This window comes from Hyperolius riggenbachi, chromosome 11 (genome assembly GCF_040937935.1).
Source record: "Hyperolius riggenbachi isolate aHypRig1 chromosome 11, aHypRig1.pri, whole genome shotgun sequence".
NCBI lineage: Eukaryota > Metazoa > Chordata > Amphibia > Anura > Hyperoliidae > Hyperolius > Hyperolius riggenbachi.
This window is the reverse complement of record NC_090656.1, coordinates 178,699,568-178,771,656: the sequence shown is the minus strand read 5'-3', so window position 1 is coordinate 178,771,656 and position 72,089 is coordinate 178,699,568.

Sequence of the window (72,089 nt, the reverse complement as noted above, 5' to 3'; positions counted from 1 at the left end):
TGGACTAGAAAACCTGTCAGTGATGTCAGATTTCTACTACTTACTGTAAATGCCAGCAACATAGGAGATAAGTAATTTATGGCTCATTTTCTCAGGAAGAAACGTACTTCTTATTTGTATGTGTTGTAAAGTTTAAGATTTCCGCTACAGTTCCTCTTTAACACTTTAGCTCTCACCTGTATTCTTATTATTCTTCACCACCCCTATTTAAGCATGTTAATTTCTTTTTTGAAGACTGTAGTCTCTTTCCGTCATTCTCAACTGAAAGCCTTTATTGAGAAATGTGCAGATAGGGGCAAGGAAGGAGTTGCTAATTCCATCTGAACAATGTTTCTGTCTTTACACACTTTTTTTTTTTTGTAACAGTAAAGCAGCAGTCATATGCCAATGTCAAAACAGAGGTTGGAATCCTTTATCATTCCCCAAGTTCTATGTAGTTTAATTATTGAGTCTTTGTTATCTAAACCTTTTCCAGTTCAATCAATCAACAGTGTGAAAAGCAACTGGTCCATATGTTCTCTGACCTACATTAGCAGGTTTTATCTTCAAGAAATGAAGAGTGGAAAGGAAAAACAATAAAACAAAAAACAGCAGTGTGTGTGGAAACAACTGTATTTTTTCCCTCTAAATAAACACAATGTTTGTAACAAGAGAAATTAGATCATAGTCATGTATTAATCTAAGTTACAGTGCAATACATCAGTGTCAGTGTTACAATATGTTGAGAAAGAACAGTGACCTTCAGCCACAATGTTTCTCCAACAGTAGAGTAAAACTAGTTTTAGTTCAGAATTCCTCTAAATGAAATTCAAATCAATAATACTTTAAAGAACAGCAGAAGAACTGAGATCACTGAGTGGTAAAAAAAATAAATATGTTATTATCTCAGTTCACTAGCGATAAAAGGGGGTGATGAAAAAGCCGTGTTTTTATGAAGAACAAATGCACACAGCTATATAGTTATATAACCATGAATCATTGCAGAGATGTACTAATTAATAACTTTCACATTATTGCTGTGTCTTTGAGCATCAGCACATCTGATTCAGAAGCTCTAAATTTTATGTACTTCTGAGAATGAATCCTTAAATAATGAGTCTATCTGTATCAGAGCCATCAAGTATGTTGGCGTTTAATAAATATAATAATAATAATAATAATAATAATATACAGAATATATATCGAGAGGGGGGGAGAGAAAGTACCGACAGCCCACTGTCACAATTGGACAACTAAACAAGAGCTTATAAAACATTCTCATTCCACTGGGTGTATGATTAGCCTGGAGCGAATTTAGCTATGATCCCACATACATATGTACTCGTATGTTACTTGGGCACAGAAAGAAGCTTAAAGATAGCTCTTCCGGTGCTAGGCAATGTAGACAAAGATAAGAAAAGTCAAATAACATTTATATCGTGCTTTTCTCCTGGCGGACTCAAAGCGCCAGAGCAGCAGCCACTAGGGCGCGCTCTATAGGCAGTAGCAGTGTTAGGGAGACTTGCCTAAGGTCTCCTACTGAATAGGTGCTGGCTTACTGAACAGGCAGAGCCGAGATTCGAACCCTGGTCTCCTGCGTCAGTGGCAGAGCCCTTAACCATTACACTCTCCAGCCACCTATGTAGGGGGATAGAACAAATATATTCCCCTACTCTTTACCCAATTCATCCCTTTGGACAGGTAACTCTGAGTCTGACTATTGCCGGGACCCAAATTACAGTGATTTGAGGAGAAATTCCCCCAGCACAGCAATAGCCATAATTACACCCAAGATGGCGCCCAAGAGTACACCCAAGATGGCGCCGGACTCGGACGCCTCGGCCACAGGGCTCCAGTCTTTTTTACTTTTTTGATGTAATCTCTCCCTCCACTCACCTCTGAGCTTCTCTCCACGCTGGGGAGGGATGCGGAGGACATGAGCACGCTGGTCTGGCACTGCTTCAGCCACGCGTCGCTGTATGCGGGTCGGCGAGGGAATCAGCTGCTTGGGGCCACGTGCAGAGCGCAGGCATGGAGAGGGGACCTGGACCAGCCGATCCTCCGCCGCTGCCTCCAGACCATCAGCGCCGCCACCTCTGCTGGTCCCACCACAGCACCGCAGCTCGGGAACCGGGACGGCTCCCAACGGAGAGGCTCCAGTCCTTCATAGGTCCCGGCCACGGAGGATGTCACCATGCAGCCCACCACACTAGACCAGGGAGCCTGCTAGCAGCGGGCCGACAGCGGGCACTCGTTCTCACTGCTCGCCGTGCGACTCTCGAGCCAGCCCCTCTGCCACCGCACATCTCTACCCCTGCTGGCCGCACATCGCCTCAGCACAGAGTCCCGCTGGACACCACGTGGGGCAGCCACAACACTGCTGCCGGGGCAACCAGAGGGATTGCAGCTGCTATCCGAGGACCCGGAGACTGCCTGCCCCGCACTGCTGCAATTTCTACACCACTGCCTGGGTAAGGGAAAAATAAATAAATAACGGAGCTCCGCTGATCTGCCGCCGCTGCCCCCGGACCATCAGGGACACCATCCGCGCCGAGCCACCAACCCCACACTGCACTTGAGGCCCGACGACCAGGTTTGGCTCCTAGGGAGAGGCCACCATCCTCCGCACACACAGGGGACAATGCCATGCAGGCCTCCAGCGGTGCGCCCGGCTGCACAAACCGCCTGAGGGCCAACAGCTGATCAGCTGTTCGGGCTTTTTTCTGCTGCTGCCCTGAGCCAGCCCCCTCAGCCACCGCCACTCCATGTGTGCAGGAGGCCTTACCTGCGGAAGGAGGCCTTACCTGCGGCCCAGCCGGGGTGCCCCCCGGCCTCATGTCCACCACTGCTGCCCAGCCTGGGTGGCCCCACGTCCACCACTGCTGCCCAGTAAAGGTGCCCCCTGGCACCACAGGGCCCCACTGGGTCTGCACCCTCATCAACCAGCCATGCGGACCCTGAATTTAGGAGCGATTCTCCTCGAGCAACCTGGCTCAAGTGATCCCTTCCAATGTTCACCTGTCACACACCTTGTTAGGCCTACGTCTAGGCCTCCGTGCCGGTGCTCGCCTCCTGCAGGTACACCACTCCTGCCTCAGTGCAGTACAATCGAACAAACGGAGACAGCACACAAATGGCTTCAGTCAAATAACTGTATTGAATAGCATGCAGAGGCACACATACGACATGTTTCGGGCGGAGCCCTTCCTCAGGTGTGCCACACCCATCATCAGTAACACCTAAATACCCACCCAACAGGAAGTCATGTGACTAACACAATCACATGACCTTAAAGTGCAATTACAATATAATAACATAATACAATATCCTTCTGGGGAACTACACAAACCAGTGTCTACCCCAGCTAACTGAGGAATAGATCACCCAGATGCTGTCATAAAAAATATGAGCATATTACATATAAGCAAAATCACATTATTGCATTTCATCTCATAACGATACCAATCTTGCAAAAAGTCCTGTTTCAGATTCACTATGCGGACAGTTTCACCCTAAGAGAGGAAGACATCACAGAAAACATCTTAGGCTCAGGTTTTCATTTAAACCATGCGGGCATACACAATTAAATTTCCTTATCCATTTAGCTTCGCATTGGAGCAACAATTTTTTCCTATTACCACCTCTAGCTAGTTTAGGTACATCTTCAATCACAAACCATCTAAGTTGACTTGCTCTATGGCGAGTTTGCAAAAAATGTCGTGAGACCGATGTTTCATATTCTTTCTTGCCTAGTGCCAAGTTTGTGATATCTCTCTTATGTTCTTGTATTCTTTCTTTTACCTGTCTTTCAGTTTTACCAATGTACACATACCCACAGGGGCACTTGAGCCCGTACACCACATACGTGCTCAAGCAAGTGAACCTGCCCCTAATGGGCATGCTAGCACCAGTAGAGGGATGAGAAATGTTGCTACCCTTTATAATTGCACCACAGCAGTTACAATTTAGGCAAGGAAACGTGCCTTTCTTTGTACTAAAAGAGACACCTCTCTTATGGATAGCAATGTCGGACCTGCATACCCAATCCTTTATTGTTTTACCCCTCCGGTATGCAAATACGGGGGGGTCAACAAATAGTTTACCAAACTGTTTATCTTGTTTTAATACAGGCCAAAGTCTCCGTACCACAGATCGAATCTGTTCAGACATGTACCCATAATTGCACACAAAAGGTAATCGATTTGACTCTCGCTTAACCTTTGGTGCCAGCAGTTCCTTCCTAGTAAGGGATCTCACTTCCCCACTCACCCTTTGAAGAGCATGCCTATCATAACCCTTATCAACCATTTTCTGAATCAGACCTTCGGCTGCTTCATCATAATCCGCAATATCCGACGATATCCGACGAGCCCTTAAAAATTGGCCTTTAGGGATGCCTTTTTTAACCGTAGCGGCATGAAAACTATCAGTGCGCAATAAATTATTACGCTCCGTAGGTTTCTGGTACAGGGTCATTACAGATTGTGTGATTGTGACCCCACAGTTGAGATTAAGAAGAAGGTTGATATTTTGATTCAGCAGGGTATTGAAGATGGCATTTTGGATAAACAAACAGCTGCATTCCTGACAGTAGACAATCCACAAACACCTATCCTGTATCTTCTACCTAAGATACACAAGTGCCTGGACATGCCGCCAGGCAGGCCGATTGTGTCTGGCCTGGGGTCAGTTCTGTACCCCTTGGCGAAATATGTTGATTTTTTTTTTGCAGGATTTGGTGAAAAATATAGATACGTGTTTGTTGGATACGAAAGATCTGTTGTGTAAACTAGAGGGATTGAACACCATCCCCGAGGGCCTTTTGCTTTGCACACTGGATGTACAGAGCTTGTTTACCTCGATTCCGCATGAGGAGGGCATGCAGCGAATCGAGGAGAAATTATTAGAGACCACACTTCCAAACTCCAAGATTTTCTTTATTATGGATGCATTGGAACTAATTTTGCGTTCTAATTATTTTCGTTTTCTTGAGAGCTTTTACGTTCAGTGTCAAGGCACGAGTATGGGTTCGCCAGCAGCTCCTTCTTTTGCTAACTTGTTCCTCACAAACCTTGAGAAGAGTATGTTTATCAATCATGAAACGTATGGAAAACATATTTTTCGTTTTTTTCGTTTTGTCGACGATATTTTGTTACTATGGGATGGCCCGGTAGAGCTTTTTGAGAAAATGGTTGAGGATGCGAATTTGGCGCACCCTACGATTAAATTTACGGCCGAATGGTCGACCAGTTGTATCCATTACCTGGATGTAACCATTAGTAACAAAAATGGCAGATTGAGTACAAGTTTGTACCAGAAACCTACGGAGCGTAATAATTTATTGCGCACTGATAGTTTTCATGCCGCTACGGTTAAAAAAGGCATCCCTAAAGGCCAATTTTTAAGGGCTCGTCGGATATCGTCGGATATTGCGGATTATGATGAAGCAGCCGAAGGTCTGATTCAGAAAATGGTTGATAAGGGTTATGATAGGCATGCTCTTCAAAGGGTGAGTGGGGAAGTGAGATCCCTTACTAGGAAGGAACTGCTGGCACCAAAGGTTAAGCGAGAGTCAAATCGATTACCTTTTGTGTGCAATTATGGGTACATGTCTGAACAGATTCGATCTGTGGTACGGAGACTTTGGCCTGTATTAAAACAAGATAAACAGTTTGGTAAACTATTTGTTGACCCCCCCGTATTTGCATACCGGAGGGGTAAAACAATAAAGGATTGGGTATGCAGGTCCGACATTGCTATCCATAAGAGAGGTGTCTCTTTTAGTACAAAGAAAGGCACGTTTCCTTGCCTAAATTGTAACTGCTGTGGTGCAATTATAAAGGGTAGCAACATTTCTCATCCCTCTACTGGTGCTAGCATGCCCATTAGGGGCAGGTTCACTTGCTTGAGCACGTATGTGGTGTACGGGCTCAAGTGCCCCTGTGTTTATGTGTACATTGGTAAAACTGAAAGACAGGTAAAAGAAAGAATACAAGAACATAAGAGAGATATCACAAACTTGGCACTAGGCAAGAAAGAATATGAAACATCGGTCTCACGACATTTTTTGCAAACTCGCCATAGAGCAAGTCAACTTAGATGGTTTGTGATTGAAGATGTACCTAAACTAGCTAGAGGTGGTAATAGGAAAAAATTGTTGCTCCAATGCGAAGCTAAATGGATAAGGAAATTTAATTGTGTATGCCCGCATGGTTTAAATGAAAACCTGAGCCTAAGATGTTTTCTGTGATGTCTTCCTCTCTTAGGGTGAAACTGTCCGCATAGTGAATCTGAAACAGGACTTTTTGCAAGATTGGTATCGTTATGAGATGAAATGCAATAATGTGATTTTGCTTATATGTAATATGCTCATATTTTTTATGACAGCATCTGGGTGATCTATTCCTCAGTTAGCTGGGGTAGACACTGGTTTGTGTAGTTCCCCAGAAGGATATTGTATTATGTTATTATATTGTAATTGCACTTTAAGGTCATGTGATTGTGTTAGTCACATGACTTCCTGTTGGGTGGGTATTTAGGTGTTACTGATGATGGGTGTGGCACACCTGAGGAAGGGCTCCGCCCGAAACATGTCGTATGTGTGCCTCTGCATGCTATTCAATACAGTTATTTGACTGAAGCCATTTGTGTGCTGTCTCCGTTTGTTCGATTGTACTCAAGTGATCCCTGCTGGCCGCCTCCATCATGATCATGATCCCCCCCAGCATCCTCTCATCCTCTCTACTTTTCGCGGACAATCGGTAGCACCTGTCTAGTTGGGAGCGCGTCGCTGTGTAGCGTCCAGTGCCGAAAATGGCAGCGCTCATATCAGCTCTCAGGCTGCTCCTCCAGTCCCACTCTTTTCTGTTCCCGCTATCAGTGTATGTCTTGCTATGCTATGTGTATATTACGTTAATTGTACGGGTATGCTGTAATGCTCTGTTTGTATTATGTTAACTGTATGTGTATGCTGTAATGCTCTGTTCTTGCTTTGTTTTTGCTTTTGTTTATACGTATGTACCATGCTTAATTGTATACGACGCTCTGCTTAAATGTACGCACAAACTGTAATGTTGTCCCATGTATGCTTGTCCCACGTCTACGTATGTACCATGCTTAACCGTGCTATTTTCTTGTTTTTTCACCAACGACCCTGTATGCGCCAAAACCAATTCCGGGTACAATCCACGGTTGTACTTGGCGAAATAAATTCTGATTCTGATTCTGATTCTGAATTAATATTATGGTCTATGGCGGTGCCCAAGTCAGGCGCTACTCTGTGCCATGCAGGCGCCGAGATGATTCAACTCGATGATCCCACCTATGGTTTAGCTTAGCTCTGGGCAAACTACAGCCCACGGGCTGTATCCGGCCCACATACGCTGTGAATCCATCCTGTCGTTCGGCGGCCAGATTCTTCTCCCTCCCTCTCTGCAGAGTTGGGAGCAGATTTGAGTGAGAGAGTTAACTCACCTAATTGCCACTTGCAGCATCGTGTCTCCATGGCAACAGTGGCATCATGTGACAATGCGTCAGTACTGATAGCCGCGTAAAGTTTGCCCAGCCCTGGTTTAGCTCATGGTTACTAACTTAATATGTTCTAAAGAGCAATATCTAGGCAGTAGTTGGAGAAAAGGATCTGCAAATAAATTCTACCCTTGCTCAAGAAGGTGATGGCCAATAAAAGAGACCTTTCCCACACCACACTGTAACACCTCCCACAAACTCCATACCCCACACACTCAGCACTACCCACTCACTCACTCACTCCCTCACTCACTCACTCACTCACTCACTCACTCACTCACCCCATTACATCTATTTTATTTACTGTTAAATACTGTTAAAAATACAGAACTCAGCCTCTTATGCGGCTGACACCCTACTGAGTGCTGAGAGACCGCATTATGTGCACCTATTGTTATGTAATCCGCTCGTACTGGCCGTGCACAACTTTATACACGGACAGTGCAACCTGCTTACTCAACTACAGCATTCAGCTGAGGAACATCTCTCTCTACCTCTGGAACGTCACTTTAAGCCAGCTTCCCTAGCATAAGATGGATGCAAGCATGTGAGCTGGAAACCCATATTGGTGATCCCAGCAGCATCTCCTAAGAGGTTAGACTTTTCCATAAGGGTAGTGCCGCCATGCATATCTTTTACAGTGTGTACTTTTTTCTCTTCTCCTGTCTCAACTACACCACAGTTAAACACTTCCCACAAACTACATACTTCACACTGAACACTACACTACCCACCTTCTCTTCCTAACCATTACATCGGTTTTATTTACTGTTTTCAAAATTATTCATAGTTTTACATAGCATCCATCCTTTTTATTGGCACTAATACAGAAAGAAGCATAGAACCATACACAACTACGTTTGCTTCGTAAAGCGTTATCTGATCAGCACACAGAGAGATATTGCCTCCCTTTTGAAAGTATCTTCCGATCGACAGAGAGACTCGTATTGTTTTACAAACACCGTTTCTACAGCATGTAAGCTCACCCACTTCACTCACTTTCATCATCCGTCTACACATAGTTATATAAGGGTAAATTCATAAAACTGTGGTAAGAATTAAGTAAGTGGTAACTGTGGTAAGAACCGGTGCGGTGCCATCCAACCAGGGGTGCTCGGATACCAATTTTTAAAATCCGAATAGATTAGATTCCGTATCTCTCTCTCTCCTCTCCTCCTCCTCCTTCCTTGTTTTGTCTTGTTTTCCAGGGATTTGTAGGATGTCAAAAGCAAGCTCACATACATTGGCCAGGAATCAAACCCAGGTCAACTGCTTGGAAGGCAACTATGCTCACCACTATACCACCAACACTACATACTGAATTTGAAGTCTGGAAGATTCCAGGGCAAGGGTGGGAAGGATAAAAAGCTAGGTGGCCATGCAACCATTCCTGCTAACCTAAAGCTTACCTGTGGCTTACAACACATTGGCTTAAGACTTTACCAAATCCAATGCTCCAATATGGGGAAGATTCTCTGTTTGCGGTTTGCTGTTTTTTTTTTTTTTGTCCATCACCACCATGGAAAGGGCATCCTCCTGCCTCTCGGCTATCTCATCCTGAATGTCTGCCAGATTCCTAAAGTTAAACCTGGATAAGACTGAAAGCCTAATCTTCCTGCCCCGTGCAGTCTCACCTCCCCCCCCAGAGATTTATGTCACTGTCAATGGCACTATCATCCACCCAACGTCACAAGCCGCTGCCTGGGTGTCACCCTGGACTCAGCCCTCTCCTCACCCCCCGCATCCAAACCTATGGCCTGTAATTTTCATTTATGCAACTTCTCCAAAATCCGGCCTTTCCTGACCCCAGACATTGCCAAACTCCTTGCCCATGCCCTCATCATCTCCCACCTGGACTACTGCAACATCCTCCTGTCAGGCCTTCCTCAAAACTACTTCACCCCCCTACAATCCATTATGAATGCAGTAGCCAGACTAATCTACTCCTCCCACCGCTCTGTCTCCACGACTCCCCTATGCAAATCCCTTCACTGGTTTCTAATTTGTGTCAGACTTAGCTTCAAAATCCTATGTTTGGCATACAAATCTATACAGAAGTCCTGCCCGACCTACATCTCTGAACTGGTCAGCAGATACACACCTGGCCACCCACTTCGCTCCTCCAAAAACCTCCTCCTAACCACCCCACGCATCTCACACTTCCATGCACGACTACAGGACTTCACTAGAGCTGCTCCCATCCTGTGAAACTCTCTCCCACTACCCATCAGGGATGCCTCCTCCTTCGCCAGCTTCAAAAAAGCAATCAAAACTCACTTCTTCAAGGAGGCCTACCTCACCTCGATGCTGCCCTAACTCTCTCTGCTGAGTACTTTTTGATGCACCCCCCTCCTTTCCTGTCACCACCCCTCCTTCTAGATTGTAAGCCTTTGGCAGAGCCCTCTCCCCTTTTGTATCATACTTGATTGTACACCCTACCCAGAATTATGTGAACTTGTATTATTAGCACTACCACTCCAGTGTAGGATCTGGCATTGTATTACTACCTGTATTGTGTTGCATATCTTATTGCTTATTATCTGTATTGTTGTATCTATTGTCTATTACCTGTATTGTGCTGTCAGTCACCCCTGTTATCATAGTCTGTAATCCTATGTATTGTACAGTGCTGCGTAATATGTTGGCGCGATATAAATCCAAAAAACAATAATAATAATTAGTCTTGATGAGTCTTAATGAATAAAGCATAATGCATTGCATGTAATGTATTGCATTACGCTCTACTCATTGTGCAGTAAGACTTTATGCACATTATTCTACTTACCACAAGTTAGTGAATATACCCCATAGTTACATAGTTTGCTTAAAAAAAACACATTACTCCCTCATGTTCCACCTGGGGAAATAAAGAAGTACAAATTAGGTACATATCTGTCTAAAGCCCATACACAGGTTTGATTGAAGTTGGCTGAGACGGCCGATATTGACCACCTCAGTTGATAATCAGGCATGTGTACATGGCCCCCTGACCCCCAACCACCTACCGGGCAAGCAATCTGCCCAGCGGATCCACTCACCCAATAAACGGCCAACCGATTTGAAGGTGCCGCTCCCCCATCACTATACTGTAATGGTACTACATCCTACATCCTATTCCATAACCTCATTATATTTCCCATAACGTACATCCAGATTTTACACAATTACATATATTAAGGTACTTTGTAAAACACATGCTCCTTCCACAAACTCTTTAGTAGCTACATAAAAACACGTTGACTAGCACCATGGGACATTAATAGAATGCCTCCTAATGGCAATTGTCTATTTCATTTCACTTCAGAGACACTGACTGCTTTAATCTACTGTGTATAATTGTTTGCTGTGCACCACACAATGTACAAATACAATTACAAAAACAAAATTATGAACACAGTCATCTACTTATTTCTCCAGAGGAAATTTCTATAGCAGAACTTGATTGATAAGATGTTTCAACGCCTTAAAAACACAGAGACAGTTGAAGCCTAAACAGTGTAGTATTCACTGTAAATGTAGAGGGATATAAAATAGTATAATTGTATTGTATTCACCAAGGTAAATTGCTACAAAAGCAACCACTGATGAAAAGAAAGCCCATCTCCATTCTGTTACCCCAAACTGTGGTCACTTTCTTGAAACCAGGAAAGGAAAGTCGTCAACTGACAAGCAGGTAGCTGATGGCCACCCTCCCAGGGAGGGTAGTCAGTATAATGAGGGGAAGAGAAAGAGACCCCATGGTTTAAGGATGAATTTTTACTCAATGGCCTCAATTCACTAAGCAGTTTAGACTAGTCTAAAGATGGTTTTTAGTCTGCTGATGGTTTGGTGTGATGTTTTAGACCTGTTTTTAGACCTGGTTTAAAAACTTAAGGCACCATAGTGGTACTCAAGCCTCCTATGTATTCCTGTGATCACCATCACCCAGAAGTTAAAAAGGGGCTTACCAGCTACAAACAACCCACATTATAAGGTTGTATAATTTGCATTTATTAATCCAGGAACCAAACAGTGGTCTGCCAGAAATCTAAAGCCTTTCCAATCCCTTGCTCGTAGCTAGTCCAATGCCATGATATTAGCATAAAAAATGCAAACAGAGTGCCACTCTAAGTGTAACCGTTTATTTAAAAGGTAGATAAACAATAGCAAGAATAAAAAGATTAAAAACTTACATACGGGGCCCAAACCATGGAAAACCCCGATAATAATTTGCGCGTGTGCTAGTCAACAACCAGTATATGAAAGGTGCCGCCTGTCTCCTTCCCTTATATATAGTGTATAAACTGCCCTGTAATTCTGTGTCATTAGCAGGGCTGCGGAGTCTGAGTTGGAGTCAGAGTCGAGGATTTCATAAACTGAGGAGTCAGAGTCGGATGATTTTTGTACCAAATCCACAGCCCTGGTAAGTATTAGACTAAGGAGTCGGAGTCGAGGAGTCAGAGTCTGAGCTATTTTGGATACCTGGAGCTGGAGTTGATGGTTTCATAAACTGAGGAGTCGGAGTTGGAGTCGGATGATTTTTGTACCGACTCCACAGCCCTGGTCATTAGGCTGCCTTAGCTTGATAAAGGAGCATGTGTTTCGCTCTGAAACGTTGCTTGTATATTATGACAGTCTGTCAATAAAAAAAAGAGATTTGGATGCTGGAGGCTTCACTTCTTCTATAAATCAAGATTTCTGCACGTGATAAAAGAAAGCTGGTGCACTCAACCTCTGCAAATCTATCTAAGGATCTTTTGAGTGCACATTTCTTAGGAAATTACCTTATTATTTTATTATAAAATTAAAGAGGAACTCCAGTGAAAATAATGTAATAAAAAAGTGCTTCATTTTTTACCATAATTATGTATAAATGATTTAGTCAGTGTTTGCCCATTGTAAAATCTTTCCTCTCCCCGATTTACATTCTGACATTTATTACATGGTCCCCACTACAGCTATGGTATATAAGCAGGATTTATTACATGGTGACATTTTTACTGTGGGCAGGTTATGTAGCTGCTCCTAGCTGTTTTGGCTGTTAGAGACAGCTGTAAACAGCTAATTCCTGTCTGTGAACATTGTTACATTGTGGCAGTTTGCCCAGAGTACCGCGGTACTCTGAGCTTCTTGTGGGAGGGATTTCAGCACAAAATCAGTCATACAGCACCCCCTGATGGTCTGTTTGTGAAAAGCATCATATTTCTCATGTAAAAGGGGGTATCAGCTACTGATAAGGATAAAGTTCAATTCTAGGTTGGAGTTTCTCTTTAAGATGACATGTTTGTGTATGTAAGTCCTGTCATATAACCAATTTTTTTAATTGTTTTATTTATTTATTTATTTTTGACTTAAATCAAACTAATACAATTACATTTTTATAGGTGTTTTATTAGTATTCATTTTAAAAAGCAGTATTTAAATAAAGATCTAAAATAAAATATGAGACGCCTGAAGCCTGTAATCTAAGCACAAAATTAACCAAAACAAAACAATCCCCCATATCAAGGTCAGGCATAATTGGAGGAGGTCTTAGAGCAGAGGCAGGGAGACATCTAGAATCTGCTTGAAAAAATTGCCAAACTCAAAAACAGAGGGGGGGGGGGGGAGTCTACAACATTCAGAAAGGGTGGGAGTGGGTAGGTCAAAAAATGTGGAGATTATAGACTGGGTTTAAAACATATCTGTAACACAGCAGGTTCAGTATTTTTGCATTGCAGAATGAGCTAGAATTATCTATATTTTCTAAGTATCCCAATTTTTTTGAAAATGATTTTAAAGGGAGAAATGTAAAACAAGACCTATAAAGTCTGCAATCAAAAATGTAGGATTTTCTGGGATTTTGTTTTCTTCCTGACCGTAACATGTTGAAAATATTTTAATTTACTTCACTAAACTATTCAGTACAAAGACTCCCCCCCCCCCCCCCCCCCCCCTCAGGGAAATCTATGCTTCTGTGGATCTTTGGACAAAATAAAACAGTGTGAAGATTTTTAAATTACTTTTTGTTTTCTATTTTTTTTTTTTTGCAATCAGTTGCTCAGACAAAATGTAAGAAAGGGTTTTTGTTTCTTTTAGAAGGCGTTATTGACACATTCATATTGTGTCCAAACTTTTTCCTACCACTTCCTGAAAGTATATCAATAACACTTAATCATTTCCTATTTACATATATATCCAATAACCCTTTTGGATTATTAATCATATAGGTAAAGCAATTTTTGTTCCAGCTATTCAGCAATTACTACTTTACAAGGAAAAAAAGATAAAAAAAAGTGTGGAAGTGTATTTCATAACGCAATCGTCTATTATAACAACTACATTCATGCCCTGCCATTCCTGTGGGAACTGTGTACCAAGTATAGTGTCATGAACTCCATCTATAAGATGAAACTCATCTTTCACCTGAATGAGTTTATACCAGTGGTAAGTTGTCTTCTTCTTCCACACTGTTATAGACCACAGTGTTCCTAACAAAATTGAAAGTGACCAGTTTATAAAATGTCCTTGGTTGCCAACTGCTTTCTATTTTTTTTCCAAATTAAAATGATTTAGCATAATTTACAAATATGAACTATTGCACTGTGTTTCCATTACGCACCAGAAATAAAACAAAATTGCCTTGTTTCATTTCATAAAATAATTTTCTAAATCAAAAAATGTAGCACAGCAAAATTTTAATTTTTATTCCAAATATAAATGCATTGGAGGAGGGCTTAAAGCGTACCTGTGAGAAAAAAATGTGAGAAATAGATACTTACCTCAGTAGTGGCACGGCTCTGGAAAGTCCAGTGGCTCCCCCCATCTTCCTTCACACCACCGATCCAGCGATGGAACCCTCAAAATATATTAGCGAGAACATGGCAGTAAAGCCTACTGACATTTAAATCACTAAATAAATTGGGCCCTGGATACATGAAAGAGATGTTACAGCTGCGTAGCAATCCGTGCAACCTGAGATTCACAGGTTCTAATAATCTTACCCAGAGTCAACTTGGAAACTTTTGGTCCCAGAGCCTTCTGTCATGCTGCTCCTACGTTTTGGAACTCCTTACCTCAGCAAGGACGTGTTTAAATACAGACTAAAAACCCACCTGTTCAGTTTGACATTTGCAGAAATATAACTTTTGCTGTGTGAAGATTCATCCTACTACCAACTACTGAATCTGAGCGAGTCTAAGCGCTTTGAGTCCTATGGGAGAAAAGCGCTATAGAAATGTTATTGTATTGTATTGTATTAAGAATTAGAGGATCACAGTGAGCAGTGGTGATGTGGGGAAGGATCATAGAAGTCTCTTACAGAGAATTCCTTCTACTGAGCAAAGTCTTTGTGTATAACTATTGCATTTTTTCTCACAGGTTTAATTTTTTTTTATATCTATCAAGTGAACTCCCCCCTAAGGGAAGTTTGTAAATGTTGGGGATGGTCGAAGGGGGAGGGGCTGCTCCCTAGCTCTTTGTCTGTGTGTGGACCACTGTCTCTTCTGTATCAGTTGCAGCTGCCATAGTTTGAAGCGCCAACTACATCTCACAAGCTTGGAAATGTAATCACATTAATGGACTACATCTCCTGGCATGCATTGTGGTGGTTCCGGTCCACACAATATCACCACAGGTAATTTAAACTGTAGCACAGATGGGGGCTAGGAATCCCCCAGGTAATTAAATGTTTTTTTAAAGTGAACCTCCAGATTAAAAATCTACTCAGCAGCACTGAAAAGGCTTGGTGTTTCTTTAACAGTTTCACAGCATTAGAACTTTGTTTTACTTACCCAAGCCTCATGTTTAGCTGAACAGAAGAAAACTGCCTGGGCATTTTCCCCCTGATGCTGTGCAAAGCATAATGGGATTTCTGACAGGAGGGTGACAGGAGGTGATTGATGGGTGTCTCAGAGGGTGGTTAGAGGGGAAATTAGATGCAATCAATGCACTGGGGAGGTGATCAGAAGGGGGTCTGAGGGGGATCTGAGGGTTTGGCCGAGTGATCAGTAGCCCACACGGGGCAAATTAGGGCCTGATCTGATGGTTAGGTGTGCTAGGGGGTGACAGGAGGTGATTGATGGGTGTCTCAAGGTGTGATTAGAGGGGGAAATAGATGCAAGCAATGCACTGGCGAGGTGATCAGGGCTGGGGTCTGAGGGCGTTCTGAGGGTGTGGGTGGGAGATTGGGTACCCTAAGGGCAGATAGGGGTCTAATCTGATGGTAGCAGTGACAGGTGGTGACAGGGGGTGATTGATGGGTGATATATGGGTAATTAGTGGGTGTTTAGAGGAGAAAACAGATGTAAACAATGCACTTGGGAGGTGATCTGACGGTGTGGGTGGGTGATCAGATTGCCCGCAAGGGGCAGGTTAGGGGCTGATTGATGGGTGGCAGTGACAGGGGGTGATTGATGGGTGATTGACAGGTGATTGAAAGGTAATCAGTGGGTTATTACAGGGGGGATAGAGGCATACAGTACACAGGGGGGGGGGGGGTCTGGGGAGAATCTGAGGGGTGATCAAGAGGGAGCAGGGGGCAGTTTAGGACATTAAAAAAATAGCGTTGACAGATAGTGACAGGAAGTGATTGATGGGTGATTAGGGGGGTGATTGGGTGCAAACAGTGGTCTGGGGGGTGGGCAGGGGGGGATCTGAGGGGTGCTGTGGGCGATCAGGGGGCAGGGGGGGGAGAGATCAGTGTGCTTGGGTGCAGGCTACGGTGGCTGCAGCCTGCCCTGGTGGTCCCTCGGACACTGGGACCACCAGGGCAGGAGGCAGCCTGTATAATACGCGTTGTATACATTACAAAGCGTATTATACGCTTCCTATGCGGCGATCGTCGGGTTAACAACCCGCCGGCGCTTCCGATTAGCCGGCGGGTTGACAACGCGGGTGGGCGGAGCCTATTGCCGAAGGATGCGCGCGCATAACAGCGCGCGATCCCCGGCCAGCAGCCACATGAGGACCCACCGCCGATCGGCGTATTGCGGTCGTTTAGGCCCAGCCTTTGCCGCCGCCCATCGGCTGGGGGCGGTCCTCAAGTGGTTAATGACAGTATATTTGTTTAGGCTGAAGTTCCCCTTTAACTATACTAAGTATGTAACCAAATATAACACATGTAGCAATATCTTTACTGCTGGCAAGGAGCATCAATGCACAATGTTTTCTTGTTGTGTGTCATGAAGTGAGCAGGAAACAAATAACTGGTCTTTCAGGGTGCTATAGGCAAAAGGCTGCATAACTATATAGCCTAGGCTAAAAATCACTTGGAGGGAGTGGTCACCTAACAATATACCGCAATATATAGATACAGTGGGTTGCAAAAGTATTCGGCCCCCTTGAAGTTTTCCACATTTTGTCACATTACTGCCACAAACATGCATCAATTTTATTGGAATTCCACGTGAAAGACCAATACAAAGTGGTGTACATGTGAGAAGTGGATCAAAAATCATACATCATTCCAAACATTTTTTACAAATAAATAACTGCAAAGTGGGGTGTGCGTAATTATTCGGCCCCCTGAGTCACTACTTTGTAGAACCACCTTTTGCTGCAATTACAGCTGCCAGTCTTTTAGGGTATGTCTCTACCAGCTTTGCACATCTAGAGACTGAAATCCTTGCCCATTCTTCTTTGCAAAACCGATCCAGCTCAGTCAGATTAGATGGACAGCGTTTGTGCACAGCAGTTTTCAGATCTTGCCACAGATTCTCGATTGGATTTAGATCTGGACTTTGACTGGGCCATTCTAACACATAGATATGTTTTGTTTTAAACCATTCCATTGTTGCCCTGGCTTTATGTTTAGGGTCATTGTCCTGCTGGAAGGTGAACCTCCGCCCCAGTCTCAAGTCTTTTGCAGTCTCCAAGAGGTTTTCTTTCAAGTTTGCCCTGTATTTGGCTCCATCCATCTTCCCATCAACTCTGACCAGCTTCCCTGTCCCTGCTGAAGAGATGCATCCCCCGAGCATGATGCTTCCACCACCATATTTAACAGTGGGGATGGTGTGTCCAGAGTGATGTGCAGTGTTAGTTTTTGGCCACACATAGCGTTTTGCATTTTGGCCAAAACGTTCCATTTTAGTCTCATCTGACCAGAGCACCTTCTTCCACATGGTTGCTGTGTCCCCAACATGGCTTGTGGCAAACTGCAAATGGGACTTCTTATGCTTTCTGTTAACAATGCCTTCAGTGGCGTAGCTAAGGAGCTATGGGCCCCGATGCAAGTTTTACAATGGGGCCCCCCAAGCACTCTATACATAACAACTGATACGGCGCACCAAAACCTGCCAATGGCAACTACAGTGTCCAAGGTGCAAGCAGGGGAATGGGGAACAGTTTGTTAATGATTACCACTATTCAAAGTATCTGTAGAACTGATTTTTATAAGCACAGGACCAATAGAGAGCTAATACTGCAGTTGAGGGAGGGCCCTTCGGGGCCCCTCTGGCCCAAGGGCCCAGATGCGGTCGCAACCTCTGCAACCCCTATTGCTACGCCCCTGAATGCCTTTCTTCTTGCCACTCTTCCATAAAGGCCAACTTTGTACAGTGTAGGACTAATAGTTGTCCTATGGACAGAGTCTCCCACTTGAGCTGTAGATCTCTGCAGCTCGTCCAGAGTCACCATGGGCCTCTTGACTGCATTTCTGATCAGCGCTCTCCTTGTTCGGCCTGTGAGTTTAGGTGGATGGCCTTGTCCTGGTAGGTGTACAGTTGTGCCATACTCCTTCCATTTCTGAATGATATCTTGAACAGTGCTCCGTGGGATGTTCAAGGCTTTGGAAATCTTTTTGTAGCCTAAGCCTGCTTTAAATGTCTCAAAAACTTGATCCCTGACCTGTCTGGTGTGTTCTTTGGACTTCACGGTGTTGTTGCTCCCAATATTCTCTTAGACAACCTCTGAGGCCCTCAAAGAACAGCTGTATTTGTACTGACAGATTACACACAGGTGCACTCTATTTAGTCATTAGCACTCATCAGGCAATGTCTATAGGCAACTGACTGCACTCAGATCAAAAGGGGTCCGAATAATTATGCACACACCACTTTGCAGTTATTTATTTGTAAAAAATGTTTGGAATCATGTATGATTTTTGTTCCACTTCTCATGTATACAACACTTTGTGTTGGTCTTTCATGTGGAATTCCAATAAAATTGATTCATGTTTGTGGCAGTGATATGACAAAATGTGGAAAACTTCAAGGGGGCCGAATACTTTTGCAACCCACTGTGTAGGAAATGTTTCTGATCGTGAACCCAGGATAATTAATTTGAAATTGTGTATCTTGGCGCTTTGAGTCCGCAAGGAGAAAAGCGCAATATAAATGTTATTTGTCTTGTCTTGTATCTTGAATAATGTGTTACATTCTACTGTGTGTGCTGTGTTAGTGCACCTTTCAATGAATGACGGTATATAACTCCAAACATACCGCCAGCTTCCAAATATCAACATATAGAAATTGTGATGTATGCCAGTATTTTAATGTAAAAAGTTAAGCCTTAGAGACAGACAAATGCACATGTTTAATAAAATAACAATATTTTGTTCTATAACATATGTAGAGAAGTGTGATTCTGTTGAGTCAGTAGAAATACATAAAGGCTGCAAGAACTGCATAACGGAGCAATATATTCTTGTTTGAATCAGCATCATTATGAAACCAAAAACTCACTTTGTAGTCAGAAAGCTTTTAAATCATATGTTGTTACTGCATATCAGCACTTTTCCATGTGATACTGTGATACTGTTGGTATTAAATACATTTTTTTTTATTATTGCACATTATGATATGAATATTATTTTATATTAGAAATGTAATTTTGATAGCCACATAATACAGATTATTGCATTTTTTTAAGCTTTTAGATCATGCAGACTATTTTATAATTTAAATAACACACTTTATTATACAGGTAGTTATTAAAACTCTCCCTAAGATGAACTACAGCTGAAGCAAGTGCATTCAATGAAAGGTGAAATTCAAGATTTTTTTTATAGATCAAAAGATTTGTGTAATTTCATCTCACCATGTGCCTTTTTAGAAAAGGGGATAACTCCACCATCCATGCTGATATATCTGAAGACACCTTTTTCCTGTGCTTGGCTAATCTAGTGATATGATTAGGCACACAGCCTTCAATGTAAAATACACTCACTGGACACTTTGTTAACTACAGTTGTTTAATTGCTACTTGCTAGTCTTAAGGTGCCCATTCATTAGAACGAGTATGGGCAGATTCGACCAAGAGACAAATTTATCTCTAATCGAATCTGATTAGAGATAAATTTGTCTCTAATTGAATCTGCCCATATACTACAGGCCGACTCCCGTCCGATTTCAGCATGAAATCATCAGGGAATCGGCTGAGCCGCCGCGTCCTCCCCACCGCTGCCCCCAAAATATATAAATGTATGTAGTGTGTGTGCATTTATACATTACCTGTCCTGTAGCAGCTTCCAAGCGGTGTCCGTCCATCTCGCTAAGTAACAGCCGCATACACGCTAGCGGTGCGTAGCGTCTGCGCCTTCGTGACGTGAGAGCGCCGCTGGCGTGTATGCGGAACCCGGAGATGGACAGAAACCGTGTGGAGGCTGACACTGGACAGGTAATGTATAAATGCACACACTGCATACATTTACACATTGCGGCGGCGGCAGCTGCGGGGGTTTCGTCGTCTTGTCACTCCTTCGCAAATCGGCCACCGTACTGCCATGCACCCGACCAACCAACCTTGGCCAGAAATTTTCCAACATGCGCGATTGACTGTGCGGCTAATTTTTGTCCTGAAATTGGTTGCTTTGCCGGTCGGGCATGCACTTGACAGCACCAATTTTCATCCAATTAGATTATAATAATCGAATTGGATGGTCGAATGGTTGGTTGGTCGCCTAGTGTATGGCCCCCTTAAATTAATAGCTAATTAGTCAATAACATGGCAGCAGCTTTATGTACCTACACATGATAAAGCCAAGTTGCTGAAATTCAAACAGAGCATCAGAATCAGGAAAGAAGAGGATTTAAAGCAGACCTTTAGTGTATATTACACTTTCAATGGGTCCTTCTCTAATAGGAACTAATAATTACTTGTTATGTCTTTACCCCCAAATCCCTCCCCCAGCCCCATCTCCACCTGCTTCCGGTACAAAGGCCCGTCCCTGCTGAAACTATGTGGTGTTTTCTCTATCTCTGTAGAGAACCACAATTGTGTTTTGTTTTCAGAGGAAAGGGGAGGGGGGTGCTACACACCAGAAGCTAGGAGAGACAGCTTAGGGAGGATTCAGGGGGTAGAATCAGTAGGTAATTATAACTTCCTGTTGAATGTATATTATACACTGGAGGTCCACTTTAAGTGTCTTTGAACATGGGATTGTTATAAGTGTCAGAAGGGCTAGTCTGAGTATTTCAAGAACTGCCAATCTACTGGGATTTTCCCATAGAACCAGTTCTTGGGTTTACATAGAATGGGCCAAAAAGATAAAATATCCAGTGATTGGCAGTTGTGAGGATGAAAATGCTTGTTGATGTTGGAAGTCATAGGAGACTGAGCAGACTTGTTTGAGAAGAATGAAAAGGTATCCAGAATACTATCTCTAAGCACACAACATATCAACCCTTGAAGAATATGGGCTACAGCAGCAGAAGACCACACTGAGTGCCACTCTTGCAGAAGAGGAAAGATTTTTTTGTGGGTCCCGCTATTTTATTCCTCCAGTAAACTTCAGCCTAGAGAGTTGTAATTACTGAACATTCCAAGGGTGTACAAAAAATGGACTTTATTCTAAACTGCCCTAATCTTAACAGGCAAACCAAGAATAAACAGATCTACCCATAGTCTCGAGCAGGCATGGGCAAACTTGGCCCTCCAGCTGTTAAGGAACTACAAATCCCATAATGCATTTGCCTTTATGAGTCATGACTGTGGCTGTCAGACTCCTGCAATGCATTGTGGGACTTGTTGTTCCTCAGCAGCAGGAGGGCCAAGTTTGCCCATGCCTGGTCTAGAGGCAATATATGAGCAGTGAAAGATCTCATTTGCTTGTGCTCAGAATTTTTTTTTCTTTTTAGTAAATGCAATGGAGGCCAATTTTTAAGGGCCATTGGTAATGGCTGATTATGTATCACCAGATATTCAGGTCTTAAGGTGCTTTGGTAAATGAGGTCTAAGGGCTCAAACCCACTAGAGCAATTTTCTGAGCATTTAGGGTGCAATTCAAACCACTAACGATTTCCCTAAATGCTCAGCTAATGTTAATTGATGGGCCAAATTGCACTGGAGCAATTGCGATTACCAAATTGTACAATGCAGGACATGCAGCATTTTTCACGTTTAGTGTTAGTGTTTCTTCAATGTAAAGTATATAAACGCTGGCGTAATTGCTTATCAAAACCTGCACAGAGCATTTTGCTAGTGTTTTGAGACTACTGCACACAGTAAAACAATTAAAAGGAATTGAAAGGACCAATCAGAAATAAACACACTTATCTCTAATCGCTACACAATCGCTGGCAAAAAGCGAACACTTTTTAAAAACGTTGCCAAAATCGCTCATAAAAAAGCTTACAAAACGCTCATACAAAACGCTAGCAACAGCGATTAACGATATCAATTTGTAGTGGTTTCCAGGCCTAAGATCTCTTACACAGTCTGCACCAGATTTACAAAGGTTCTATAGGTCTTAGGGACATTAAAGTGCCTGTTGCTCATTTCCAGACATTGTGCACTTTAGGTCTGTAAATTACATTGTGCTGTATTGTTGTTTTCAGTTCTGTTGTTCATCCCACAACCATATAAATGAGATGTGTTCCTGAAGCAGAGATTTAATTTTTGTTATTTTTTGTTTAATTTGAGGTATACCTTCCAATAAATTAATCTATGCACCTGTATTTCAAGACGTAAACTCTCCTTATGGATTTCATGAAGTATGAATAAATATACTTAAGGAAATTATGATTGTGTATATATTCAAAGGTAAAACCCATTTATATATGTGCATATATTTCTAACAGTTCTCTAGGTGGCCAAGTGGATGGTACTACAAAACTAAAGCAAATCTAAAGAGAGCTATCAAATATTGATGACACAGACTACTTTTTGACAGGTTCGCAAAATGATATGCAGTGTTATTTATTTATTTATCCTTTGTTTTCATGTAACATAATATTTTTCATATTTGATAAACATCATATTTTTAAAATATTAAAAATCCATGCCTTTTAAACCTATTAATACTCTATTTCTGCTAGAAAAACATCTCTTTTTGGCCTCTTCCTCATACATGGAGATGCAGTTTTTTTTATACGTATGGGTATTGCTGCTTTTTAATCAAACAAAAATATTCCTTATTAAATTTTATCATGTACTAAATTGGAACCCTTGACTTAATAAACTGTTTATGGGTTGATAAATCTGCCTTTTACAGTGGCACATGAACACATTAACATCTCATCTGGGTAACTCTTATAACAACGGTGATAAAAAAAAAAGCTAGGAGGCATTGGTCATTTCATAAGAATAAAAAATTTATATTTAATGACTGATTTTTTTTTACAAATGTTATTGCATGGTATGAAAACTGTATTATGTATTCAGTTTATTGAAAAAAAAAACACTGGAAAAGCACTGGGATTAAGGGGGGAGGAGGCACAATTTTTACACCCTCGCCCTGGGTGCAAATTAGCTTAGAAACTGCCTTGATGAAAAGTACAACTATAAATTCTATTTTAAATGTATTGAAATGTGAAGTGCACAGTATTTAAAGAGGTCTGGCATAAGAGCATAACGGAGGCTGCCATCTTTATTCCAATTCAAATTTTGAAATTACTTGGATGTAAAGATGATTTTTTGGCTTCAGAGGTGTCTAAGTCACACCAACAACTTGAGTCGGACATAAGTCATAACCTTTATTCAGAAAGGGTTAGAGATACACAATTAGTATAAATGCCAAGCAAATAGAATTAAAAAAAAAATTAGAATAAACATGGCTGTATCTAAATACCTCTCAGTATAGATTCACTTTAAAGTGGAGCTGTCAGCCATACTATCTCAGAAAAAAACACATATATAAGTAGATAAATACTTGCTCTACTTACATAACATATGTACTGCACTGTCCACATTTTGATTTTAGTGATTTTTCTATAGTAAAAAAAAAAAGAGAAAAATCTTCTTAGGATTTTCCATTTTGTCTGTGTCTATCTTGAAGCCAATCCTGACATAATTTCCTCCCTTACTCTTTCTGTGTATCATTGCCCGCCCCCCTCCCAGTCTTCAGACACTCCCATCCAGCTCTGCAGTAGAAAGTGCATTGAGAAATATTGGCTAATCAGAAAGGAACAGAGGTGTAGGAGGGGATAACAGGAGGGAAAGAGGCTTTAGCCCATCAGGCTGCATTAGTTAAGTCTGAGGGGAAAATGAAGAAGAAAAAAAAGAAAACCCTGCATACCCTGGAACTTCCTTTGTGCGGCATATGTACCAAATAAGAGCCAGCGAACCTGGGGAATTATGTTTTTTGGAGAGAAAAAATAAGAGTGATTTTTAACTTTTGGATTGCCTGGTTAGCATTCTTATTACTTGTTTACCAGATAAAAATAAAAAATTGATTTTTTTTATTTGATGCCCGACAGTTACTTTTTAATGTAAGGTGCCATTTTTTTTACCAATATGTAATACTGTATGAGGACAGCAAAATCATTGGCACAGTCAAACACAACAACAACAAGACAATCTGTGAGAAAACGTGGAAAAGCCGCCGCGTGTACTAGCAGCAAGGCGGCTGATTCCGCATCCAACGCGGCGGTCTGCACGCAGAAGCGTGCATCTAGTGACATGGCAGAACGCGGAAAAGCCGCCGCATGTATTGATAGCAAGGCGGCTGGTTCCGCGTCCAGCGCGGCGGTTTGCACGCAGCAGCGGGCAGCTGGGGTGGCTGAGCCTGTTAGTTCACATAGGTTTAGGAATACACGTGCGCGCGCTGAAAGGCAGAACTTTTATGATGGCCAAGGGGGGATCAGCTGACCAGGTCGGTCAGCTGACCTCAGAGCTGGTAACCATTGGTTGATCACTTTAGGGCGGCGCCAGAGAGCACTGCTCTATATATGGTTACTGCTGGCCACTCTCAAATTGTCTGCCGTTGCGATCACTACGTGGAAGCATCAGACTAGTTCCAGGGTGTAGAGACCACGGACCTCACACCCAAGACTAGGGAACTTGTGTTATCATTCTGTTATACATCAGACTAGTTCCAGGGTGTAGATACCACGGACCTCACACCCAAGACTAGGCATTGTTTGATATTTGTTATGACCTGTTGCTTTCTTGACTATCCCTCTGCTTTCTGATTCGGTACCTCGCATATCTGTTATACCGTTGCCAAACCCTGCCTGCCCTGGATACCGGATCAGCCTTCTGTCTTTTGTACTTTGTCTGTCTGTGTGTTGCCGACCTGGCTTGCCCGACCTCGAGAGCTATCTCTCTTCATTAAAGAGATAGTCTCCAGATCAGTCAGTGACATCCACCTTCAGGTGTCACTCACTCTCTGGTCCCTCCTACCTTCAGCCTGACTCCACCCCTTGGAGAGTCTCAGGCTGCTGGAGGGTTTCTGTACTCTCTATAGCAGTACTTCCTGTACTGCCTAGGGCCACCTGCTCATCAGGTGGGTACTCAAAGTCATACTGTTACACCAAACACTCACTATATACTGAATTAGAGGTGTCCAGAGGTTAGCACTATATCTGTATTATTGGTGATTCTGCAGATCATCCATACTCCGGTATAGATCTGTATTCTTGGTGATACTGCAGATCACCAATAATAAGATCCTCTCTGCGAGCTGACACCGATCGTTACATAATCAGATTTAAATCAATAAGGGTATACTGCTGCATAGTAAATTGTATGTGGTGATTTGTAGGTATCACATCATAACAAGCTGCAGGAAGAACCATATCTGAAACAATGTTTTTGCAAGCTTTCCCTGCTAATACTGGTTTTACCCACTCAGCCAAGTCGTTGGAGAGCCTGACAGTCAGAGAAGTTCAAGCATTTCAAGTTCTCTAGCTTCTAAACTCTCTTCTAGCCCACCCTTAAAGTAAACCTGAGATGATGGAATGCAAAAGCTTTATACATACCTAGGGCCTCCTCCATCCCCCTTTGGCCTGATCCATCCCTCGCCACCATCCTCCACTTCTTCCATCCTCCATTATGGCTCCCGGTAACCTCAGGAGGACTTACTGCAGGGAGTACTACTGCACAGGTGCACAATGCTCCCACCCATGGGAGCACAATGGGGGATCGCGCGTGGCCACACTGCGCCTGTGCTGACTGGCCCAATTGGCCAAAGTTCCTGGGACTATAACAGAGGATCCAGGAGGTGGAGAATGGTGGTGAGGGAGCAATCAAACCAAAGTGGGCTGGAGGGAACCCCAGGTATAATTAAAACTTTTAAATTCCATCATCTCAGTTACACTTTAAAGCTTCATGGTTCCCCGTCTTGCCATCACTCAGATGGTATGAAAGAGAAGGCCCTTTACTCTCAGCCACCCTCACATCCTTCATGTTCAAAAATAAAATGTTTAATTATCTGAGTTGTTTGTGAGAAAACTACTATTTTTTTTCAGCTGGTAGACCAAGATTAATATAATTATTAATATTAGTATTAAACTTTATTTGTAAACTGCTAACATGTTATGCCGTACTGTACAGTAGATGGGGAGATATTACAGCATTAAACAATGTTACACCTGGACATTATAACATTTAACAATGGTACATAAAATAGTAATGTAAACATTTAGGAATAAGTATACCAGAGGAGTCACTAAGTCCACATGGTGGCAAAGAAAAGCATAAGGGGACAAGCATGCTGCCAAATTACAATCTTAGATGACTTTCATTCTTGATGGAAACATTTTCAGAAAACGATTTACATTTGGTTCATCTCGTGCTAGTTCTAGAGTTTCACCTCTATTCAAATAAAATGCACTCCTAATCATTGGCTAAGCTAAGAAAAATTACACAGTTACTCTTAACCAAGTCAGCAGTTAAGAAAAACAATCACAAAGAATAATTTCTCAAATTGCCTAATATATTGCTCTCAAACTGGGATTATACTCCCAATACTACAATTTCGGTAACAACTCCTAGGTACTTAACAGAACATTTGAAAGCATCCCCAAACATTCCCTGTAAGTAAAAACATTTTTAATGCAGGGAGCAGTACAGGCTTGCTTATCTCTGGCTAATCAGCAAATTTAATAATTGCCAGCAAGAATTTCTCTGCCTGTGTCTTCACTCTGTCCCACTTCTTTTCTTCTGAAGTGAATCAGCTGTTGCCAGAGTGATGCGTGTCTTTTCAGCTGAGGGAGAGAAGGGGGAGCAGAATAAAGACATAGGCACAGAATGTCTCCTCGCTGGCAATGATTACATTTGCTGTTTACAGGTGAGATAAACAACTAAAATAATATGTATTAAGCTGCCTTAAACATAACTTAATCAGGGCATTGGTGAAGAGCAACCAAATATAACAATATTTGCAAAGTTCCTTCCAGTGACACCTTCTATGCAAATGCTAATTCCCTGTCCTGGAAAACATCACTAATGTTTTAAAGTAGGTCTGTGGCCCTTATCCTATTAACCTTTTCTCTTGAGTTTTCCCCCAGGAGAACATTTTTCATCTTGTCGCAAAATACATTTTTCAGTACCTATTTTAGTAGCAATTTTAAAAGCATTAAAAAGTAGGTAAAACTGTAATATCTAACTTATTTTGAATATCTTGCATGGAGCGAGCTTTAAAGGTATTTTATTGGTAAGGTTTGAAAACATCTCCTTGGAGAAAATTCAGCAGAAACGTTAATAGGATATGGGTAACAATGTATTAAGGAGCATTTTAAAGAACGAAACATGTGCTAAATGTGCCTTCCTGATTGACTACAAAGCAAAGCCATGGAGATTAAAAATTCCAAAAATATTGGGAAATGCCATTAAGTTTCAGATGGAGCGTACTCTTTGGTTGAAGCTTGGCCAAAAAACCTTGTTTGAACAGACATTGTGCTTATGCTATATAAGGACTAGTCTGTAGTTGGCAGGTACATCAAGCAGGGATGAGCTTCTGAATTACGTGGAATTCCGATTCCTGAATTTACAATCGGAAGCTTTCCACAGTGGACATTGGTATGTAGAAATTTAAATTCTGTGGAATACTGCATTACTGAGACTCATACATTCTAGGCTAATCACAAGACTCAAAAGTATTGGGCCAATGAGAGAAACATTATTGTACTGCGTATATATATATATTTATATATATATATATATATATATATATATATATATATATATATATATATATCCTAATAATGTGGAAATTTTAGGCCATTTACAAGACTTGGAAGTTTTAGGCCAATTAGAGAATTTGGAAGTGTACCGTAGCTGTATGCACACATATATTCATAAAATATCCACAAACATCCATAAAATATAGCAGATTCCACACAAAAACAACAGTTTTTTAATGACCTAACTTTATTAACAAAAATAGCAAGAAAAAACCTTCCACATAAATCAGAAATTGTACAGTTGTACAGAGGTGCCAAAAGTATAAAAGTAGGATAAAATGTTTTAAAAGAGAACAATGGGGGGCAGAGGCGCTAAGCTTGTACTGAGAACGTATGAGTCGATTGTACAGCAATTTTATTGCCTGATGAAGTGGGATGTGCCCACGAAACGCGTTGCAACTAAACGGAGTATTTAAATAAATCGCTTTTGTTGAATTAAGCAACATTTTTCTGTGTCTATTTTGGGAGGTAAGTCCACCACTAACCCCCCAGTGTTCTCTTTTAAAACATTTTATCCTACTTTTATAATTTTGGCGCCTCTGTACAACTGTACAATAATTGTATCCACCTCTGGTGGAGGGAACTTGGTTCCCTTTTTTCCGATCTACAGAGAGCGACTTCTGAATCCTGAGTGGGGACAGGTCTAATACTCCCCACCTGCCTTCAAAGTGGTTGCCTGATACGGTAACCCAGATTTGTGAGTATAACAAATGCTTGTTCATGCCTTAATCATCTCCCGCCTAGACTACTGCAACACCCTGCTCTGTGGCCTACCAAAAAACAGGCTAGCTCCTCACCAATCCCTTCTAAATGCAGCGGCCCGCCTCATTCACCTTTCCACACGCTCTTCCGATGCAGCCCCACTGTGCCGTTCTCTCCACTGGTTACGCATTACCCAGAGGATCCAGTTCAAACTCCTGACTCTAACATACAAAGCCCTCCACGAGTTGTCTCCTCCATACATCTCCTCACTAATCTCAAGATATTGTCCCTCCCGCAACCTTCGCTCCTCCCAAGAAATTCTCCTGGCCTCTAAGCTGATCACCTCCTCTCATGCTCGCATCCAGGACTTTACACGAGCATCAGCCCTTATCTGGAACTCTCTTCCACAGCCTGTACGTCATGCTCCAAACCTGGACATCTTCAAACGCACTCTTAAAACACACCTTTTCAGACAAGCTTATAACATTCTATAGCCCTTTATTTACTTATTTGTCACAATGTAATCAGAGGCAAAGAATCACTGCCTCATCCATCCTCCACCCCCTTACCTAGTGTGTCCCCCACTACCCATTAGATTGTAAGCTCGCAAGGGCAGGGTCATCCTCCTAATGTTTACTGTTTTTGTAACAATATTTGTGCTGCTTGGAACTCTGCTGTATATTTATTAGTTGTATCTATGTTCCCCTTGTCGTCTTATTGTGCTTTGTAAAGCGCTGCGGAATATGTTGGCGCTATATAAATAAATAATAATAATAATAATACTTCTCCTTCTATACCCATAAGTTACAGTGCATACTACACTATATTGGGCTCTCGGTGTTCCCCCTCCTTATCAGTTAAACATAAATCAGAAAGTTGGAAATTGGATAATCACATTTCTGGAGAAATCTTGGAAATCAGAAAGACACTTGTCGCAATGTGGAATTTCATCTAATCGTTCCTAACATCAACTGATTCTAATGTCAGATGTTATTGTCAACTCAATTTCCATGTTACAACAAATGTCCTTTGTTAATTGTTATCAAGTTACTACCAGAAATCCCATTATAAAGGGGAGACTGAGAAGTTGTTGTGCTTTATAATACCACTTATCCTTAACCTCCCTGGCGGCTCATTTCTTTCTGGATTTATGGGTCTAAAAGCGGTACATTTTTTTCAAGAATTTTAGGCCTTCAATTCTTAAGTCATAACTCACCAAAATATGTCTAAATAAGGTCCTGTAGACTCCACGCTTATAATAAAAGACTAGAACACACAATTGTTGAAGTGATTAAATTTATGAATAAACTTAAAAAATAGTGGAACTGTACAAATAATGCACCAGACTATACAGTATGCACATATATACATAATACACCTCCAGCATGTGGTATATTTTAAAGGATAACTGTAGTGAGAGGGATATGGAGGCTGCCATATTTATTTCCTTTTAAGCAATACCAGTTGCCTGGCTATTCAGCTAATCCTCTGCCTCTAATACTTTCAGCCATAGGCCCTGAACAAGCATGCAGCAGATCAGGTGTTTCTGACAAATTTAGACAGATATGACAAGATTAGCTGCATGCTTGTTTCTGGTGTGATTCAGACACTTCTTTAGGCAAATAGACCATCAGGGCTGCCAGGCAACTGGTATTGCTTAAAAGGAAATAAATATGGCAGCCTCCATATCCCTCTCACTACAGTTATCCTTTAAAACAGGTCAGGTAATGGCACAGATGGCAACATCACAATCGAGGCAATAGAAGCATGATTCCTTTCAGACTTTTTTCCCTTTGCTATCAGTCTTAGGCGGCAAGCAGAAAGTAATTAAAATCCAGACAGAGGTCATGCAGGCGCAGGCAGAGAGTAGTAAAAAATCCAGGCAGAGGTTGTTGCAGGTGGCAGGCAGAGAGTAGTCAAAATCAAAGCAGAGGTCAGTGCAGGCAGCAGGCAGATAGTAGTGAAAAATTAAGGCAGAGGTCGGTGCATGCAGCAGGCAGAGATTAGTCAAAATCCAGGCAGAGGTTGGTGCAAACAGCAGGCAAAGAATAGTCAAAATCCAGGCAAAGGTCGGTGCAGGCAGCAGGCAGAGTGTAGTCATGCAAAAATCAGTAACAGTAAAGCTATGTACACACGTCGCGATTTTACCAACAAATGACAATTTTTGGAGCGCCAAACGGTTGTTTCCATGATATTGGGATGTGGGTACATGCGCACGACCACGCAAACATTGCACCAAAATACCAACCATCACGGCGGATCAGATTGTGAAGAACCCCCAGTAGAGCAATAGCTTGAAGTCTCGTTTGCTCCCATCGTGTGATGTTGTGCATACCCGCCGGCAGGAAGAGGCATTGCTGATGACCGTTGTCAAGGGGATGTCACAGGGCTGTGAGTATGTAGAGTAAGGCAAATTAGCAGAAACAATTCAGAAAGCATTTGGGAACCAAATAGCTACAGTCCCAATCAATCGGCAATCGATTGCCAATCGATTGATCAATTCAATAGAATCGATCGTACGAAGGCTGAAATCGACCAGTGTATGGGCCTCTTTACTTTCCTTTTTCATTTGCCCACAACAGACTAGCGATGAGCCATATTTTTGTTAACCTTGATCAGAGAGTGACCACCCAGATCTTATGAAGAAGAGCTGTGGGGGTAGATACCACACTATTGTTTGGGACATTATAAAAGTGAACAAGTGGCATAACAAGCACCTAAATCACTGCTATAAACAATAGTGGGCCTGAACTATGTACATATACAAACATATATAGATATAGTATTTCAAAATAATTATGTTGTTTCTAATAACGAAAAAACAGCTTTAAATTTACCATACGAACTGCATTGTTTATGCAATATGAAGTGTAGATATATGAACTGTGATTTGTAAGAATAGCATACTTTGCTACCTAATTCACTTATCATCTTACTTGGTTTGCTATTGTGGTCAGCAAGGATGGTAAATGGTCTATGACGGTTTTTCCAATATGAATGGTAATGTCGATCCTTTTTTGTGCTTGCTGGGATTTGATTCATGTTTTACATTATAATGGCTTTCAATTTTGTCAAAGTCACACACTGGATTTTGCATTTGTGCTACCAGTTTAATTAATCTTCAGGCTTGACAGACTGAGAAAGTGAAAAATGCAGATTCTAAAGTAATAATATGATAATACTGGGTAAATGTATTTCTCTAAAACCTAATTCTGTTAAGTGTGGGTAGACACGTTTGATTTTATTTTGATATTACTGCTCATCTTTTGATTAATTTTACTAATGTTTGGACTAGGTTTAATTTTAATAAGCTTTTAGTGTTCAGAGAATAAAATATTTGCATGGGTGAGCACAAATAATGTTTGAAAGGAATGGGGCAAATTATAATTCTATTTTTTTGTGACATGAACTAAAAATTCTAAGCCACTATCTGTGACAAAATAAAAATGTTATATGTTGAGCCAGACCAAGTCAATTGTCTTGTAATCCTTTTGACTGTAGTAAATATGAAGGACAGATATTACAGGGATGTCCTGCCTACATTTTGAAGATTTTCACTGAAACAATGGGAATCTCGAGCAGCAAATAAAAATAAGGCCCAGTGGAGAAAGATAATTTTACATTCCAGTAGCAATGTCATATACGCTATTCCCAATAGGACTTATTTGAATTTAGTATAATGTGCACCTGTCATGCACACAGGTAGTCACTGAATGTGCTGGGCCTGGCAGTGGCACACACAGTAGGAATTACCAAGGCTGTCTATGCAACACAAGTGTCTGTGGGACACACACACACACACACACACACACAAAAAGATTGCAAGAACAAGATTAGCTCTCAAAAGAGCTGTTGAGGGGTGTTTTTAGCAATAAAAATCAGCAAGGAGCAAGCTAAGAAGCCTACGAGGGCCTAACTAAGCTTTCCCTATAGCTCTCTGCACAGCAGCTCTCCCTTCTCTTATTACTGCAAGCACACGAGTGAGTCCTTTTATAAGGGGGGGCGGGGCTCCAGGAGGGAGTGTAGCCTGATTGGCTACAATGTGCCTGCTGACTGTGATGTAGAGGGTCAAAGTTGACCCTAATGATGCACTATGGGGGCGAATCAAATTTTTGGAAAAGTCTGCGGGTCCCCGCGAACGCGAACCTCCGAAGTTCACCGGGAACCATTCGCCGGCGAACCGTTCAGGCCATCTCTAGTGCTCACATGTGTACAAAGCAAGTTAGATATGACAGTGCAGTTTCTAAGAGGAAAAAAAGCGTAAGGGAGGAAATTACATCATGAATGGCTTCAGTCAGAGGAAGTCAAGATGGAAAATGCTAGCAACAGTTTTCTCTTTATTAACTATATAAAATTCGCTGAAATCAAAACGTGCACAGTAAAATACATATGTTATGTAAGTAGAACAAGTATTTATCAACTTACATATGTGTTTTTTCTCCTGAAATAATATGGTTGTCCATGCTGCTTTAAAGCTCCACACCTATGAGCAGCACGGTGGCGTAGTGGTTAGCTCTCTTGCCTTGCAGCGCTGGGTCCCTGGTTCGAATCCCAGCCAGGGCACTATCTGCAAAGAGTTTGTATGTTCTCTCCGTGTCTGCGTAGGTTTCCTCCGGGCACTCCGGTTTCTTCCCACATTCCAAAAACATACGGATAAGTTAATTGGCTCCCCCTAAAAAATTGGCCCTAGACTACAGTACTTACACTACATAATATAGACATATGGCAATGGTAGGGATTAGATTATGAGCTCCTTTGAGGGACAGTTAGTGACAAGATATATATATATACACTGTACAGCGCTGTGTAATATGTCGGCGCTATATAAATACTAAATAATAATAATAATCATAATATGAGTTTCCTCTTCCTTGTCATGGTGCATTAAGGAATTAATAAAGTTTTTTTTGGGGGTTTAACTCTTTTACTTAGGTAATAACATAAAAGTAAACATTAAATTAATCTTAATTGGTACTTGCACTAACGTTTTATAAACATTTTCCCTGACAATGTCAATGATCACCAGGCAGCATCACAAGGTATGTGTTGGCAAGTACTGAGTCTCTAGTTTGAAGCATAAAGAGCCATAGCTAAGACCAGGAATTTTACAGTGAACTCAGTACATGTGGTGTGTAAGTACAGATTCTTTATTTCAAAATAGCCATAGAACTAATTAGCATGATAGCCATAATTCACTAAATGTATCTGTAGCAGGGCTGGTTTAAGCCGCACGGGGGGTCCTCCCTATTTTTCCCTGGATTATGATACATTCACTACACAATATAGACATATGACTATGGTAGTGATTAGATTGTGAGCTCCGAGGGACAGTTGATTGACAAGACTATATATACTCTGTACAGTGATGTGGAAGATGTTAGCGCTATATAAATACTAATTAATAATAATATATACCCATTTCTAGTTCTTGTAATATTGTTAAGAGTGTATTTCTCTTTGTTTCTCTCTTTTTTTTTCTTTCTTTATTTCCTTTATAGAGCTGACAAATCTTGTCTATTTTACACTGCATTTTAATTGCAGAATTTTGCATGTTTATTGTAAAATCAGTGGTCTTTACAATCCAATGTCTTTACCGCCTTTTTCTTTATTATACTTGTAACACTGAATAAAATTTTTTGGAAAACAACTCTTAATTGCGTGAGGAATTATCACCTGGCCTCATATTTCCTTAAAAAAAACAGAACTGAAAATAAAAAGTCAAAATAAATATACACAAGTCACACTTACCTCCCGTGTAGTCTACTCCTCAATCTCTTTCTCCTCTACCGTGTCCTGTTTGTCCACTGTGATCAAGGGAATTCTCTGTCCTCCATTTTGAAAATGGCCATTACCTCATAACAGCTTTCTGGTCAGCACACTGTAATATCGCCCACTTGAGCTATAGGGAAACATGGACATCACCGGGCACATCAGTTGTCCACTCAACTATAACTGACAGCAACTGATATATAACTGACAGCAACTGATATATTTCAGTTCTGACAAAATGTTGTCAGAACTGGAAGGGATCATTGTCAGAAGAAAATGGTGAGCTTCTGAGAGGAATTGATGGCATGGTAACTATTTAATGTCCATTTGAAATTACCTCGTGTTTATTTTAAATAAATTTACTCAGTACAGGTTCCAGTACAGAGTGTCAATAGAGACTGCAATATAAGATAGAGGACTGTGAGCTCAATCTGCTTAATATTCTAGCATTTTATGCAAAAGGAGACTGCATAATACATAGGCACACTACATACATAGGCACACTGGGTAGGAGAGACATAAAGTGTACACACAAACACACACACACCAGGCACAGCACACCACGCATAAACACTTTTTTTCTCTCTTTCTCTCTCACTCTACTTTCCTAGCTTGTACAGTATATGCAGAAACATCCTGCAAGCTGGCTATAATCTTCCTGACAAAGGAGTGTACAGGAGCAGTGGAGCCTGTGTGTGCACCCTCGATCTACTGTCTGTAAAGATAACTACGAGGTGATAACTTAAAGGACCACTGCAAAAAAATGTTAAATTTAAAATACAGGTGTATACATACAGTATGTATAAAATATACATTTGTTCCAGAGCAAAATGTACAATATGTTATTTTTTCCTATATTGCTGTCACTTATGGTAGGTGGTAGAACATTGATATATGTGTCAGGATTTAGACTAGTCCATCTCCTCACAGGGGATTCACTGGTTATGCTTTATTTTCTAAAGCACTTCTGAACAGCATTTGCTCACTTTATTTGCCAAAATAGTGTACTAGCAAGTAGGGATTCTGATTGACATGTTCGTATACATCCTTTTCATGGATTGCTCTTGTAAAGAATAAAGGAAATACTAAGAATCCCCCACAAGGAGATGGACTAGTCCGGAAATTGTCATTGTTATTTCCTAGAGCAAGCAATAGCAATATAGGAATAAAATATGCATTTTACTTTGAGGGAAATGTAATATGTATGTATATATATATATATATATATATATATATATATATATATATAAAACATTTGCCAGAAATTGTTTGTGATAGTGATCCTTTGAGATCAAGGACTGGGGTGAAAACTTATCACAAAACCTTAATAAGGACAGGTTCTTTAATATATTGACATTTACAATGTGGATTGATGAAAAGTTTTCACTTGCCTTATCACTGGCATGATGTTAGTAAGTTGTGGCCATTGTTTTAATAAGCATGAGTCATCATCATCCTTGTCTATCAATACATCTAGATCATTACCTTCAAAGAGGAGATTAAAACATAGATCTGAAATAGAAATAAGAAATAATTAGCAGAAAAAAAGTAAAATTTAGTTCAATCATACTTAGAATAGTGCTTTATTTTGATGATTACAATATCACCCAAGATAGTGGTTTTCAGACTAATAAATGAACTGAAGCATTATTTATTTTACATTGCAGAATAATGACTGCAATTTCATCTGTAAAAGAGTAACCATAGTTTTAGTTTCATGCTAATCTTGTATGCTAACTTGGATCATTTACTTTGGAAAGAATCTGACTAGATTAATAATGATTGCATATGGACAACATGGAGGTGTTGGAACTAGGTTCCTTGGATGAAATGACACTAGATAAGGGAAAATAAAGGTTTCAAGTAGTTTGCTCTTTGAATCTCACTTGTACATATATCTTCAGCTGTGTACTAACCGCCCGACGACTCCTGCGACGTCCCCTTGATGATGGTCATCAGCAACGCCGCTTCCTGCCGGCAAGTGTGCATGACGTCATGCAACGCTACATGCCAGGAGTGAGCAAGACTTCCAGCGATCGCGGTACTTTGCGTGGAAGTCATTGGGGATCTTAGCAATCCGCTGTGACGGTTGTTATTGCGGCACGACGCTAAGCAACGTTCAAATTGTCATGTGCCTGCACCCATGTCACAATATCTTGGAAAATGACCGCTTGGCACTCAAAAAAATCAGACAGGAAAATCATTGGGAAAATCGTGATGTGGATACAAAGCTTATGAGTGGTCTATATATATCTATAAGGTGTCTGTGCAGAAGCACAATGAACCATAGGTAATCTAAAAATCCAGTAATGGCCCAAATGTGTTTCCCAGATAAAGAAAAGCCCATAACAGACCAATTGTATTTTTTCAGATAAAGAAAGTAGTATATTTATTTATTCCCCATTGTTTTTGCACCATTCATTCAGTCATTCAATCAATCGCACTTACCCATAAACTAATTTACTATTCTTAGTACACCTACGTATCCTAGCACTCCTCCACACAATTAACCATCCTAACAAACTGATTGCCTCTCCAGGTCATGGCAATGCCTGCCCCCCATACATACCCTTATATCAATATTTCATCTAACATTTAGCTCCCCCCAAACTCAAGAGTAAATAAAAAGCTTTACCTATTGGGTTATGTTCAGTGCCAAATGCACCATAAATACTTTGCCATTACTTGCCAAAACTTTTTGATGCTGGATTAAACTGCTTTGATTTCAGGAAAATTCAAAAAATTATTCGGCTCAAAACAAATTACTTTACTGTAGGCATATTTGGCAGAAGTAGCTTATTGGCCCCTTTTACACATGCAGGTTAAACCTGCATTGCTTTTACCCTATTTTACCGCAAGGGGCCATAAAAGGAATGAAAGTCTATGAAAACTTTCAAACTTATAGGAGTCCCTTGCAGTGTTCCGAGCTGACACAAGGGCTACAGCGTGTTACCACAAGCACTGTGCTTAACGCATGGTGCCTGGGGTATTGTAAGTCTATGGGCAATGCAAGTAGTGTAAACGATGGATGCACTGGGCCACAGCAGGCATGGATGGACCAATGAGAATCCCTGTGACATACTTCCTGTGGCCCTATGCATATGACCCTGACGGCTCATGCAGGGTTGTAGGTTTGTCTTTTTTTATCTTGTGGTGGGATGTGGTAGGAGTATTGCATCCCCACTGGAATGCAAAAAATACAGTAAGTGTACAACTGGCCATTATCAACATATTTTTTATACTCTCTTATATGTGTGATTATGTCAGACTGATATTGATATGAAAGAAAAAAATACCAAATAAAAATATTTGTCATTTGGAATATATGGGGGAGGGGGGAATGACGTAATCAGGAAAAGCCCCCTAGTGGTGGCGCCTCCTTATGCGTCATTATGCAATGCATGAGAAGCCGCCGGGGGAACAGTGGACGGAGAGAGAGGACAGGCCGTGCAGCTTCCGGGCAGCACTCTGGGACCTTGTACTGCCATGGAACAGGTGAGATGTCCCCTATCTGCCTTTCGCTGCGCCTATTCTGCTTTAAAAACAGGGGCAAAGGTTGCGTCCCGACTTAAGGTTGGATTCAGGTTAAGAACGAGCCGACAGTCCCTATCTTGTTTGTTAACCGAGGACTACCTGTACCGTAGTTTGATCCCACAGCACATTCAACATAGGATCCGTATGCCTTCCTCTTAAAGAGATCCTGTCACCTTTTGACAAATACCATATATACTTGAGTATAAACTGATTTTTTTTTAACCAAAAAGTTGTCGGCTTAATATTTGGGGAAACCATCACGGTATCACCTCCCAAGTATCCCCCTCGCCATATGAAGCATGGTTTAGGCAGATTTACAGTTATGGCTGTGTAACTGTTCCCCTGCCAGTGCAGAGCGGTATTTAAATGTAAATGACAACTGTGTCCCGTTTCGATTGCCCCCATCGCCATATGAAGAGTGGTGCACAGCTAGTACACAAAGCATGTTTCTTTCATTCACCAGTCCGTGCTGCTGGGATTCCACTTTACCTTGTCTGTCACTGTCTCATTTTATAATGCCCTCTAGTGGTACCTCTGATCACAGGGGTCATAGAGGTGAGATTGCAACAGACAAGCTAAAGAGGAATCCCGTGGCAAAGACTGGTTAATGAAAGAAGCACATTCCGCGGTGAACCACTCTACATATGGCAATAGGGGCAATCAGATCAGTACTCAGCTGTCATTTACACACCTCTCCACACTGGTGGGGCATCGGGGACACTGCCATCACTGCAAATCCGGCCAAACCATGCTGCATATACTAGTGGGCATTTGTGTGAGGGCACAGCTATCATTTACATACCTTTCTGCTTCAGGCATAAGGTTGGGGGCACAGGCATCACTGCAAATTTGATGTGGGAGTACTTGGGTATGGGCACAGCTGTCCCTTACATATACCACTGAACTTCTCATTATTGAATGCTTAAGCCTTGCATAGTTTTAGAAAGTGTACCTATGTGCAAGGGTTAGAATACATAATGGAACTGTAACATATGAGGAGCATTTAATTCTGAATCTCTTAAGGCCTTTGTGACTAGTCTAACCAAGGAGCAACTATTGCTAGCAACAGTGTCGTAGACAATGACAGGCGCTGAGCTTTGTACCAAACCTGTTTGAGTTTTATGCTCCTTTTGTATTGCCTGATGAAGCGGGAGATGCCCATGAAACGCGTTGCACTTGCACTTTCTGGAGTATACAAATAACTCTTTTGTTTGAATATACACAACATTCATATGTCTACTTGGAGGAGGTAAGCCCACCACTGCCTCCTGTCGTTTTAAAGTTTTTAGTATATTTTATTCATTTGGCACCTCTGTCTGCTTACAGAGACAAAGATAGCTTTCAATCTCTGGGGTACCTACCTATGCCTAACACTAACTTTTGAATTTCCTACCCTCGACTTATACTTTAGTCAATTATTTTTACCAATTTTTTTTTAGGTAAACGTTGGTGGGTCAGCTTTTACTTGAGTATAGATGGTAATTAAAGTAACTTAGGCTTGCCACACTAGAGAACAGCTGTATTTGGCTTTAGTCCTCTTTCACTGCTAAGATAGGACCACCTAGTGAGAAGAGACTCTGTCAAAACAGAGTGCTTCACACTTTTTTTTGTTTGTTTTAAAGCTTGCATATCTGCCTGAAAGACTCCTGACCCTTTGGCTCTGTATGTGTTCTTCACTCAATTTCTCCAGTCATCGGATGCCTTCTCCCTTGTGTACACTGTGGTTGAGTATGTATGTTTGTGATTTTACATTCGTCTGTTTCAAGTCAAAACAAGAAAAGAGATAAAAGCTTAATAGCTTGCATCTGAAAATATAATTGCCAATAAATGTAACAGCTGCTTAATCAATACCTCTGGTTTATGCGATTACGACAAATGGTACCCCACACTACTATTTTCCATATTTGCATGGATTTAGTTTAGGTGCTCCAGTTTCTGCTCAGATCTCCAAAACATACTGGCTTTATTACTATCTGCCCCCAAATTAACTGTAGAGCTGCTCTGAAGGACTACTATACTTACCCAATTACGATAGGGTTTTTGTTTGTGCACATGGGCCTGTACATACAAATGATGCCACACATGCCCTTATGCCTGTGGTTGGTGTCTTGCATACCTTGCATTAGCATTCACTGTACCTATGCAAATGCTCACCATGGTCTATAAAATTACATGAAATTTGGACAACCTATTTTGAATATGTTTTTGCTTGCTGGGGTTGCAAAAATATTTGATAACAAGCAAAAACATCTGGAGCAAGATATATTGAATTTGTTACTACCTATTTAATGACTGCACTTGTCACAACAATAAATTACAGTGATTCTATATCTATTCAAAATACTGTAAGGTGTGGATCAGAGGGGAATCTGTCTTTTAGGTACAACAGGAGAAATTCTGCTAGTGTATGGTAGGCAGGCTTTAGACAATTTTTGCTGAAATCTTGTGTAAAATCTGCTGGTGCAGGGTGGTAGTGCATATGAACAGTTGTGATTTAGTGACGTATGGGACATCACTATTTGCATGGAGTTTGTATGTTCTCCTTGTGATTGCTTGTTTTTATTTCCTACATAACGAAGAATACTGGTAAGTTAACTGATTTCCCCCACAAATTGGTGCTAGGCTATATTACAGACATTAGGAAATACCTAGGGTAATGATTATAACTATGGTAGGGATTAGACTGTGAGCTCCTTGGAGGGTTACCAAGTGTCTTGACTATGGACTCTACAAAACACTGCAGAAGATGTTATTGTTGTATAAATACATAAAATAATAATAGCAAAAACTATAAAAATAATAATTAGGTCAAAAATGCCAATTTCTAATTCTGCACTATTACATGGAAATTGGATTTTTTTTGACACTAACAGAGTTACTTTTTTTTTTTGTCCATATAATTATTCAATTGTAATAAATACAAAATATTTGCAGAATTTGCTATTTTTTGACATACACTGTTATGCTGAAACTACATTTCCAATCAGCAACAACGATAAACATTGCATCTTCTGATTGGCCTAGAAATTCCAAGTTTTCCTATTGGCTTAAAATTTCAACGGCACTCTGATTTCTGTGGTAAAATTCTGCATTCTCTGATCATCCAATGCTTTTGATCAAATTTGATTAAAATTCCCTAGTCTCTGTAATGAGTTATTCCGCAGACTTCCAATTTCCACATACCGATTTCTGCATACCTTTCCACTGCGAACAATTTATTATTGGAAACTCGCAAATCAGGAATCCGCAGAATTCAGAAACTCATCCCTAATAATAATAATATTCGGTGGGCATTGATCGTTTACCTCATCTACCATACATCTAATAGTCTATGGCCACTCCTAAATCTTGATCATACAAAAATTCTAAAATATTTTTTCTTTATAGCACAACGTCTACTACATGTTATAGTATTCTATAGCAAACATGCAGAATGGTGCAGTTATATGAGAACACAAAGAACAGAGCAATATACTGTTAGGCAATGGAGTGTAACAGCAGTTTATATTATCCATTAGAAAAAAAAAGACAGCTGTGGGAAGACATGCTCTATTTATATGCAATAAATGCTAGATGGATTTTGGCCAAGAATTTGAATGTAGATGGATTTTTTTCTGGGCATAGAATTCAAACTGAGACGAATGAATCAATTTGCCTGAACCTGCATGTGACCTGGATCAGGCTGACATAGTGGATGCAGACAATCATGAACTGCAGAATATCTGTTTTCAGATGAGCAGTCTGCCATTTTCATTTCATCTTTGATATGTACTCTGATTCTGGATACATAACTAAAAGTGCTGATGAGCAACATTTGTCCTCTGTGACATTGTGCAAAGAATTGTACATTGTGCTTTTATCAAGAGGAATGACCGTCAATTTCTCAAAAATACTTGTATTGTCTTGTACAACATGTTGGTGCTGTATGGTACTTTCCTAAGTATTTTGCTAAATAATCTCAAATATACATCTGAATGTTGGATTTGATCAGTTTCGTTCAGCCGATCAAAGTGCCTGTAATCAATGATCGCCGCCATCATTGAGATCAATCGCACCATAACGCATTTAAGCATACCCACATCTATGTGGTAATGAGCACACACACCAGCCCCTTTGGTAAGCTTTCCTCCTCCTGGTCTGCCCAGTATAAATGACATTAGATCGGTGACTCTGAAAGAAAGTCACGCTGTGACCCATAACAGGAAGTCTGTGAGTGCTCTCTACCCATGCACAGGCTTCTTCCCCTTATATTCCCACTTCCCTCTGCCGCGTATCATATTGCCGTGCATGCATGTGAAGCCTGTACAAGCGCAGAGGGGACCAGAAGACTTCCTGTGCCGGGTCACAGCATGACTTTCTTTCAGAGTCGCCGATCCAACGTAATTTATACCAGGCAGACCTGGAGGAGGAAAGCTTACCAAAGGGGCCGGTGAGTGTATGCTTATTACCAAATAGACATGGATATGCTTAAATGCGTACCCACAGCCTCTGCTCAGAGTCCCTTAAAAAAATTAACACAAAACTTCCGGTTTAATACTGGGAAATGCAGAGTAGTGCACTGTAGCTTCTGCATTACTCTGTTGCACCTGGAGCACTTTTGTTGCATTGTGTCGCACCATGCGTAATGTAGCCTGTCTCATAGAGATTAATGGCCACTGTGACTAGCTGTGGGGAGGGGAAGGGGGGGGGGGTGGAGAGTACCATGACACAGTGCCACATGTGTAAAATGGGTGTCAGATGCACATGGATGAGTCTATAAGTCATGTATGCAGGGGGATTGAACACAGTCACATCTTAAGGGGCAGGAGATGTGAACATAAGGCATACATTTAGATTTGTTGCAGCTTAATTTGGGCATCAGGTGAGATTGATATTTAGAATACTGGAAAAGTGTAAACACCAAAAGCTTATCGTAAAGTGAAGTGGGGGAAATTTGGGCATCAGATAAAGCTGATGGCAAATATCTATAATGTTACCAATATTCAACTGTTGTATCCACTTATCTTACATATGCCTCTCCTACCAATACTTAACACTAACCTTCCCCCAACACCAAACACAAGCTCCCCACCTACACCTAACACTAGCCTACACTTCCAGCTACTGCTGCCATCCTGACTCACCACTGCCACCGCTGCTAACTAGAACTTTAGAATTTGGCTACATAGTAGCAGGATCTCCAGGGCTGATTTCACCATTGCTGTCACTAACTGTAGTAGCCGGAATTTGCCTATACTTTTGCCAAAATTCGGGGCTCAACGTCCAAATTACCTTTTCAGCTATGCCATAGCTGCAATTTACATTGTGGCCTACAGTGGCAATCAAATTAACAGGTGTGTCATGTGCCCAATTTACTTGCGGTAATTACTAAACTATGAGTTAAAGTTAGCAAAAATGATGCAATATTACAACAACGCTGTTCAATATACCCCGTCATGGTACCGTGAAAGTGTTAAAGAAAAGTCAACTATAATAACAAAACAGATATTTTAGACAGTAAGAAAGTGTAATAAATCAACTCCTAAAACTGTTACCCTATAGATATGCTTATATATACAATCTACTTCCCTTTATTTCCCTGCCTAGCTGCCTAGCTGAAACATGATCCTCTGCTCACTTGTGTTTACAAGCAAGGCTGAGGTGATTCACAGATTGGAGGAGAAAAGAAAAAATATGTTAAGGGAAGAAATGACATCAGTATTTAGCCTCAAACTGTGGGCAAAATACATGGTTCCCACCAGGAACAGAATTATCTTCATTTACTACATAAAATGCACTGACACCAAAACGTGGACAGTACAATACATGTGTTATGAAAGTAGATCAAGTATTTATTTACTTATATATGTGTTTTTTTCCTTGGCATAGTATGGCTAATCCTCCTGCTTTAATACAAACATGCTGAGTGATGCACTAAAACAACCATTTGTTAGCTTGTGTCAGCGCTATCTATAACATGCAGAGAAGTGAGTAGAGTGGAAAATAATTGTAACCATTTTAAGAACAGTTCCTCTGTTGTAATGTCTGATTTTACAACGGTACAAAAAAACAAGCAGTACTGCACTAATAACTGCCCTAACACCTTTATTCTAAGAATAGGATTTATGATCTCTCAGAGGCTATTACTTTTCTGTAGCAGTTCAGTGGATCTGTTCAACCAGAGATAGAACATCTATCACAGACATGCGCCAAGCACTTCACTTATTAAAAGTGGATTTGGCAAGTTCAAAAGTACTTAGGAAGGGAAGCTATCATATTCTTATTATTAGCAGTAAAATATATATTTTCTGCTAAGTAATCTATGTAGAACTGTGAACTATTATGAACCACACTGCATCAAAAGAATAAAAATAAAGAAAGAAGGAAAATATGCATTTTATGTCATGCATAGTCAGCACTGAATGCTCCAATTTTTATGATTAAAATCTCTCGCACAGCACAATAGATAGTTGTAAGTATTTATTCAAAACTGTCCTCTTGCAGATATTAATCTGGAAATAATCCCCATATCCTCTCAGCATTCTATTAACTGAGTCTATTTTATGTACTCAACTGGATGCAGGTAATTTTATGTATCTCCTGCTCTTCTAGAAAAGAAAATAATAAAGTAGATGAAAAAGATAAGCAAGGCAAAGAAGATAATCATCTGCATACAGATGTACATCCACACACAATATCAGTTAAAATAGTGTATAAGTGTACCAGTAAATGGGGAATAAGAAAAATGTAAGATATATATATATATATATATATATATATATATATATATATATATATATATATATATATATATATAAATATATGTATTCATTGTCTGTATTAAATATTAGGAATCCTAAAACTACATAGTGATAGGTCTATTAAAAAAATGAGCCAAAAAAAAGGCCTGTTAATTTTCTTTTTTTATTTAGCACAAGTATCCAAAGTTTAATTATTTGAAGAGTCCAAATTTCATTTAAAGGACTACTGTAGGTGGTAGGAAAAAAAGAGTTGGACTTCTAATGGTCCCTCGCAGACATCCTGTGCCCGCACAGCCACTCACTGATGCTCCTGTCCCCGTGTCCGGTTCACTTCTGGAATTTCCGACTGTAAAGTCGGAATACCACTGCGCCTGCACTGCCATGTCCTCGTGCCCGCTGTCTTCACCAGGAATGTACTGCACAGGCGCAGACTGTACTGGGCCTGCGCAATACACTCCTAGTGATGTCAGCGGGAGCGAGGGCGCAGCCGCGCAGACGCAGTGGTTTTCCGACTTTAAAGTCAGAAATTCCAGAAGTGGACTGGAGGCAGGGACTGGAGCATCGGTGAGTGGCTGCGCGGGCACAAGACGTCTGCTCTTTTCCCCCCAACCCCCCACAGTAGTCCTTTAAAAGGTAGAGTAAGTTATAGTACAATGATGTCATGATTGGAGAATTCTCATATTTATAAGCAAATCTGAAGCGAGAATACACTAATGAGATAATGAATTGTATGTGTAGTGCAGCTAATAAATAAAACATTAGTAACAAAGAAAAGAGTCTAATTTTGTTTTCCGGTACAGAAAGAGTTAAAAACATTAGCTGTTATCTATGCAAAAGAGCTTCTCTGAGCTATTCAGCCCAATGTGGTCGAATACACTCCTGTTTTCTGAAGCATTTAGACAGCCAAGAAACAATGAGCGACAGCTTGAGATAAGGTTTTACTGCAGGGAAGTTCCAAGGGTCATTATTTCTGCTTTGCTTCATAGCTTAAAAGAAAGAGTGTTTCCAGAAGATCTTAGGCCACACAAATCCCCTAGAACCTGACTTACAGTATTCCTACTTCAAATGCTATTTTATCGCCTAAAGAGTACAAATGTTCAGTCTTGCCTCACTTAATAAATGATGCAAGAGCGATGATACAATGTGGCCTACTAAAGTTAACAAAAAAATCATGAAATTGGAGGAACTGATACACAGTAAACTAAAAACACATTGAAGAGTTGTGATGAATACACTCAAACCTCTGATTACTAACTGAAAATGTCTAAGTGAAAATGTTTTTTTGTGGATGAGATATAACTTGTGCAATGACATTCTAATTATTTTCAAATTATTGCAGGAGATCCAACACATGTATCCTTATCTTAAACCAGGGGTCTCAAACTCAATTTACCTGGAGGCCGCAGGAGGCAAAGTCAGGATGAGGCTGGGCCGCATAAGGGATTTCACAATCAGCAGCACCCCCCCCTCCCCCTGCATTGATTTTTATTTCAAAATCAAATTCACACTGAAGCGAACTATTTTGCCTATTTTACCTTATAGTTCGCTTCAGTGCTCCCATTACAAGTAATCCGCCATGTCCCTACCGCAAAACAAGGGCTGCAGAGCCCCCGAATCGCCCAAGGGGCAATCCGCCGGCATTTCCTGGAAGGGGCAGAGCTTTCAGCTTCAGCTCTGCCCCTCCTGACGTCAATCACGGCGCATCGCCGCCTCTACCCGCCCCTCTCACTCTTCCTTCACAGAGAGGGGCGGGGAGAGGCGGCAATCCATGTGGCGATTGACGTCAGGAGGGGCAGTGCTGAAGCTGAAAGCTCTGCCCCTTCCAGCAAATGCCGGCGGATTGCCCCCCGGGCGATTTGGGGGCTCTGCAGCCCTCGTTTAGCGGCGGGGATGCGGCTGATTACTTGGGAGCACTGAAGCAAACTATAAGGAAGCTTTTGCAGGCGAGGGCCACAAAATATTGTATCGAGGGCCGCAAATGGCCCGTGGGCCACGAGTTTGAGACCCCTGTCTTAAACTGAAGACAAAGTCTTATTGTTATTTCCCTTTCCACTGATCGAGTTTATACCAATTTGTTTGTTCAGGCTATCACACTCGACCAGCGATCAACAATATCACTATGTTATATAAATAGCTAAAGGTCCGTACACACGCTGGACTGCAGGCAACGAATGGTCCGTCGTCACCTCCCGCTGGGCGGGCGTTCCAGCGACAGTCCGGCATGTGTACAGCCCGGTGGATCGCTCAGAGACAGCCGTATCAGTCCGTCGACAGACTGTACACACGCCGGACTGTCTGCTGAAAACCCACCCAGCGGGAGGTGATGACAGACCCGTCGTTGCCTGCAGTTGCCTGTTACTCAAAAGTCTGGTTAAAAAAATTAAACAAGATTTTCTGATGATTTAAATGAGCAACATTATTGTTCCATGTTGTACAAATGTTAAAATTCTTATTCAATAAAATATATTGAAACATAAAAGACGTAATGTGGTTTTAAAACTACAACTGTGACAGTATGATGCAGATGCAGTGTTATAAAAAAAACTATATACCAGAAAATAAAAATATCAGACTCTTTTCTTTGCTACTTATGTTATATTCATTTTCCATCCTTATATACAATTCATTATATACTAATTTTTTTTTGCTTCAGATTTGCTTTAAGAACAGAAATCTGTTCTCACTATTAACTCCTTTGAGGGTGTAGAACCTTATTTTTTCCACCCTCTGACAGTGCCCATGGGCTATACATAGTGTACATTGCATGAGAATGTAAATTGCCCAATCAACTCATATCCATAGAGTAGCATTGCTCAAAAGTCCCTAGATCTGATTGCCCTATGGAAATTTTGCTAAGTGGCCCCATAATCTCTAGCTATGCCACTGGGGTTGGAATGAAACTCCTTACTTCTTTGATCTTGCTAAAAGTTTGCTGAAAAACTTAAACAGAACAAAAAAAAAATATATACATATATATGTGTTATATAAACATTTAAATCTGCCACCAGGCTCCCTATTGGTCACTGAAAGGACAACTGAAGTGAGAATAATATGGAGGCTGCCATATTTATTTCCTTTTAAACAATACCAGTTGCCTGGCAACCCTGACGATCTATTGGCTGCAGAAGTAGCTGAATCACAAAAGAAACAAGCATGCAGTTAATCTTATCCCATCTGACAATAATGTCAGAAACACCTGATCTGCTGCATGCTTGATCAGAGACAAATGATCAGCAGGATAGCCCTAATAGCCAGACAACTGGTATTGCTTAACAGGAAATGAATATGGCAGCCTCCATATCCCTCTCACTTCAGGTTTCCTTTAACGGACTGATCAGGATCCTCATCAAGGAGGATTCCCATTGGTCTGTTAAAGGGCCAACAGGGAACCCTGGCAGCAAATTTAAATATGCGAAACAACTTAGGAGGTACTACTGCGGGGCATATGCTCCAAGCAACCAAGACACTTGTTTTAGGGAAAATATCAAAAATGTTTTATTAATTATCAAAATTGAAACACAATAGAAAATCACACATTTAAAATAGCAAAAACAGCCCACTGGCTGTCAACACACTGCCCACTCATACCAACATTTGCACATACCCAAGCATTCCTGGCCCCCTAATAATGATGGTAATGATAGTTCAGACGTAGAAACTTAAATGTCGGCTGATTCGAATTGGATAGTTCCAATAAAAGTTCCTAGGTGGAAAGTCCATTCGATGTCAGTAGTTGGTAAATATAAGGCAAAAACTAGCCGAGCCCAGCAAAGCAAACAAGCAATTGTAAGGAGGGGAGTGGTTAGCCAGAACAAGAAAGTTCTCTTCCAATACTCATATTTAGGCAGACAGTTCCAAAAGCACTAGCAGGAAGCAACGATGAGCTGCAAAATTGTGAAAGAGCAAAGCAGAGTTCATCACAGCATAAGCAGGAGCGAGACATTGTAAGCTGCCAACATGCGGAGCAGAGCGTGAACATAACATATACTCCAAACTAGGGCATTGCATACAGTACCAGGTAGTGGTGTCTCATCAGCTCCAGTCCGGGTATGCAGCGGAAGATGTAGAAAGTGAAGGCAGCTCAGTCCTGTAACAAGCAGCGGGTGTATGGCGTTGCTCCTCGAGTAGTTTGCATGCACAATGCCTAGGATCCCACTCCAAGATGGAAAGACGTGCTGGGGAGGGCAGAGTCCAGCCTAGGGATGGGGTGGTCAGGCAGCGCAAAGTGATATAGCAGCCAGGTGCGGACAGCCTCAGGACGCTAAGCCACACTGTCCTGACATGTTTCGTTGGACTTCATGGCTTTCTCAAAGGGGGGCGTGGCACAGACAGGTCACACAACTCCACATCCATCTAAAATACTCAAATCCGCCAATCGGCGCCCACGGCGCCCGCCCCACCCGGCCCATCCCCCAGGGGGGAGGGAGAGAGGCAAACAGCTTCATCCACTAACGAGCCGGGGGGGGGGGGGGGCGCAAATTTAAATATGCTTTTTGCCAAGGCTTGCAATACAGTAGTATAGTGAGTGCCAGCGGCAGTGTCAGGTGTGGCAGAGCTGTGATAGGATCTTCAATCAACATCTTACAAGATTTTGGTGTTGAACCATTTTCAAGGATATTGACATGGGATCATTAATTAATAGGTAAGTATTTATTGTTAATTACAGATATTAAAGGACTTTACTAGTTGTTGTGTTTTTATTGGACTTTAACACAGAGCCCTATTTATTGAGGTGCCTTCAAAGCCTTCTGTAAACAATACTTGTATGGGTGCCTATTGCAGCAACTGATATTTAGCTTTTTGTGTGTGTGTGTGTGTGTGTGTGTGTGGGGGTGGGGGGGTGGAGTGGAGTTAAGGTTAGGCATGTAGGGGGTGGTTAAGGTTAGGCATCATCGAGGGACCATCAAGGTTAAGTATCAGGGGGTAGTTAGGGTTAGGCATTGGTAGAGGGAGGGTTCTGTGTGAGAATATGGTTAGGTTTAGCTGTAGTATTTTATTGTATTCTTAACCAATATTTTACTATCATAATTTGCATTTCATAGTAGTAGAACATTGGTAAATTTACTGATATTCTACTAGCCGATATTTCGGGCGCCCACATTTCCTGGCACCCTTTGTCCAGGTAAACCTAAACTGAATATATCTTTTTTTAACAAAAGTTATTTTGATATAGTAGAATAAGTCGCACAGAGCACATGATGATGATGAACAGTTAAATGTAGTTTAAGGCTATAATGTGTTAACAAACAGTGCTGCATAACATCTGAAGAAATATATGGTAATTATTATTATTTAGTATTTATATAGCACCAACATATTACGCAGTACAGAGTATATATATATTGTCTTGTCACTTAACTGTCCCTCAGAGGCTCAGAGGGTCTCACAATCTAATGCCATAGTCTTATGTCTATGTATGTATTGTGTAGTGTATGCATCGTAGTCTAGGGCCAATTTAGAGGGAAGCCAATTAACTCATCTGTATGTTTTTGGGATGTTGGAGGAAACCAGAGCACCCAGAGAAAACCCACACAGACACGTAGAGAACATACAAACTCCTTGCAGATGTTGACCTGGCTGGGATTCACACCGGGAACCCAGCGTTTCAAGGCGAGAGCGCTAACCACTATGCCACCATGCTGCCCGACTATGCCACCGTGCTGCACTGTAATTGCAAATGTATTGCAAAAAAAACCCCTCAGCATATGACAAAGAACAGTTTTATATTAGCTATATATTATCTCCTGCCTGACAGATCATATTCCTGCCTTTAACCGCTTGCTGACCGCACACTCATACCGTGCGGCGGCAAAGTGGTAGCTGGAGGACGAGCGACGCACATCTGCGTCGCCAGGTGCTTCCCTAATTAATCAGGAAAGGCTGCTTGCGCGAGCAGCCGTTTCCTGCTAGATCACGGAGCGGGTCTCCGTGAATAGCCTGCGAGCCGCCAATCAGCGGCCGGGGATCGCCGCCATGTGACAGAGAACAGCCTGTCACTGGCTGCACAGGACGGATAGCGTCCTGTGCAGCCCAGATCACCAGGGGGGACAGGGAGGAGAGGGAGGGGGGAATTTCGCCGTGGAGGGGGGCTTTGAGGTCCCCCCCCGCAACACCCAGGCAGGCAGGAGAGATCAGACCCCCCCTGCACATCATCCCCATAGGGGGGAAAAAAGGGGGCGATCTGATCGCTCTGCCTGCAACCTGATCTGTGCTGGGGGCTGCAGAGCCCACCCAGCACACATCATAAAAAACAGCGCTGGTCCTTAAGGGGGGGTAAAGGCTGGGTCCTCAAGTGGTTAAAGAGTAAAATCATTGTAAATTTCACATTCCATTGATCCTGTTCCGATGCATCCTTGCAGAAAAGCACCATGGCACTTTACTGCAAGGGGCGGGCTACGTGCCGGAAGCCAGCAGACATGGGGCTAGGGGAGAGATTTAGAACAATAAGACCTAGTGTAATGCTGGGGGGGGGGCATACTTTCTGACCACCCAGCGCAACAAGGCTAAGTAGCTGGATAATGGAAGAGGCTCCACAGATGGACACAAGAGTAATGAACAAGGAAGCAAGATTGCGCAGAGCAACTGCAGCTCTGGGTCGCCTATCAGGCTAGATGCTAAGAATCGTAGATCAGGCAGATTCGTAGTCGAGAGGCAGGCAAAGGTCGGTACACAATACAATATACAATATTACAAATAATACAATACTGACTGACTAGAGTCAAATGTAGCTCTCAAATAACTCACTAGCTAAAGCACAAGTAATGACAATTAACAAGACAGACAACAGACAGACAGACGGAATGCTCAGACAATCTAGTCGCTGTTTCAGTGATGGCAACATTCACACTGAGATAGACAAGACTAACAGGTAGGAGCGAAACTAATGGCAACCACTGCTATAGTTCATCCTCAAGAACAAGGCAAGAACAAGGCTAGAAGGAACACTACCAGTCACCAACGTTGGGCCTGGCAGAATACGAACTATCAGGATCAGAAGGACTTTACTATCCCCCACAGGTCAGCAAACGTCCAGCAGACATGAAATTACAGAGCAAGGCATTATATATTTTTACAATAACAATTTTCACAGCATAGACCCAACGACAACTCAGAGAGCTGAACGCTATGTTGGGCGGGGTGTGAAATGGGAGGCAGACTTTTATGTCCGCATCAGCCAATGGATGCAGGCATGCAAATTCCCACATAGCTGAATGGTAATTATGCAATCCTAAGCTAGCTTGATCACAAGCTGTCAGCTGAAAGACTCTCATAAATACATGCAATACTATGCAACGACATTCATGTAGGAAATACAGGGATATCTGGCTGCAGTTCAACTGCAGCAAGCAAAGGAAAGAGTTAGGACAGCATCCTGAACTGCTCTGAACTGCAGAGTGACTGCAACTGACAATGGGGCTTATTGCGAATGCGCAACTGAATGCAAGCAGATAAGCCAGAACTGCCTGGTTGCAGTCCCACAGCAACCGACAGAACATGCTATAGGAGAGATCGTGACACCTAGAAGGTAGTTATAACTTTATATCAGAAAAGGATTGATGGAATGTAACATTTACACTGAATTTGCTGTTTAAATTCTAATACTTTACACGATTAAGCCCTGCTACACATATCCCCCCCTCTCCCCCCCAAAAGAAGAAAAAGAAAAACTCCAGTCTATTTACCTCTTCAGCAGCACTGATCTGATCAGGCGAATAGCTCACAAATGACAGCTAGAAATAACATGGGGGCTTTGTATAGAGTCTGGTTAAGGTCCTGTGTCAAGTGAAAAAGAAGTATTGTAGTATTGTTTGAAAGCTAATACTACTATTAGAGATTCACACAAGTCACCTGCTTGTCCTTGCTGCTTTTAGCCTAGTGGTATAGTCCTGTATGATGTTAGTTAACCCGCAAATTGTTCTCCTGAGCACCACTTTGTTTAGATCTCCCACTCCAAAACCACACAATTGACTTTTGGGGACTACACCAAAAATGTAACAACACTTCTCTTAGCTGAGTGGCTGCCCTATACTATGCTGAGCGTCATGTTGTCTGGTGTGTTTACTATAAATACCAAAATGTAGCCCATGGCTACATTAACATACCGTAGATTACAAGATTTGAAAACACAGTAGCTTGAAATCTTGACAAAGGGGTCTTAACAGCTCAGAAACGTTGGTGTGTGTGATGTGATTTTATTACATTAAAGGGATACTGTAGGGGGGTCGGGGGAAAATGAGTTGAACTAACCCGGGGCTTCTAATGGTCGCCCGCAGGCATCCTGTGCCCACGCAGCCACTCACCGATGCTCCGGCCCCGCCTCCGGTTCACTTCTGTAATTTCTGACTTTAAAGTCAGACAGACCATACTGGGCTTGTGCTATACACTCCTGGTGACATCAGCGGGAACGAGGACACGGCAACGCAGGCGCAGGGGTTTTCTGTCTTTAAAGTCGGAAATTCCAGAAGTGAGCTAGAGGCGGGGCCGGAGCATCGATGAGTGGCTGTGCCCGCACAGGATGTCTGCGGGGGACCATTACAAGCCACGGGTAAGTTCAACTCATTTTCCCCCGACCCCCCTACAGTATTCCTTTAAAGAAATGTCACTGTCTTTGCCCTGGTGTACTAGCTTATTACTCTCTATTTGCTATACTTTGATCATTATTACTGCAGAAAATGGTTTGAATGTAGAGTAGAGCAGCAATGTGCCTATAATTTAGTTACATAAAAAATTAAATTCCCTGTTGATTTGAATATCAATCAAACTAGTTTGATAAGTAATTTTATTAATATATAGGCTGAAAATAAATAGTAGAGGACTCAAAGTTCTCGTGGGTTTGACAGACAGGAAAACAGCACCATTACAAAATGCTTTTTAAAAGACTTTTATTTATGTATTACTATTGGGAGAATATTTTTGCATAATAAAAATTCAAACTAATGTTGAATTCGAAGGCCTTGGTTGGCCTGACACCATATCAAGCCTACCGGTATACCGAAACAGGGAGTCTTGGAACTTGGGCACCTGTGGTCTTCCTCCATAAACTGCAATGCTAGTTTGTTGCTACGGGGGTGCCAAGTAATCCAATTTGGTGCAGGCTCTCGGGTAATAGTGCTGTTGCTTGGCATGATTTAGCACTCAGAGCAGCGGGAAAGGCAGAAACAGTCGGTAATGAATTTGGCTGGCCAAACTTATAGAGCGGTGGAATGAGCAAACTCATCAGTAATGAAATCAGCTATATGGTAGCTGAACACATATAGTGGTCTGGCAAACATTGCATTGGAAACAAGTTTGGCTACACTGAAGCCAAACTCAGATAGCTGCAGTAAGGCCCCGTTCACATTACAAACGCGGACGGCCATGCGTTCAGAACACAATGCATATGAACGCACGCCATCCGTGTTTGTATGTATTGTGTGGCTGATCCCATTCACTTTCAGCTGCGCGTTTTTGGAAAAAAAGGCATGTAGCATGCGTTCCCGGACTGCACAGGTCCAGAACGCATGCAGTATGAACATCAGACAGTGCAGTCTATGCACTTTCTGATGTCGTGCGTGTCGGCCTCCTGCACGCTTTCCCGAAACGCGGACGGAAATGCGTGCAGTGTGAACGGGGCCTTAGTGTTAGGCGGGAAGTGGGAAGAGATGCGTGTTAGGAATAGAGAGGGGAGGTTAGTGTTGGCAATGGAGAGAGGTAAGTGTTAGGAATAGAGAGGGGGGAGGTTAGTGTTGGGAATGAAGAGGAGAGAGGTTATTGTTAGGAATGGAGAGGGGTAAGATTAATGTTAGGAGTGGAGAGAGCAGAAGTTAGTGTTAGGAGTAAAAAAGGGGAAGGTTAGTGTGAGAATAGGAGATGGAAGTTTGTCAAGATATTGACGATATACTAATTAGTGGTAATAGCCTGTGCCATACTTCAGAACATCTACAGTAAATGTACCTTTTTATACATTTATTTCATGTAATTGAAAATTTAAAATATGAAAACAAAGGCAACACATTTCTAGCAGCCAATTAGTTTGCTTGCTCCATTAGGAAACATGCTTATTTTTGTGGGTAGCATCTCTAGATTCATGCTTGTTTCATAAACTAAAACTACTAGGCCTGCTGCTTTCATCCTTATATTTAATAATTATTGAAGTTCTGTATATTCTTGTAAAATGTATCGGAGGAGTAAGTACCAGCTTAATATAAAATGTCTTTTCATTGATTCATGCTTGTTATTAAAATAGTTGGCATGCATCGCTGCTGAACACACACAAAGTATATTACAATAATGTCCGCACTGCCATTTCTGAGTCATGACACGTGAATGACTTGGTTGAAATTTCTACAATCTTTCATTTCTGAGTGTCTTATACTACAACTATGTCTTTCAAGTTGGTGTCTATCATTTTATGTTTAATTTTTAGTGATCTTTTAAATTTTTACAACTACATGTATTCTTACAGTGAACCTATATTTTGCATGCATCATTAACAGGCAGTTGTGTAGCATGGTGATAACCCCCAATGGCAGTTTTGCTGGGAAATTGCAATACCTCTGTCCCGTTCAAACACAACAGAATTTGTATGCAGTTTGCAAATTCACTGCACATCTAATGCAAGTCAATGGCCTCAATTCACTAAGTTATCACCATGGCATGTAGTATTCACTAAACAATTTCCCTCATGCAAACCTAAAGTTAACTCTTCTGTCTTTAAGTTAAGGAGAGATCTTAGAAGTTAACGTTTCATTTCAAAATAACTACAGAATTCTAAAGTTAAAGGAATACTATCAATTGACATATTTTTTTCAGTTGACACAGGAATTGTTTGGGAAGTGCTCCTAAGTACTGGTGTATACATTTTAGTAGCAACTTTTTTGTTTACTGTTAACAAAATACTTTCAAAGTTTACTGACGCCAAAACTGATGGCTGACTGAGCCATGAGGAGAGGGGAAATTCCCCTCACACTTGATCAGTTAACTCTATGTGTAGCTCTGTGTGTGACAGAGAGAGAGAGCTCCCAACAGCTGCAGATCCTGTGTCCTGTGTTTCTCACTGAAGTGTCTGAAGAGAGCAGAGGAAATGTAACTAATTCTCACAGCATTTCATACTGTTTTTGCTTTCAGAGTTTGATATGTTTGATATTTGCTTTCTGTAGTCTGCTTCAATGCACAGCCAGAGTTGCAGATCAGACACCCCTTCTGCAATTGATTTGTCCCAATGTAGCTAAATCCTACCCTCAATAAATTACAGTTTTTGCCTCTGATATTTAACATGAAAAGTAGGAAAATGTTTACACAGCTACTTAGACATTATTTGCACACTTTAGAACACTTGGGTATCGATAGTATTCCTTTCAAGACAGGCTGTTAATTAACTGCATGTGAAAATAACTACAGAGGAGGTAACTTAAGGACAGAAATGATAAGAAAACTCTCTCACTGTGAAAACTTATCTCTATACCTTAATAAGGCAAGCTTCTTTAGTGAATTAACACTGAAAATACCGATCGATGTGTGGTGGTAAGTTTTCTCTTGCCTTTTTATCACCAGCATCATGCTGGTGATAAAAAGGCAAGAGAAAACTTACCACCACACATCGAGCAAGAGAAAACTTACCCCCCCACATCGATCGGTATTTTCAGTGTTAATTCACTAAAGAAGCTTGCCTTATTAAGGTATAGAGATACGTTTTCACAGTGAGAGAGTTATCTTATCCTTTCTGTCCTTACGTTACCTCCTCTGTAGTTATTTTCACATGCAGTTAATTAACAGCCTGTCTTTACCTTTATAATTTTGTCATTATTTTGGATTGAAACGTTAACTTCTAAGATCTCTCCTTAACTTAAAGACAGAAGAGTTAACTTTAGGTTTGCATGAGGTAACTTGTTCAGTGAACGTCATGGTGATAACACTAGAAACAGCTCAGAAACATTATTAAAGACAGGAGATAAGCTTAGTGAATTTAGGCCATTGGCATCGCATTCAACTTAAGGTGGCCATTCACTGGTCGACTTGCCATCAGATTCGACCAAAAGATAGATCCCTCTCTGATCGAATCTGATCAGAGAGGGATCGTATGGCCACCTTTACTGCAAACAGATTGTGAATCGATTTCAGCCTGAAACCGATCACAATCTGTGGAGCTGCCGCTGCTGCCCCCCCCCCCCCCACCCGCATACATTACCTGCTCCGCCGGCGCGAGTCCCCTGGTCCACCGCTGTCTTCTCCCCCTGGTCCCGGCATCTTCTCCGCATCGGCTCCCGGCTGGCATCCACGTATAACTTTCTGTCACTCCAGTGACAGCGGAAGTTCAAATAGAGCGCCCTCTATTTGTACTTCTGCTGTCACTGCAGTGACTAGTGTTGGGCGAACAGTGTTCGCCACTGTTCGGGTTCTGCAGAACATCACCCTGTTCGGGTGATGTTCGAGTTCGGCCGAACACCTGGTGGTGTTTGGCCAAACTGTTCGGGTTCGCCCGAACGGCTCAATGCCTGGCCGAACAGGGCCCCTGTTCGGCCGAACAGGGCCCTGTTCGGCCGAATACGGCCCCCCTATGGGGTCGCAGGCAAAAGGGGGGAGCATGCCCCGATCGGGGGGGGTCGGAAATTCCCCCCACCCCCTCCGCTAGCGCTCCCCCCCTCTGCCCGCTTCCCCATACAAAAGTTTAAGGAAAGTAAAATAGTACCGGTGGTAGTGGCTGGCAGTGGCACTGTGAAGTGAGTGAGGAGGAGGAGTCCGGAGAGTGACGCGTTGAGGGAGGCCGGGCAGCGGGCGGTTCAGCGGTAGTACCCTTGTGGTACTTCCGCCCTTTCTCTGACCTCACGTCCTCTGCGTGATGACGCGTACCCTCGTATGCAGAGGACGTGAGGTCAGAGAAAGGGCGGAAGTACCACAAGGGTACTACCGCTGAACCGCCCGCTGCCCGGCCTCCCTCAACGCGTCACTCTCTCCGGACTCCTCCTCCTCACTCACTTCACAGTGCCACTGCCAGCCACTACCACCGGTACTATTTTACTTTCCTTAAACTTTTGTATGGGGAAGCGGGCAGAGGGGGGAGCGCTAGCGGAGGGGGTGGGGGGAATTTCCGACCCCCCCCCCCCACGATCGGGGCATGCTCCCCCCTTATGCCTGCAACCCCATAGGGCCCCCAAAAGCGGGATGTTCGGGGAGTTCGGGGTTCGGCCCGAACATACCGAACATCGCGGCCATGTTCGGTGAACGTTCCCGAACCCGAACATCCAGGTGTTCGCCCAACACTAGCAGTGACACAGGAAGTTATGCCGGATGCCGGGATGCAGAAGCTGATGCGGAGAACATGCCGGGACCAGACGGAGAAGACAGCTGTGGACCAGGGGACTCGCGCCAGCGGAGCAAGTAATGTATACCCGGACGGAAATCCATCGTTCTGACAGCGGTGTGCGCGGCGATTTCACGGCTGTTTCGATCACTGTGATCTAACGGCTGTATTTCGGCAGGAAAATCGTTAGGTGTATGGGCCCCTTTAACCTGTTGTGCAATTTTTCTAATCTGGCTTTTCTGAGATTTTAAATGGTGCAGCAGTGCTGCATTTCTTCATCTGCAATTTGTATGTAAGTAAGTAAGTAAATGTAAAAGCAGAAACACTGCATTCGGTTTGTAAAAAAAACAAAACAACCACATGATTTAAAAAAACAAACACGTTTCGATAGTTAAAGTGAACCTTAAGTGAAAATAAATTGCTGAGATAAACGATTTTAGTTACCCCCCCCTCCCCCCCCCCCCCTAGTTTAATGTTATGTTCAAAGAAATAAAATAATTAGATTTATTGTTTAGTTTCTGCTCAATGACACACTTCACAGGATTCAGTAGGGGAGTGGAGCAGTTCACAAATCATGTCTAGTCTGCACTGCACCACCTGTAAAAGTGCTACTAAGCACTTCTTAACCATTTCTGCCGCCCGGACGTGAAGCTCACGTCCGAGCGGCTGCTCTGCTGCGGTGCCGCGCTTCCGCGCGCAATCGCGGGCAAACCCCGTGCTGTCCCCCGGTGGCCCTGGAATCAGTGAACGGGAACATGGTTCCCGATCACCGATCCGTGTCCCCAGCAGAAAAACCGAAGCGCTCTTAACCACTTGCCGACCGCTCCCAGCCGATGGGCGGCGGTAAAGACTGGGCCCAAACGACCGCAATACGCCCATCGGCGGGGGCGGCTGCGGGAGTGGCTATGCGGCGATCGCGTCATTCGTGACGCGATCAGCCGCCGGGGACTGTCTCCGCCCACCGCTCGTAGTAACCCGCCGGCGCTTCCGAACGGCACCCGGATCGCCGCTGAACATATGTATAATAGGCTTTGTAATGTATACAAAGCCTATTATACTGGCTGCCTCCTGCCCTGGTGGTCCCAGTGTCCGAGGGACCACCAGGGCAGGCTGCAGCCACCCTAGTCTGCACCCAAGCACACTGATTTCCCCCCCCCCTGCCCCCTGATCGCCCACAGCACCCCACAGACCCCCCCCTGCCCAACCCCCAGACCACTGTTTGCACCCAGTCACCCCCCTAATCACCCATCAATCACTCCCTGTCACTATCTGTCAACGCTATTTTTTTTTATCCCCCCCCCTGCCCACTGCCCCCTCCTGATCACCCCCCACCCATCAGATTCTCCCCAGACCCCCCCCCCAGACCCCCCCCCCGTGTACTGTATGCATCTATCCCCCCTGATCACCTGTCAATCACCTGTCAATCACCCGTCAATCACCCGTCAATCACCCGTCAATCACCAGTCAATCACCCCCTGTCACTGCTACCCATCAATCAGCCCCTAACCTGCCCCTTGCGGGAAATCTGATCACCCACCCACACCAATAGATCGCCCCGCTGATCCGACATCAGATCACCTCCCAAGTGCAGTGTTTACATCTCTTCTCTCCTCTAAACACCCACTAATTACCCATCAATCACCTATCAATCACCCCCTATCACCACCTGTCACTGTTACCCATCAGATTAGACCCTAATCTACCCCTTGCGGGCACCCAATCACCCGCCCACACGCTCAGATTGCCCTCAGACCCCCCTTTATCAATTCGCCAGTGCAATATTTACATCTGTTATTCCCTGTAATAACCCACTGATCACCTGTCAATCACCTATCAATCACCCCCTGTCACTGCCACCCATCAATCACCCCCTGTCACTGCCACCCATCAATCAGCCCCTAACCTGCCCCTTGCGGGCAATCTGATCACCCACCCACACCAATAGATCGCCCGCAGATCCGACATCAGATCACCTCCCAAGTGCAGTGTTTACATCTCTTCTCTCCTCTAAACACCCACTAATTACCCATCAATCACCTATCAATCACCCCCTATCACCACCTGTCACTGTTACCCATCAGATTAGACCCTAATCTACCCCTTGCGGGCACCCAATCACCCGCCCACACGCTCAGATTTCCCTCAGACCCCCCTTTATCAATTCGCCAGTGCAATATTTACATCTGTTATTCCCTGTAATAACCCACTGATCACCTGTCAATCACCTATCAATCACCCCCTGTCACTGCCACCCATCAATCACCCCCTGTCACTGCCACCCATCAATCAGCCCCTAACCTGCCCCTTGCGGGCAATCTGATCACCCACCCACACCAATAGATCGCCCGCAGATCCGACATCAGATCACCTCCCAAGTGCAGTGTTTACATCTCTTCTCTCCTCTAAACACCCACTAATTACCCATCAATCACCCCCTATCACCACCTGTCACGGTTACCCATCAGATTAGACCCTAATCTGCCCCTTGCGGGCACCCAATCACCCGCCCACACCTCAGAACGTCCTCAGACCCCAGCCCTGATCACCTCGCTAGTGCATTGCTTGCATCTATTTCCCTCCTCTAATCACACCTTGAGACACCCATCAATCACCTCCTGTCACCCCCTAGCACACCTACCCATCAGATCAGGCCCCAATTTGCCCCGTGTGGGCTCCTGATCACTCGGCCAAACCCTCAGGTCCCCCTCAGACCCCCTTCCGATCACCTCCCCAGTGCATTGATTGCATCTATTTTCCCCTCTAACCGCCCCCTGAGACACCCATCAATCACCTCCTGTCACCCCCCTAGCACTCCTATCCATCAGATCAGGCCCAAAACATCCTGTCATGTAAGAGGCCACCCTGCTTATGACCGGTTCCACAAAATTTGCCCCCTCATAGACCACCTGTCATCAAAATTTGCAGATGCTTATACCCCTGATCAGTCATTTTGAGAAATTTGGTTTCCAGACTACTCACAGTTTTGGGCCCATAAAATTCCAGGGCAGTATAGGAACCCCACAAGTGACCCCATTTTAGAAAGAAGACACCCCAAGGTATTCTGTTAGGTGTATGATGAGTTCATAGAAGATTTTATTTTTTGTCAAAAGTTAGCGGAAATTAGATTTTTATTGTTTTTTTCACAAAGTGTCATTTTTCACTAACTTGTGACAAAAAATAAAATCTTCTATGAACTCACCATACCCCTAACGGAATACCTTGGGGTGTCTTCTTTCTAAAATGGGGTCACTTGTGGGGTTCCTATACTGCCCTGGCATTTTAGGGGCCCTAAACCGTGAGGAGTAGTCTAGAAAACAAATGCCTCAAAATGACCTGTGAATAGGACGTTGGGCCCCTTAGCGCACCTAGGCTGCAAAAAAGTGTCACACATGTGGTATCGCCATACTCAGGAGAAGTAGTATAATGTGTTTTGTGGTGTATTTTTACACATACCCATGCTGGGTGGGAGAAATCTCTCTGTAAATGGACAATTGTGTGTAAAAAAAAATCAAAAATGTGTCATTTACAGAGATATTTCTCCCACCCAGCATGGTTATATGTAAAAATACACCACAAAACACATTATACTACTTCTTCAGAGTACGGCGATACCACATGTGTGACACTTTTTTGCAGCCTAACTGTGCTAAGGGGCCCAAAGTCCAATGAGTACCTTTAGGATTTCACAGGTCATTTTGAGACATTTGGGTTCAAGACTACTCCTCACGGTTTAGGGCCCCTAAAATGCCAGGGCAGTATAGGAACCCCACAAGTGACCCCATTTTAGAAAGAAGACACCCCAAGGTATTCTGTTAGGTGTATGATGAGTTCATAGAAGATTTTATTCCTTGTCACAAGTTAGCGGAAATTGATATGTATTGTTTTTTTTTTCGCAAAGTGTCATTTTCCGCTAACTTGTGACAAAAAAAAAATCTTCTATGAACTCACCATACTCCTAACAGAATACCTTGGGGTGTCTTCTTTCTAAAATGGGGTCACTTGTGGGGTTCCTATACTGCCCTGGCATTTTAGGGGCCCTAAACCGTGAGCAGTAGTCTAGAATCCAAATGCCTCAAAATGACCTGTGAATAGGACGTTAGGCCCCTTAGCGCACCTAGGTTGCAAAAAAGTGTCACACATGTGGTATCGCCGTACTCAGAAGAAGTAGTATATTGTGTTTTGGGGTGTATTTTTACACATACCCATGCTGGGTGGGAGAAATATCTCTGTAAAAGGACAATTGTGTGTAAAAAAAATCAAACAATTGTCATTTACAGAGATATTTCTCCCACCCAGCATGGGTATGTGTAAAACTACACCCCAAAACACATTATACTACTTCTCCTGAGTACGGCGGTACCACATGTGTGGCACTTTTTTGCACCCTAAGTGCGCTAAGAGGCCCAAAGTCCAATGAGTACCTTTAGGATTTCACAGGTTATTTTGCGACATTTGGTTTCAAGACTACTCCTCATGGTTTAGGGCCCCTAAAATGCCAGGGCAGTATAGGAACCCCACAAATGACCCCCTTTTAGAAAGAAGACACCCCAAGGTATTCCGTTAGGAGTATGGTGAGTTCATAGAAGATTTTATATTTTGTCACAAGTTAGCGGAAAATGACACTTTGTGAAAAAAAACAATTAAAATCAATTTCCGCTAACTTGTGACAAAAAAAAAAATCTTCTATGAACTCACCATCCTCCTAACGGAATACCTTGGGGTGTCTTCTTTTTAAAATGGGGTAATTTGTGGGGTTCCTATACTGTCCTGGCATTTTAGGGGCCCTAAACCGTGAGGAGTAGTCTTGAAACGAAATTTCTCAAAATGACCTGTAAAATCCTAAAGGTACTCATTGAACTTTGGGCCCCTTAGCGCAGTTAGGGTGCAAAAAAGCGCCACACATGTGGTATCGCCGTACTCAGGAGAAGTAGTATAATGTGTTTTGGGGTGTATTTTTCCACATACCCATGCTGAGTGGGAGAAGTATCTCTATAAATAGACAATTGTGTGTAAAAAAAATAAGACAATTGTCATTTACGGAGATATTTCTCCCACCCAGCATGGGTATGTGTAAAAATACACCCCAAAACACATTATACTACTTCTCCTGAGTACGGCAATACCACATGTGTGGCACTTTTTTGCAGCCTAACTGCGCTAAGGGACCAAAAGTCCAATGAGCATCTTTAGGCTTTACAGGGGTGCTTACAATTAGGCACCCCCCAAAGTGCCAGGACAGTGAACACACCCCACAAATGACCCCATTTTGGAAAGTAGACACTTCAAGGTATTCAGAGAGGAGCATAGTGAGTCCGTGGCAGATTTCATTTTTTTTTGTCGCAAGTTAGAAGAAATGGAAACTTTTTTTTTTCTTTTTTTTGTCAGAAAGTGTCATTTTCCGCTAACTTGTGACAAAAAATAAAATCTTCTATGAACTCACCATGCCTCTCACTGAATACTTTGGGATGTCTTCTTTCCAAAATGGGGTCATTTGGGGGGTATTTGTACTATCCTGGAATTTTAGCCCCTCATGAAACCTGACAGGTGCGCAGAAAAGTCAGAGATGCTTGAAAATGGGAAAATTCACTTTTGGCACCATAGTTTGTAAACGCTATAACTTTTACCCAATCTAATAAATATACACTGAATGTTTTTTTTTTTATCAAAGACATGTAGCAGAATAACTTTAGCGCTCGAAATTTTACTTTATTTGAAAAATGTCAGCACAGCAAGTTAAAAAAGTCATTTTTTTGCCAAAATTCATGTCTTTTTTGATGAATATAATAAAAACTAAAACTCGCAGCAGCAATCAAATAGCAGCAAAAGAAAGCTGTATTAGTGACAAGAAAAGGAGGTAAAATTCCTTTAGGTGGTAGGTTGTATGACCGAGCAATAAACCGTGAAAGCTGCAGTGGTCTGAATGGAGAAAAAAGCTCTGGTCCTTAAGGGGCGAAAAGACTGTGGTCCTCAAGTGGTTAAAGGGGCTTCAGTCTTTCTGCACGTAAAATTTTCCGCGTCCCCTTTGTGCTTCCGGTTAGCAAGAAGCACAAGGAGGGAAAAAAAACTCAAGGTGGCTATCTCGTGGCCAAATAGTAAAACTACATCTACATATTTTTTACATTACAATTTACACATATAATAACATTTAAAATTAACTGTTTATTTCCCACACCAAAATATTACCCAAATCAAATTTTAAATGTAAAAAAAAATTACAATTAAAAAAAAAAAGACATAAATAGTTACCTAAAGGTCTGAACTTTTTAAATATGCATTTGAAGGGGGTATACTACGAAAACATTTTTAAATTATAAGCTTGTAAATAGTGATGGACACAAAACGGAAAAAATGCACCTTTATTTCCAAATAAAATATTGGCACCATACATTGTGATAGGGACAAAATTTAAATGGTGTCATAACCGAGACAAATGAAAAAATAAAATACATAGGTTTTAATTATCGTAGCATGGATTATTTTAAAGCTATAATGGCCGAAAACGGAGAAATAATGATTTTTTTCCATTTTTTTCTTATTTATCCTGTTAAAATGCATTTATAAAAAAATAATTCTTAGCAAAATGTACCACCCAAAGAAAGCCTAATTAATGGCGGAAAAAACAAGATATAGATCAATAAATTGTGATAAGTAGTGATTAAGTTATTAGCAAATGAATGGGAGGTGAAAATTGCTCTGATGCATAAGGTGAAAAATCCCTGCAGGATGAAATGGTTAATCGGTGGCGATTTAGGAATGGATTTCCACTTTTCTTAACTGTAGTGGGGTTCTAAAAATTCACACTAAACTGCTGCTATTAAGTAGGATTTAAAGAGAATCTGTACTGTCTGATTTGTACAATAAAAAACATACCAATCGAGTCACTGTGATTAGAGATGTGGCGAACGGTTCCTGAACCGTTCGCCGGCGTACATCTATGAATCCCTGGGGGTTTTACTACTTCTGGGTCGCTCTGACCCGGAGTAGTACGCCTGAGCTGCCCGGCGGAGCGCGTCCTAGATCGCACTCCTGTTGCTGGGCACTTTCTGCACATGTGCGTCACGTCATGACATCAACGACATCATGCTCATGCGCAGAGAGTGCCCGGCAACAGGAGCGCAATCTAGGACACGCTCCGCCGGGCAGCGCAGGTGTACTACTCTGGGTCAGAGCGACCCGGAAGTAGTAAAACCCCCAGAGTGTTCAAAATTGTCACAAAAATCTAGCCACATGCAATGTATTTTCACTAAAGTCACAGGCCCTTGTGAATATGTATTTTCTTCTAAGGAACAGTTGTTGACAGTTATCACAGTGCCTACCCACCAGTCAGGGCTCCTGTCATATCTTAGCCACACTCCCAGGTTTGATTTCATTATTATTATAAAAAGAATAGAAAGAAAACAGCTTGTTATCTCCCCTTTAGGATGTAAGGCAAGTTGACCCCTCATGCATTCATGCTGGTTGTAACCATGGAGACAACTATTAAGTGTGATTGTCGTGTTTATTATTGTCATTGAAGAAACCCCATTATGCATATTAACACACCAGGTGCTGGCAATACTTTAAATAGTTGGCAGCACTCTAAAGGAACAAAAGGTCAGGCCTTGTGGCCTATGAAGACCGCAATCAAGAAGAAAGTAAGACAATTAAAGAAGAATAAAGAAGGCAAATGTGACGGTGACAAGATGGAGAACTGAAGAGGGAAGAGGGACACTTGAAAGTCCTTCAATCATGAAAAGAAGATAACATAAAAAATAAGTCATCATATAACATAATAAAGTTTATTTCTGAAGGTGGTCACTCACCTTTTTTCTGTTTAAGTTTTAAATATTTGTGTGGATGAAACAAAATGGCCCTTTTTTTGTATTTCACTCTTTGGGTTAAGGTAGCTATTAGCTAAACTCATAATACCACCCCATTCTTTTGAGCAAAAAGAAGTAGTATCAATTCTGGTATCTCTTAGTATTATGCACCAGTGCTTTGTGCTAAGGTGATTTTTTTTTGGGTGGGGACCCCCACTTTGCTTAAAGAGGAACTGTCATGAAAATCTTAAAATTTAAAACACATAAAAATAAGAAGTACATTTCTCCCTGAGTAAAGTGAGCCATAAATTACTTTTATCCTATGTTGCTGTCACTTGCAGTAAGTAGTAGAAATTTGAGATTACTGACAGATTTTGGACTAGCCCATCTTCTCATAGGGGGGTTCTTAGGGTTTTCTTTATTTTTAAAAGCTCTTAGTGAATGGCAGTTGCTTCGTCCAACTGCCAAAATAGTGTACAGCAAGCAGGGAGGCTGGCCAGCATCATTGTATAAATCTTTATCAGGGAATGTCTTTATAAAGAATACAGGCCATGCTGAGAATCTCCTATGGAGCGATGGACTAGCCCAAAACCTGTCGGTAATGTCAGATTTCTACTACTTGCTGTAAGTGACAGCAACATAGAAGAGAAGTCATTTCTGGCTCATTTTACTCTGGGAGAAATGTACTTCTTGTTTGGCCAGAATGTTTAAATAGGAGATTTAAACATTCTAACCAAAACAATACTTAATCATCCAATAAGAAATATAAACCAGGTGTGCCCCCAACATCTTTTTGTGGCTGTCATAGACTCTGTAAGTTAGAGGTTTAGTAATTGGGTTGATAATCATCTTAAGTATCGGCCGCATCACCTCATGAGGCATACCAGGGATACAAAACATGTTTTGCACTCTTCGGAATGTTGGATGTCTTAATATCTGGGTCACCTGAAAGGGGCAGGCTTTAAACTCTTTATTCCACAATAAATAAATAAATAAAATAAATAAATAAATTCTACACAGGCTTGTCTTCACATCCTTGTTACACTATTTAAATTATGTTAATACTGTATAACAGCTAATTTTACAGAGTAGATGTTCTTATGTCATCTACTAAAAACGACTGCAGTGGGAACTCATTGCTTAAGGAATCCAGCCATAACCTCCTTCATAATACTCAATAATGGAATTACACTGTTTAGAAGTGCCCTATGAGTTAGAAGTGCTGTATACTGTATTTAACTCCTTATTGATGACACTTTGTGTTCAATATACCTTTATTGATTGAGGTCTTAAAGAAGTATTTATATCACTAACTACTTTTTTTTTTAAATAAATCACTCCCCCGTGGACATGGGCTATATGCATCCTGGAAATATCCTGGAGATGTGGCTTGGGTCTTATATTTGATGCCTGGTGGATTAGGCTGGGGACTGTGGTGCTGAGGAAGTTTGCTGGTTATTTATGGTTTACCTTTTTTATGAGATCAGTTGCTGCTACAACATGCTATGTGACAGGTCTGGACTGGATGGGGGCCTTTATAGAGTCCAGTTAAGTGAACTGGTGGGGTTCCCATCGAGTTCAGCTTCGGTATGGGTGGTAAGGGCATTCACCCTTCTTTTTTAAATCTGGCACACCTAACATCTTTGAGAGTGAACATACCCAGGTTGAGTTATTAGCCTTTGAGGTGTTTCTCTCTTTTATGAGAGAGATGCTGTTTATAAAAACAAAAAAATGGAGGGGAACCATTTGCTAGATTTGTGGTAATGGCAGTCAGATGGTATATTTTATATTTTGCACTTTTAACTTGTCTTGGTTGTTAATTTACTGTCTGCCTTACAAACTGTTGTCAATATTTTGTCATGCATACTTCTTCCAATAAAAAAGTATTAAAAAAAAAAAATCACCTGATGAATGCTGGCTGCATCAGGAAAAATGTGTTGTGTTTTAATTAAGGAATTATGGCCTCAATTCACTAAGCTTTTTCAAACACTTTAGCAAACACTTTATCAAACGTTTGATAATTTACCTCATGGGTAAAATCTAATTTTGAATTCATTAAGGTGTTATATATTTATCGAATGTTTTATTGATAAAACGTTTAATAAATCTATAACACCTTAGTGAATTCAAAATTAGATTTTACCCATGAGGTAAATTATCAAATGTTTGATAAAGTGTTTGATAAAGCTTAGTGAATTGAGGCCATTGTATCAATACATGGCGTTCCATCAATGAAGAGGCATGCATATTCCTTCCCCATTGGGTGTCTCTAATTGTGTAATGCCATTATTGTCAGCTGCCCCTATTGAGTGAACTGTTCCGGGTATTATTCTAGCTCAAGTCCCATCTGGAAGAGATTACATCCCTCGAGAAGAGAGTGACCTATTCAGTTACCAAAATTATTAGGGGTCGGTATTTGAGAAAATACCCCCAGAACATGCACAGTGGTTGTCATTTGATTCAACCCACTATTGTATGTTACCAACCAAATTCCCTATTACCAGGTGTTTGGGGTAATACATTAGGTTCTTGTTCATAGTATAATCAAGACTGCTCTGGGAGAATTTGTTTAAGCCAAGAAAGGCAATTGTTGCCATGGTAGTAAAACTTCCACTGCACCTAATACTGTTTTCATTTTCAGTAACAACAGTTGTCTGATGGATTAGCTTTCAGGATTAGCAAAAGCTCGGTATACAGAGGCGCCAGAGTAGAGTAAAACGTTTTAAAAACCGTTTAAAAGCAGAGGGGGATGTTAGGGTGGACTTTCCCCCCTCTTACAAAAAATAAAACTCACTCGAGTCTCGATAAGGCGCTCAAACCTACTGCTTGACCCACTGAGTTGTGCTCCCATTTTTGCCTGAGGAAGTGGGGTCACGCCCGCGAAACGCGTTGCATTTGTGGAGTTGAATAAATTATTTGTTAATTCTGTTTTATCGAGACTCGAGTGAGTTTTCTTTTTTGTAAGAGGGAGGTAAGTCCACCCTAACATCCCCCTCTGCTTTTAAACATTTTTTAAAACGTTTTACTCTACTCTGGCGCCTCTGTATACCGACCTTTTGCTGATCTTCTAGTCCACCCTGGGTGGAGGGGTGCATCCCCATCTACTATCTACAGAGAGCGACTTCTTAACCTGAGTGGGGTCAGGTCCTAATGCTCCCCACCTGCATTTAAAGTGGTTGCCTATGGGTAACCCGTGTTTGTGAGTATATACACATAAAATTGTATTGAACTCTTCATTTTACCTAACAATACTGCACCATATTTGGCTCTCGATTCTCTTCTTGTTTTTAAGCATAGCTTTCAGGATTATTCCCTTTATTAGATTCGAAGCATACAAATCCAAATTCCAAAAATTTAAATAATATAACAACACACAGTGCAACACTGTATGTACCAGGAATTAAATGTATGTAAATTGCATCCATTTTACTGGGCAGTGTTCTCGATTTTCTTTCTTGTAAGTTACTGTACATTTTGTTAATCAACATTTATTGATTACTGCAATATCTATGCTGCCACCCAACTCTGCATCAAAAATTGCATTTTCGATTTTGAGAAAATCTTCGAAACAATACATTGTATTTTGCAAAATGGTGAAAATTTGTGAAACCATTTTACTTTTACAATGAAAATGTAAAAAAAAAAAAAAGAATTTACCGTGAAACCGCCCAAAAAAACATTTAGCGCAAAAAATGAAAAAAAAACCACAAACTTATTACAAAAATATTTTCAATGGTATTTTCATTCACAAAGTTGAATTTAACATTATTTTCATGAAAATTCATGCAAAAGGAATATCTGCATGTTCACTCATCACTGTTATGTACTGGTGTTTGTGTATATGGGGAGGGAGGGAGGGGGGGACCACTAGACAGAAAACAATATGGGGATGTTAAAAGTATTGGCCTGGGCTTCTACCTTTGGTTTTTACTAAAAAAAAAAATTCTGGTGTCTGAAAAAATAAAAAAGAAGTACTTTGGTTTATGCACTGATTAGTTTATATTTGAGTGTATATGGTAATAATTATAGGTATGGGTGCCGTTAAATGGAAGGAAATAATCCCAGATCCTTTTAATTTTAAATAAAGAAATTGTCATAATTGCTGCCTGTGGTTAGATATATTTATATTTTAACCATAATACTTGCAAAGAACAATTTTCTAAACAAGTAGTAAAATTCTAATTTTCTTTGTTCAGACCTTGGGATATAAAGTTATTTACCAAACCTTTTTACTGCCTTGGATCTATTTATTATAATAGTTCATTAGCTAGCTTCTAAGTCTTTTCTTTTCCAAAGTAAATAAGCTCAATTTGTCTGATCTTCCTTAGTGAGATCTATAATACAGTATCCAAAACCGTGTTACATATCGCTGATCTTCCTTACAAGCACACCTAGAAGGGCAGAAGCATGCAAGCATCTCATGCTTGTATTTCTCTTTCTATTCATCCCAAAATATTACTTACTTTAGCTGCGGCTACTTGGCACTGAACTTATTAGATCATTAGAAGTTCATGCTCTAAATTAGTACAAGCTCATTCCATAAAGGGAGTGGAGGCTGCAATATTTATTTCCTTTTATACAGTGCAAGTGTTCTGCCCCACCCCCGATCCTGTGTCTCTAACTGTTTAACCATAGACCCTGAACAAGCATGCAGATCAGGTGCTCTGAGTCAAGTATGACTGGATTAGCCATATGCTTGTTTTAGAGTTGTGACTCAGACACTATTGATTCGAGAAGGACTGCCAGGCAACTGGTATTGTTTAAAAGGAAATAAATATGGCAGCCTCTATATAAAACCTTGGGTACACTTTAAATCGAAAGTAAGAACAGTTACACTAAAGATCTTAGATATTAAGCTTTTCTAGAGCTGAAGATCAGAAAAGAACCATTGTTACATCAAAATAATCAGACAAATGTGGGCTGGACTTATGGTAGCGCTAAATATTTATGGAATCCAGACAACTTTCCCATAGTTGTCATATTGAACATATGCAAAAATTCTATATTTTTTCCTATTAATTTTTACAGGAAGGAAAACTGTCACACAGTAAAATACATGTCTTTTAGATAATATACATTACGCAGACTCTTACCAGCATTTCTATATATTCAACAGATGAAAAATCAACCTAGAGTAATTCTGCAGCAAATCAATCTCTAGGTGTCAAGTAGTCACAATATGCTTTTTCTAAAACAAAAAGGTGATTATAACACAGAACAGATGTTAACATTTGTAAATACTATCTTGGTATTTTGCAGAGTTGATATATATCTACAGGAGTATTTATCCATATGCCATAAAAAGTCATGGAAACATATTGTTTCAATCATCAACATCCATATTGCTGTGCAAGGAATTATTTATGTGGTTTCTACTTGCCTTAATCATGGTTAACACAATGTAAATGTTAACATGTGATGAATGTAGTAGCTCTTGAGTATTTCAACATTCTACTGTAAAGAAATGTTATAACTTGCAACTGCCAATCCAGAATGCTCCCAGGTCTTTATCAACAAATTATTAAGCCATAGTGTAAGGCAATGATGACAAAGTCTAGTCCTAAATTATATATTTTTTTAATTACTATATTTATGGCTTGCTATTGTAAGTTTTAAAAAAATTGATGTCATGATATTCCCATTGTAGGGGTTCTGAGTCTCCCTCAAGAGGGGTTTTTGCACCTTTACAAAATATCCAGACTCAAGTTATAGTGGATGCAAAGAAACATCTGGCTGCTATGGCTGCTATGGCATTATGGTCACAAACACTGTAGAAAAAAAGAGCAGCATCACTCTGATGAAACCTTCTGGAAAAAAAGATAGATCTGCTTTCAGTCTACATCCTAGAAAACACAGGGGGCTAATTAGGACGTAAGATCTACGTCCTGAAACCTTGATCAGTTAAGAACAATGCTAATGTTAAATGATTTTCCTGCCAAAAAAAGAAATAGCACTATGGTAAAATTTCCACTGCATAAATAAGTTGAAATGTCTTTATGCAAGTTTATGCAACAGTGTGGTAAATAGCTGATGTTAATATTTTCAAATGCATCAGTGGAAACCTAAGTCACTATGGAACATCTTGTTCATGCATTTAGATGTTACTGTGGTGCTTTATAGTGGACAATGACTATTCTGCAGTGCATTATGTTATGCATGTGGTGATCTGCAATAGAACAAAAACCCTAATCCAGTCTAACAAATGTTGCCGTAATTGTAATCCAATCTCCCAACTGTCTCTGGCTGTACTTTATGAGAGTCTCTTTAATAACACCTCATTCTAGAGTACAGGTACCAATCTCCTCCAGTCCTCGTGGGCCATATCCAGGCCAGTGTTTAGGATGGACTGAGAGATTAAGAAATGTGTTCTTTACAATGAACCATGCCTTTCTGATTAAGTCAATTAATTTGAACTGTGCCAAAAAATGTGTGAAGTTTTAACTGCTGCAATGTATTTTCT